Source organism: Heterodontus francisci, chromosome 11 (genome assembly GCF_036365525.1).
Source record: "Heterodontus francisci isolate sHetFra1 chromosome 11, sHetFra1.hap1, whole genome shotgun sequence".
Taxonomy (NCBI): Eukaryota; Metazoa; Chordata; class Chondrichthyes; order Heterodontiformes; family Heterodontidae; genus Heterodontus; species Heterodontus francisci.
Genome location: NC_090381.1, coordinates 107,341,854 through 107,413,942, shown reverse-complemented (window position 1 = coordinate 107,413,942; position 72,089 = coordinate 107,341,854). Strand labels below are relative to the sequence as shown.

At 43.7% G+C, this 72,089-nt stretch overlaps 1 protein-coding gene across 1 annotated transcript; it reads left to right on the top strand.

Annotated features, from left to right (window-relative positions):
• Nucleotides 1–28,742: 28,742 nt before the first annotated feature.
• On the top strand, nt 28,743–55,903 carry LOC137375065 (probable G-protein coupled receptor 149). The gene is made up of 4 exons (XM_068041693.1): nt 28,743–29,660; nt 30,375–30,567; nt 45,113–45,537; nt 55,331–55,903. Exons 1-4 carry the CDS (start codon nt 28,743–28,745, stop codon nt 55,901–55,903), a joined length of 2,109 nt encoding a protein of 702 aa, XP_067897794.1.
• Nucleotides 55,904–72,089: the final 16,186 nt, after the last annotated feature.

Below are 72,089 nucleotides of genomic sequence, written 5' to 3'. Positions count from 1 at the left end.
TCGGGTGGATGTAAAAGATCCAATGGCACTGTTTTGAAGATGAGTGGGGGAGTTCTCCACAGTATCCTAACCAATATTTATGGTTCAACCAACTTCGCTAAAAACAAATTACCTGGTAATATTTTCCTTTCTGCCTGTGTGAGCTTGCTGTGCACAAACTGGCTGCTGCATTTCCTACATTATGACAGTGACTACACTTCAAAAGTGCTTCATTGACTCTAAAACAGTTTGGGACATCCTTTGTTAATGAAAGGTGCTATATAAATGCAACACTTTTTTGCTTTTACTCATTACATTGGTTTGAATTGGTGACAACTTAAGGTATAAGTTTCCAGTGGGAGGCAAAGAGATTGATGGTGTAGTCTCCTGATTTCTAGTCATGTGGATGACTGAATACTATTACAAGGCTGGAACTTGACCTAATGCCATATAAACTGGAAGGACACTAAGCTCTAAAAATGCACCTGACAATGGGATAATGGCACACCAGCAATCGATTGCCTGTAATATAAAAGCACCTTCAAACATCCCTGTTGTACTTTACATTCTTTCATGGGATGTGAACATAGCTGGCAAGGCCAGCATTTGATGTGCATCCCTAATTGCCCTTGAGAAGGTGGTGGTGAGCCGTTGCCTTGAACCACTGCAGTTCATCTGGTGTAGGTACACCCACAGCACTGGTAGGAAGGGAGTTCCAGGTTTGTTGACCCAGTGACAGTGAAGGAACAACGATATAGTTCCAAGTCTGGATAATGCATGGCTTGGAGGGGAACTTCAGGTGGTGGTGTTCCCATGCGCCTGCTGCCCTTGTCCTTCTAGGTGGTAGAGGTCACAGGGTTGGAAGATGTAGTTGAAGGAGCTGTGAGTTGCTGCAGTGCACCTTGTAGATGGTACACACTGCTGCCACTGTGCACCATTGGTGGAGGGAGTGAATGATTAAGGTGGTGAATGGGGATGCCGATCTAGCAGGCTGCTTTTTCTTGGATGGTGTCGAGCTTCTTGAGTGTTACTAGAGCTGAACTCATCCAGGCAAGTGGATAGTATGCCATTACACTCCTGACTTGTGCCTTGTACATGGTGGACAGGCTTTGGGGAGGCAGGAGGTGAGTTACCCACTGCAGAATTCCCAATCTCTGACCTGCTTGTGTAGCCACAGTATTTATATGGCTGGTCCAGTTAAGTTTCTGGTCAGTGGTAACCTCTGGGATGTTGACAGTGGTGGATTCAGCAATGGTAATGTCATTGAATATCAAGGGGAGATGATTAGATTCTCTCTTGTTGGAGATGGTCATAGCCTGGCACTTGTGTGATGTGAATGTTACTTGCCAATTATCAGCCAAAGCCTGAATGTTGTCCAGATCTTGTTGCATGTGGACATGGACTGCTTCAGTATCTGAGGATTCATGAATGGTACTGACCACTGTGCAATCAAAAAGCGAGCATCCCCACTTCTGACCTTATGATTGGGGGAAAGTCATTGATGAAGCCACTGAAGATGGTTGGGCCTAGGACACAACGCTGAGGAACTCCTGCAGTGATGTCCTGTGACTTAGATGTTTGGCTTCCAACAACCACAACCTTTTTACTAGGTATGACTCCAACCAGTGGAGTGTTTTCCCCCTGATTCGTGTTGACTTCAATTTTGCTAGGGCTCCATAATGCTGCTTTGATGTCAAGGGCAGTCACTCTCACCTCACCTCTTGAGTTCAGCTCTTTTGTCCATGTTTGGACCAAGGCTGTAATGAGGTCTGGAGGTGAGTGACCCTGGCGGAACCCACACTGAGCATTGATGAGCAGATTATTGCTGCGTAAGTGCTGATTTATAGCACTGTTGACGACACCATCCTTGTTGGGAATATGGGATTAGTGTAGGATTAGTAAAAATGGGTGGTTGATGTTCGGCACAGACTCGGTGGGCCGAAGGGCCTGTTTCAGTGCTGTATCTCTAATCTAATCTAATCTAATCTAATCATCCATCACTTTGCTGAAGATCGAGAGTACACTGATGGGGCGGTAATTGACCCAGTTGGATTTGTCCTGCTTTTTGTGCACAGGACATACCTGGGCAATTGTCGGGTAGATACCAGTGTTGTAGCTGTACTGGAACTGCTTGGCTAGGGGCGCGGCAAGTTCTGGAGCACAAGTCTTCAGTACTACTGCCGGGATGTTGTCAGGGCCCATAGCCTTTGCAGTATCCCATACCTTCAGCCATTTCTTAAGATCACATGGAGTGAATCGAATTGGCTGAAGACTGGCATCTATGACACTGCGGACCTCAGCAGGAGGCTGAGATGGATCATCCGCTCAGCACTTCTGGCTGAAGATGGTTGAAAATGCTTCAACCTTACCTTTTGCACTGATGTGCTGGGCTTCCCCATCATTGAGGATGGGGATGTTTGTGGAGCCTCCTTGGTTGTTTAATTGCCCACCACCATTCGCAACTAGATGTGGCAGAACTGCAGAGCTTTGATCTGATCCCTTAGTTGTGGGATCGCTTAGCTCTGCCTATCACATGTTACCATGGAGAACCAATGTTTCGTGGCAGATTCATTTTATAAAATCACTTGACATCGTAAACTTCTATTTCAGTAATGTCATGGATCTGAGGTGGCATCCACACTCACTCTGCATAGTAGTGATAGCATTGGAAGAGATTGTCATGATCAGAGTTCTATACAATGTGTTGCCCCCAGACTGCCTCTGACAGGGTAATACCAGAGAGACACCAATAACAGAGCTAGCCTGTATTCTTACCCATTATTCTCATGACATTCTAGTTTGGTAATTACTAGCGTGGCTGTAGCATTGGTTAGGGGACAAGGAGTGGAGGTCGGGGCGCTAATGGCTGATGGAGGGTGGTATGTCAGTGTCAGCCAAGGGCTAACTGGAGGGCGGACTAAGTGCCAAACCTCATGATCAAGTTAGAGGCCCAGACAATAGGCAGCAATAGGTGCAGGGGGTGAAGAGCAGGTTATAGGCCGTGAAAGGTGTTGGTGGAAATGGTGTCAGATACCTGTTGAAAGGTGTTACTGGGATAACGTACCATCTCACTTTGAATGCTTCCCTGACTGGTTATGCATATTGAAACAGGGAGGCCTCATTTAAGGAGCTGGAAATTCTTTTCCAATATTTAGGAGCACTAGAAATGGGAGGAGGCCATTCAGCCCCTCGAGCCAGGCTCTGCCATTCAGTTAGATCATGGCTGTTCTGTACCTCAATCACATTTACCCACCTTGATACCCATATCTAACAAAAATCTATCGGCCACAGTCTTGAAAGCATTAATTCTCCAACCATCCACAGCCATTTGTAGGAGAGGATTACAGATTTCTATCACCTTCTGTTGTAGGTTTGTTGGTTGTTATTCACAATTAGCAACAGTGAACCAATCAAAAAACTCAACTATGAGCCTCCACTGAACAAATTAGAAAGCTCAAATCATAATCCCAGAAGAACTGCCCTGACAGAAATGTTAATTAAAATTCCACTACATGATAATTAGAGTTAGTTAATAGTTTAAGGCATATATATTTCTCTGTCACTGTCTCTATTGTACGAGTTCTAATTCTAATCATCTGTAAAAGAGGCGTCACACACGGGAACAGTTATACAAAAGATATATTAAAAAGTGATCCGGTTATTATGTGGCGATGATTGATTTGTTTTAATGTAAGCTGTGTCTTTAAATGTATGACAAGCTTACAAATCCATGGATAACGCAGTGTGACTTACACAATAATTAGAGTTCCATTAAATTCCCATTAAGGTGCTCATTCATCTCCCAGCGCCAGTGTGGCTCAGCTCTGCTGCTCTTGCCAAGCATGCAAACACAGAAAAATCAGCCAAAGAGGAAAGCATGCCTGAATTTTGTGTGCATTAAAATGACTGACATACTTTGACATCATTGACACTGTCACCTGGGACTCAGTTAAGGTCAGAAGTGGAGATGTTCGCTGATGATTGCACAATGTTCAGCACATTCGCAACTCCTCAGATACTGAAGCAGCCCATGTCCATTTGCAGCAAGACCTGGACAACATCCAGGCTTGGGCTGATAAGTGGCAAGTAACATTCACGCTGCACAAGTGCCAGGCAATGACCATCTCAAACATGAGAGAGTTTAACCATCTCCCCTTGATGTTCAATGGCATTACCATCACTGAATCCCCCACGATCAACATCCTGGGGGTCACCATTGACCAGAAACTGAACTGGACCAGTTACATAAATGCTGTGGCTACAAGGGTCAGAGGCTGGGAATTCTGTGGCAAGTAACTCACCTCCTTTCTCCCCAGTACCTGTCCACCATCTACAAGGCACAAGTCATAGAAACATAGAAAATAGGAGCAGGAGTAGGCCATTCGGTCCTTCAGGCCTGCTCTGCCATTCAAAAAAAGATCATGGCTGATAGTCTAATTCAGTACCCTGTTCCCTCTTTCTCCCCATATCCCTTGATCCCTTTGGCATTAAGAAATATATCTATCTCCTTCTTGAATATATTTAATGACTTGGCCTCCACTGCCTTCTGCCGTAGAGAATTCCACGGGTTCACCACCCTCTGAGTGAAGAAGTTTCTCCTCATCTCGGTTCTAAATGGCATACCCCATATCCTGAGACTGTGACCCCTGGTTCTGGGCTCCCCAGCCATCAGGAACATCCTCCCTGCATCTAAACTGTCTAGTCCTGTTAGAAATTTCTTGGTTTCTATGAGATCCCCTCTCATTCTACTAAACTCTAGTGAATATAGGCCTAGTCAACCCAATCTCTCCTCATACGTTAATCCTGCCATCCCAGGAATCAGTCTAGTAAATCTTCTTTGCACTCCCTCCAAGGCAAGAACATCCTTCCTCAGATAAGGAGACCAAAACTGCACACAATACTCCAGATGTGGTCTCACCATAACTGCAGTAAGACATCCGTGCTCCTGTACTCAAATCCTCTTGCAATGAAGGCCAACATATCATTCGCCTTCAGAATTGCTTGCTGCACCTGAATGCTTGCTTTCAGCGACTGGTGTACAAGGACACCCAGGTCTCGTTGCACCTCCCCCCTTCCCAGTCTATCACCAGTCAGATGATAATCTGCCTTTCTGTTTTTACAACCAAAGTGGATAACCTCACATTTATACTGCATCTGCAATGCATTTGCCCACTCACCCAAATTGTCCAAATCACATTGGAGCCTCTTTGCATCCTCCTCACAGCTCATATTCCCCCCCAGCTTTGTGTCGTCTGCAAACTTGGAAATGTTACATTTAGTTCCCTCACCCAAGTCATTCATATATATTGTGAATAGCTGGGGTCCAATCACTGACCCCTGCGGTACCCCACTAGTCACTGCCTGCCACCCGGAAAAAGAGCCGTTTATTCCTATAGGTGTGAAATGGAATGCTCTTCACTTGCCTGGATGGGTGCAGCTCCAACAACGCTCAAGAGGCTTGACACCATCCAGGACAAGCAGTCCATTTGATTGGCTCCCCATCCACCCCCTTCAACATTCACTCTCTCCACCACAGACACACAGTTGCAGTAGTCTGTACCATCTACAAGATGTACTGCAGCAACTCACCAAGACTCCTTTGACAGCACCTTCCAAACTAGCGACTCTACCACCTAGAAGGACAAGGGCAGCAGGTGCATGGGAACCCCATCACCTGCAAGTTCCTCTCCACGCCACGCACTAACCTGCATTGGAACTATATCGCCATTCCTTCACTGTCGCTGGGTCAAGATCCTGGAACTCCCTTCCTACACCCCAAAGATTGCAGCAGTTCAAGAAGGCAGCTCACCACCATACGAACATACAAACATGCGAACATATGAATTAGGAGCAGAAGTAGGCCATTCGGCCCCTCAAGCCTGCTCTGCCATTCAATAAGATCATGGCTGATATGTTTGTGTTTTGAATTCCACATTCCCATCTACGCCGGATAACCTTTGACTCCATTGCCTAACAAGAATCTATCTACCTCCGCCTTAAAAATATTCAATGACACCACCTTCTGAGGCAGAGAGTTCCAAAGTCGCACAACCCTCTGAGAGAAAAAAATTCTCCTCATCTCTGTCCTAAAAGGGCGACCCCTAATTTTAAAAAGTGCCTCCTAGTTCTGTACTCAACCACAAGGGGAAACATTCTCTCCACATCCACCTTGTCAAGATCATTCAGGATCTTATATACTTCAATCAAGCCACCCCTCAGTCTTCTAAACTCCAGTGAAAACAAGCCCAGTCTTTCCACCTTTTCCTCATAAGACACCCGCTCATTCCAGGTATCAATCTAGTAAACCTCCTCTGAACCGCCTCCAACGCATTTGCAACCTTTCTTAAATAAGCAGACCAAAATTGCACACAGTATTCGAGATGTGGTCTCACCAATGCCCTGTATAACTGAAGCATAACATCCTTACTTTTATTTTCAATTCCTCTTTTAATAAAGGATAGCATTCCATTAGCCTTCTTTATTACTTGCTGTACCTGCATATTAACCTTTTGTGACTCATGCACTGGAACACTTAGATCCTTCTGCACCCCGGAATTCTGCAGCTGTTCTCCGTTTAAGTAATACTCTGCTTTTTTATTCTTTCTGCCAAAGTGAACAACTTCACATTTTCCCTCATTATAATCCATCTGCCAGATTTTTGCCCACTCACTCAACCTATCTATAGCAGTCTGCAACCTCCTTATGTCCTCTTCACAACATACTTTCCTACTTACCTTTGTGTCATTTACAAATTTAGCTACCAAGCCATCGCTCCCCTCATCTAAGTCATTGATATAAATTGTAAAAAGTTGAGACCCCTGCGGGACTCCCCTTGTCACATCCTGCCATTCAGAAAATGACCCATTTATGCATACTCTCTGTTTTCTGCCAGGCAGCCAATCTTCTATCCATGCTAATATGTTACCCCCTACACCATGAGCTCCTACTTTGCGCAATAACCTTTAATGTGGCACCTTGTCAAATGCCTTCTGGAAATCCAAGTACAGTATGTCAACGGGCTCCCCTTTATCCACAGCGCATGTTACTTCTTCAAAGAACTCCAATAAATTGGTTAAACATGATTTCCCTTTCACAAAACCATGCTGACTATTCCCGATTACCTTGAGTTTTTTTAAGTGCCCAGCTATAACCTCCTTATTGATCGATTCTAACACCTTTCCCACGACAGACGTCAAGCTAACTCTCCTATAGTTACCTGTTTTCTGTCTCCCGCCCCCCCCCCCCCCCCCTCCCCTTCTTGAATAGAGGGATTATATTTGCTACTTTCCACCTTCTCAAGGGCAATTAGGGATGGGCAATAAATGCTGGCCTAGCCAGCGATGCCCACATACCCCAAACAAATAAAAAAAGTTAGTAACCCTCATGCCTCTTGAGTCAGATGACTGCCGGTTCAAGTCCCGCTCCCAGCATAAAATCTAGGCTGACACTTCTTTGCAGTACTAAGGGACAGCTGCACTGTCAGAGGTGCCATCTTTTGGATTGACATTAAACTGAGGCTCTGTCCACCATCTCAGGTCGACATAAAAGATCTCATGGCACTATTAGAAGTAGAGCAGGGGAGTTCTCCCGGTGTCCTGGCCAATATTTATCTCTCAACCATCAGCACCAAAATAGATTACCTGTTCATTTATCTCATTACTGTTTGTGGGACTTTGCGTTGCGTAAATTGGCTGCCACGTTTCCTACATTAGAACAATGATTGCATTTCAAAGCTACTTCATTGGCTATAAAATGCGTTGGAAAGTCCTGAGGTTGTGAAAGGTACAATATAAATGTCAGTTCCTTCTTTCCTCACCATCCGATTTTCCTATATTCACTGGGACCTAATAAACCATCTGCAAGACCAGGAAAACCTTTGCCTTGATATGTATGAGTATTGAGTAAAGAATAGACACAGAAACATGGTCTAGACTCACACACGAAGAGTGGAGGAAATTAAGGGGGACGAATTGGTCATTCCATTTCCTTTGATCTGTGTATTTGTGTAGGTCGGAAAGAAGTTAGTGGAAACAAACCATATCAGACCTGCAAACCAGAGTGAACTGTCTGGATATGAGCACAGCAGGTCTCACTCTAGATGGCCGTTGTCCAGACGACGGGCAGAGTATGCTGCCCAAAACGTCAAGGCCTGATAGTTCTTCTAAGAACCCCCTTTTTCATGGAAACAAGTGCTTTTTTTCAGAGCAAATTCACATGGTGTAAAGCCATAAAATCCTCTTAATCAACGTTAAATACAAGTTGTTCTCCAGTAGGATGTTAATCCACTCAGCTTTGTTACCTTTAGTTGAGAGTCGGCTTCCCGTATTAACCACTCCGAGGAAGAGCATTTCTTTTTAATACGTTCTCTCACCTTGGACTTGTTCATTTTATATCTAGTTCTGCGCTCACAGTCAGTCAAATGCCAAGTTTATGTCCTCACTGTCTCTGGAGCCAGTGATGTGGTGCAACATTCCACAACAAGCCCACTCACTTTCTGTGTGCAGTGGTGCTTACTGCCTGAGTATGGGTCAATTCCCATTAAAACATTCCCAGAGGCATTGAAGAGACTAGTGTCTGAGCAGAACCGAGTGTAACAGATCGTCTGTACATCTGTGTCTTTCCAGCACTATAAAATTATGGATCACATCCAGGCTAATTCCAATCTTCAGTGAAAGCTCTGGGTGAGGTTGGGGAAGGTCTGTTGAGGATAATTTATAATAGCATTGAAGTACCAAGACTGGCATCTAAAAGAATGCCCAATTCTATATTCATGATCTCAACACGAATGCAATGTTGAGATTTATCAATCCCAGAAGTGAAAAACCAGAATCTAGCCACACTAATTCCTTCAGCCAAGCACTCTTCTTGCAGAGGACCCCCAGGGTACTGCGATCTACTTTTAGCAGGAGATTAATAGATAAACATGTTTAGCAGATTAAGTTTCTATTCATATTTAATTGGTTATCTAAGGCAAGTGCGTCCACTTTTTCTGCACTACATTTGAATAAAATTGGTGCCTGGAGATTCCACTCGCAGAAGAGCATGAAACTCATTTGACAATGTTGATGAGTAAAAGCTTGAAATCAAATTGAAAATTTATTTTATATTTGTAAGTGCCTTTTTCATTCACTTTGTTTGTAAATGTACCACCTGGTGTGGGACTAAGCCATCCAGGCTGTAAATGCACATACTGCGATTTCAATATTCAATATTCCTACATTACAAAAGACTAGCATTCAAAAATGTTTAATTGGCTGTAAGTGCTTTGGATCATTCTGGGATCATGAAAGGTACTGTATGAATACAAGTCTTTCTTTCTTTATGATATTGACTCAGCTGATCTCAGTCAGAGCCTATCCTGCCAGTTATAAGGAAGGAAAACTCAGGCAGGGTTCCTGTTCCTGATCATTACCATAGTGGGATGAGACTACTTTCACATCACCATACAATTTTAAATGTGATGCAGGAACATATAGACCTGGGGTTTACATTGACAGCAGCAGGCCAAGTTGAGAAGATTGTTTAAAAAAATGGAATATTTAGCTTTATTACTTGAGGCATAGAGTACAAAAGCTGAGCTAAACTATAAATCACTGATTAAATCTCAGCTGCAGTATTGTGTAAATTCTCAGCACCATAGTTTAGGAAGGATGTCAAGGTCTTGGCGGGATTTACCAGAATGGTACCAGGGATGAGGGACTAGAGAAACTGGGATTGTTCTTCTCACAGAAGAGAAGGCTAAGGGGAGATTTAATAGCAGCATTCAAAATCATGTGTTTTGCTAGAGTAAATAATGAGAAACGAGAACACACAGATTTAAGGTAATTGGCAAAAGAATCAAAGGGGAAATGAGGAGAAATATTTTTGCACAGTGAGTTGTTATGATCTTGAATTCAATGCCTGAAGCGTGGTGGAAACAGATTCAATATTAACTTTCAAAAGAGAATTGGATAAATACTAGAAGGGGAGAAAACTTGCAGGGCTATGAGGAAAGAGCAGGCAAGCGGGACTAATTGGATAACAGGCACAAGGGCTAAATGGTCTCCTTCTGAGCTGTAGATTGTATGGCTGGGATTTTCCCAGCATGAGGTCAAGCCCCAACACAGGACCCAATGCAAGTCCTAAGCCCATGCAGGCAGGCATTGGGACCACAGCGACAATCTTCCTGGCGGCAGCCAATTAAGGACAGGAGGCTGCCTCTTCACGCTGCCAACCCAATCGATAAAGTGGCTGCTGTTTAGACTGCAAGGGGAAAGAGAGGCCACCTCCATACTGAGGCACCCACGCAAGGCAGGTAGGAAACTTGTTTCTGTGCTGGGGCCAGGCAGGCCAATCTCACCGATCAGACAGGAAATCCCTCCAGCGTCAGCTGTGGGAGCAGTCTTTGCAATCAGGGGTCCTCTCCTCGGAGCCCCTGAAAACCAATAACCGCCCAGAGAAGCCACTGAGAAGCTGCCTCCATGCAGCTGGCAGCCTGCTGATGCGGTGGGAGTCCGCTTTGCTGGTGGCCTGAGAAGATGGCCCTTAATTGAGCCTTTAAGTAGCTTAATTGTCTGCCTGCCTCCAGTTGACAAGCGGCCAAGCTGCTCCCATGCCAACACCAGTAAATTAGTCCAGTGGTGGGAATGCATTGGGGCGCCCCCACTGGGCTTGAATTGTGAAAAAACCAGGGCTAGAAACATAGGCTAGCATTTTACTGGCCCTGCCTTCTATCCTGCCATCTGGGGGCCCGTAAAATGCCAGCCTATGATTCTAGCACTGATTTTTCCAGAATTCAAGCCCAGTGACAGATTGCACACTTTATGTCAATTCAGACCATGAACCACTTCACATTGACAGCAAATTGTATGACCTATATTAATCTGAAAGTCGGTGGTTTTTAAAGTTTACAGTGTGATGCTCCATACAAATAGTATTGTGCTCCCAACAACATTTTCATAAACACTCCAAGTGACCCCATGCAAATTGTGCACACTTTCACAGACTCTGCTAAATCTATAATAATAGACAGTTTTTGTCTGTCTGGACTGGATTGGTCAGTTTAAAGGGCAGGTCTGTTGGTGGGTTCATTTGATGGGCGCATACGGAGACGTGTGGGGCACCTGGAGGACTAGAGTGCATGACGCATGTGCAGATGCCAACAGTTGGTGGCGGCAGTGGGGGATTTGGTGGAGAACAAAAATAGCAGAGGTTTGTTGGGTTCACGTCCCACTCCAAGCTAACACTTTGGTACTAAAGGAGTGCTGTGCTGACTTTTGGATGAGATATTAAACCGAGGCCCTGTCTGCCCTCCCAGGTGAACATAAAACATCCCAAGGCATTATTTCAAAAAAATAGCAGGGGAGTTCCCCCAAATGTCCCGGCCAATAGTTATGTGTCAACCAACTTCACTGAAATAAATTATCTGGGCATTAACACATTGCTCTTTGACGGAACTTGCTGTGCACAAATTCCATCCATTGTAACAGTGACCACACCTCAAAAATATTTAATTGGCTGTAAAGAGCTTTGGAATGTCCCAAGGTCATGAAAGATGCAAGTCAATCATTTTCTCCTGAAGAAGATCAACAACAACAATTTATATTTGTATAGTGCCTTTCACATAATAAAATGTTCCATGCCACTTATAAAGCAAAACTAGACACCAAGCCACATAAGGGGATATTAGGACAGAAGGTCAAAAGCTTGGTCAAAGAAATAGGTTTGAAGAAGCATCTTAAAGAGAGATGGAGCAATGGAGAGGTGTAGACAGGGAATTCCAGACCTAAGAGCCGAGGCAGCTGAAGACACAGCCACCAATGGGGCAGCAATTAAAATTAGGGATTCTCAAGAGACCAGAATTAGATGAGTGCAGATATCTCCGGCTGAATTTTATTGTGTGGCGGCGCGCTTTGAACTCGGCGGCCTTCCGACACGGAAGCGCCACCGCTGAGCCCCATATTTCGCGCGGGGGCTCATTTAAATGGAGGGGGCGGAGTGGCCACCTCCGATGACATAGAGGGTGCGGCCGCTCCATCCCCGGCAACGGCATCCGGCGGCACCGCACAAGCACCGGCGCCATTTTTACAGGGCTTCCAGCCCTTATGAACAAATTAAATGCTTAAAGTCACACTGTGGGCAAAGTAAAACAGAAAACTTTATTAACAGATCGAGGCCCCTCCCCCATAATGGCCATTTCATGTTATTTACACAGCGGAAAACCTCTTCTTCCTCATCATCAACTTTGCCCCCTGAACTTTGTAGCTTTGCCCCTCAACCCCTTCCCATCATCCCAACAGCCAATAGAAAAGGTTCTCCTCACTACCACCGCACCACCCCCCCTCCATCCCCGGCCCTGATAATTTCACTCCTCTCCCTCCCCACCAGTGTCTCGCCTCGAAATTCTGTACCGAGTACCGAAGGCACGCGAGTTGCAGCCAACGGCCATAATATCAGTGTGGGACAGCTGCCGGACAGGGTAAGTATATGTAAATTTATTTGCATTGATTTTACAATTTAAATGAAGGCCCTGCCGCTCGGGGGCCGCACCGAGGCCTCGCTGCTGCTGGTAAAATGCGGCAGGGCCTTCTCGGCGTCAGGTGTCATGGCGGGCCGCTCCCACAAATATTTTACAGGCTACCCCCACTGCCACAACCCCCGACGTCAAGGGGCTGGTAAAATTCAGCCCCTCGTGTTCCTCGGCCCATTTTTACACATGAACAGCTTATATAACTTTTTCTAAAATGAGAAGTTTTGATTTTGATGGAAGAATAACCAGAAATCCTGTTTTTAAAGGTACTATTTAAAGATACTAATTTGACTGTAAATTTTTTGTGGGTCTCTGCTAGTAGTATTATTATTCATATCAACAACATCAATTTTAATAACATCTTTAACATAGAAAAATGTCCCAGGCACTTCACAGAGGCATAAGTAACACTCCTAGAAACTACATGTATAGGAAGCACAGCAGCTAATTTGCACACAGCAAGCTCCCAGCAAAGTGATAATGACCAGATAACTTGCTTTTTAGGTGTTGGTTGAGGAATAATTTTGGCTGTGACACCAGGAACAAGTCCCCTACTCTTGTTTGAAATAGTGCCATGGGATCTTATACTTCCACCTGAGAGGGTATTTGGGGCCTCAGACTAATGCTTCATCCAAAAGACAGCACCTCTTACAGTGCAGCATTCTCTCAGTACTGCCCTAAAGTGTTATCCAGATTTTGTACTCAGGTCTCAGAAGTGAGACTTGAATCCACAACCCTCCAACACAGCATGCTATCCTCAGAGCCAATGGCAACCCTGATAACCCACTGAGAACAGCAACAGCAACAACTTATATTTATATAGCAACTTTATTTTAACATAATAAAATGTCCCAAGGCACTATACAGGAGAATTATAGAACAAATTATAACATTGAGACACAAAAGGAGTCTCTCAAAGGAAGAAAGCAAGGCAAAGAAGCGGAGAGGTGTAGGGAGGGTATTCCAGACCTTAGGGCCTAGGCAACTGAAGTGGCAACCACCAATGTTGGAGCGATTAGAGTCGGGGTGCACAAGAAACCAGAATTAGAGGAGCACAGATATCTTGGAGGGTTGTGGGGCTGGAGGAGATTAAAGAGATAGGGAGGGGTGAGGCCATGGAGGTATTTGAATACAAGGATGAGAATTTTAAAATCAAGACACTCCTTGACCAGGAGCCAATGTAGGTCAGTGACAACAGGGGTAATAGAGGAACAGGACTTTATGCGAGTTAAAACACAGGCAGCAGAGCTTTGGATGTATTGGAATAGTCAAGTCCAGAGGTAACGAAGGTGTTGTCATGCCCACTCAGGATGGACTATGAACTATATAATGAACTCATGAAGTAAACCAGAGATGGGACTTCTCCTGTAAACAAAATGGAGTAAGAGGTCAGGTGCCCCATCCTTTTTGGTCAATACACATAGAACTACAAGAACCCAGAGCTAATTTTCATGTCTGGACAAGTCTTGGAGAAGTCATTAAAGCATAAATGACCTTTCTTCCCTGAGAACTCATTAAAATGCAAACAATTGTTACTGTGGAAATGGCTGCTTCTCTTCAACTGATTGGGTTAACAATGATGTCGCAGACTTTTTGATTCCAAACTCAAAATCCAAAGAATGGGTATGAAAAACCCTACTTTATCAAGGTGAGTTGAGGATGAATACACCTGGACTCTATTGTCTAACAATGGCCTCACCATCAGAAACCATTTATGGGGACAATGAAAAGAGAAACTGTGGTCACATGATAGAAACTAGATTTCTGATTAGGAATTTTAATCGAGGTAAATTCTGGGCAGACAAAGGAGATCCATCCATGCCACAGAAGAGACAGGACCCTGTCTAAGATTGCCAGCTTTGAACAACATGTAGGTAGCGACTGGGTTTGGCCTTGAGCTCTCTCCCTGGGAAATCATACCAGGACTTCACCAGCAACCTTTGGCTGGAATATAACAAAAGCAGTCTCCGGCAGCGCATCCATCTTTCTAAACTTCCCAAGTCTTTCTTCAGTCAACAAGGGAAAAGAATACAGGCCTGCACCCTTTCAAGTCTTCACCCCAGGGAAAAGCACGTTTAACAGGGGACTCTTTTAATCCATCAGGCATAATGCATGTTATCTCTATAATCTTTATCTTTTCTTGGGTGTGTGAGTGTGAGAGTGGGTGTTGTTGCATATATTTCAGCTTTTATATAATAGACATCTATCTTTTAAACCTATGAGGAAACTTGTCATTTTTCTGTTCTTGACAATTAAAGTGCTCAGGGGTTAAAAAACACTTTTTTTAAAAAGTGTTGTCTTCGGTCAGTCGAGAGGTGAAAATGGGGGAAACCATCCTTATCAACTTTCACCTGTCCATAACAGCATGAATAAAGGTTTCAGCAGCAGATGAGCTAGACAGGGGCGAAGTCAGGCAATGTTACGGAGGTGGAAATCAGTGGTCTTAGTGATGGCATGAATATGGGGTTGGAAGCTCATCTCGGGGTCAAATGTGACACCAATGTTGTGAACAGGCTGTTGTCAGGATGACGAATGGAGTCAGTAGTGTTAAGAAAGTGCCTCTGTGTTTTGTTAAATATATTTTTTGAGGATTCATTTTTGAAAGATTGAAGAAATGTTAAACTTTGGGGTTTTCAAAGGGGGTCATGTAAAGGCCACTTGACTTTGAAAAAATGGCCCTTGGAAATGTTTTTTCAAAGGGGCACTGAGAGCTCTTGTGATGAAAACAAGCTTTTCCGGGAAACCACCTGACTTCCAGCTCAATAAACAACAGAAAACTTTGGACACCTGGAGAAGTTGTTTACAAAGAAGTGAGAGGTCAAGATTGATGGAGGTCAAAAGGTTGACCTCCTGTTGTCGGTTTCGCTTTGAATTGTTTGGAGTTAGGGTTGAACTGCATAAAAAGGAAGAGAACTTCCAAAGAGAGAAGATAGCTTCCAAAGAGAGAAGAGAATTCCCAAAGAAGGAGAGAAGACCACAACCCAGCTCAGCTTTCCAGCACCTCTCTAAAAGACCCTGAAAACTCCACTATGTCAACTCATCTTGTCTCCTATCTTTGAAGAAAAGCCTATTAAATTAATTCTCAACACCACCTGAAAAGAACTTTACTTTTAGTTTTTAGTTTTAGAGATACAGCACTGAAACAGGCCCTTCGGCCCACCGAGTCTGTGCCGACCATCAACCACCCATTTATACTAATCCTACACTAATTCCATATTCCTACCACATCCCCACCTGTCCCTATATTTTCCCTACCACCTACCTATACTAGGGGCAATTGCTAATGGCCAATTTACCTATCAACCTGCAAGTCTTTGGCATGTGGGAGGAAACCGGAGCACCCGGAGGAAACCCACGCAGACACATGGAGAACTTGCAAACTCCACACAGGCAGTACCCAGAATTGAACCTGGGTCCCTGGAGCTGTGAGGCTGTGGTGCTAACCACTGTGCCACTGTGCCACCCAAGATCCCAGTACCCATCTACATGTACTTGGAGGCCAGACTGTATGCCAGTTTTGGAACACAACATATCTCATCTGCTGTTTCTTCAAGAATGAGCAAGTATACGGCCCAAGTGTTTTTTTGTCTGTAATAGAGCTCTTAAAAACAAAAATCCCTTTAATTTTCCGGTTAGCTAGTGTATGTGTGTGCGTGTGTGAGTGTGAAGGGTAAGGGAACTTTAATATTTCAATCTGTGTGTTTATGCTTTACTTCATTACTGGTTAAGACTTGTATTATAATAAACTGATAATTTTCTTGTTTTTTAAAGAAACCTGATTGATATGTTTTATTCTGGAATAAAAATAGAGTCTATGATTGACCGTATCAGTAAGTGGGAAAATATTTAAATATATGTTGTGACACATGGAGAAGTGCCACAACTTCTCGCCCGCGGGCGCTTTGAAGCTGTGGCCGAGGAGCTGTTCCGCGATGGAGTCAACTGGGGCCAGGTCGTGGCTTTTTTCATGTTCGGGGGCACCTTTTTCTCAATACTTCCCCTCTCTACTAGTCTTATTTCCCTAGGCTTCTGCTGCTCCTTCCTCTCTGCACTGAACTTACCGCATGCCGTGGCCATGGACGCTCTGGACGATGTAGACAACAGGATAGAAGATCAGAGTATCACCAGCTGTATTTTACAGTTTTATCCAGTAGAGAAGTGTAGCCTAGGCGTTCAGAAATCTGAATGTCAATTTGAGCAAAATTCAGTGCTCAATGAAGTAAACAAAGAGCAGGTATGGCTGGGAGAGGGCAGTGGGCCCAGGTAACATTAAACAAGCTGTTAACTTGTAGTTAGGGCTAAAATGTACTGATTAAAGAGCCAGGGGAATTTAAACAGGGTAAGAGGGTAGAATGGGGGAGAAAGCACTAAGAATGGGAGCAAATGGCCATGGATAGAGTTGCACAGCAAAGGAGCTTCCTATGGCGCTTTCAGCCCAGGAGCCATCTTAGAGACACCTCGGCGTCGATGGTGAGAGCTGATGAAATGTTTTATTACCTGCACCCCCTTCCCCCCACCAGCCGCTTCCCCTTCAATGCATCCCCCTCCCGGCTCACCCCCCTTCCCCCTTCCCCCACACCCTCCCCCCCTCGCGCCCCCTTCCCAGCTCCCCCCTCGCACCATCTTCCCCTCGCACCCCCTTCCCCTGCACCCCCGCCCCTACCCCACTGCAGCCCCCTTCCCAGCTCCCCCTCACACCCACTCCTCCCACCGGCATCCACCTATCCCTGAGTAGGGGCCCTAACAACCCCACTGCCTTGTGGGCGTCTCGGGAGAATCCAAGGCTAAGGGAGTAAATCCTAACAGAAAATCCGGAGCGGAACCCCGTGGGCGGTCATGTGTCACCCTTGGCATATTTCCGGCAGTTCCTGCAGCCATACCGGTGCCAAACATCGTGCTCTGCACTCCTTTGGATCCCACCAGGAAGGCCGAGAGGGGGGTTTTGATGCTTGGGCAACTCACAACCTCCATACATCCGCCCAGGCATGTGCCATGGAGAGGTCACTCCATAGTCGCCTCACAGCGACCGAAACAACACGGATGGCAGAAGTTGCGGGTTAGAAGTCCAGCTCAATTGGCGTAGAGATTGGGCGCCACGGGTTACCTTTGTCGGTGGGAGAGGTCATCGCATCTCACTGGACAGCTACCACCCGCCTCAAACCGAGCAGCCCCCGGTCAATAAGGTTCTGTCCCGCCACAGTCCACCTGCTTCAATGGGTGCTTGGAGCTCAGGGTCATTGCCCGAAAAGCGGACTGCAAAACCGCACCAAACAGCATAACAAAAAAAGGAAAGAAGGTACCAGCCCTTCGTTTTGCAAGCTGGAATGTCAGAACTATGTGTCCTGGCCTGTCGGAAGATCTTACACAAATCAATGATTCTCGGAAGACCGCCATCATTAACAACGAGCTCAGTAGACTCAACATGGACATTGCCGCACTTCAGGAGGCACGCCTCCCTGCGAGTGGATCTCTAACAGAGCAAGACTACACCTTCTTCTGGCAGGGTAGAGATCCTGAAGAACCAAGACATCATGGAGTGGACTTCGCCATCAGAAATTCTTTGCTCAGCATGATAGAGCCACCTTCAAATGGCTCAGAACGCATACTGTCCATCCGACTGCTCACGGCCTCTGGTCCAGTACACCTACTCAGCATCGATGCTCCAACACTCTGCCCATGACTCATGGCCCTCCTGCCTTGGGCGCTATGGCATTGGAAGGATGAATGAGAATGGACAGAGACTGCTTGAGTTGTGTACCTATCATAACCTCTGCATCACCAACTCGTTCTTTCACACTAAACCCTGTCACCAGGTTTCTTGGAGGCACCCAAGATCACATCGTTGGCACCAGCTGGACGTCATCATCACAAGGCAAGCCTCCTTAAACAGCGTTCAAATTACACGCAGCTTCCACAGTGCAGACTGCGACACCGACCACTCCCTGGTGTGCAGCAAGGTTAGACTCAAACCAAAGAAGCTGCATCACTCCAAGCTGAAGGGCCGCCCGTGCATCAACACTAGCAGAATTTGTTATGCACAGCTGTTACATAAATTTCTAAATTCACTTGAAAAAGCCCTTCAACACACTCCCACAGGGGATGCAGAGACCAAGTGGGCCCACATCAGAGACGCCATCTATGAGTCAGCTATGACCACCTATGGCAAACGTGTGAAGCGGAATGCAGACTGGTTTCAATCCCACTTTGAAGAGCTGGAACCTGTCATCGTCGCGAAGCACATTGCACTGCTGAACTACAAGTAAGTCCCCAGCGAGTTAATATCCATAGCAGTTAAAGTAGCCAGAAGCGCTGCACAAAGAACAGCCAGACGCTGCGCTAATGACTACTGGCAACACCTATGCACCCATATTCAGCTGGCCTCAGACACCGGAAACATCAGAGGAATGTATGATGGCATTAATAGAGATTTTGGGCCAACCATCAAGAAGATCGCCCCCCTCAAATCTAAATCAGGGGACACGATCACTGACCAATGGAAGCAAATGGACCGCTGGGTGGAACACTACCTAGAACTGTACTCCAGGGAAAATGTTGTCACTGAGATCGCCCTCAATGCAGCCCAGCCTCTACCAGTCATGGATCAGCTGGACGGACAGCCAACAAAATCGGAACTCAGTGATGCCATTGATTCTCTAGCCAGCGGAAAAGCCCCTGGGAAGGACGGCATTACCCCAGAAATAATCAAGAGTGCTAAGCCTGCTATACTCTCAGCACTCTACGAACTGCTTTGCCTGTGCTGGGACGAGGGAGCAGTACCACAGGACATGCGCGATGCCAATATCATCACCCTCTATAAAAACAAAGGTGACCGCGGTGACTGCAACAACTACCGTGGAATATCCCTGTTCAGCATAGTGGGGAAAGTCTTCGCTCGAGTCACTTTAAACAGGCTCCCCTGTGTCTACCCTGAGGCACAGTGTGGCGTTCGAGCAGAGAGTTCGACCATTGACATGCTGTTCTCCCTTCGTCGGCTACAGGAGAAATGCCACGAACAGATGCCCCTCTACGTTGCTTTCATTGATCTCACCAAAGCCTTTGACGTCGTCAGCAGTCGTGGTCTCTTCAGACTACTAGAAAAGATCGGATGTCCATTCCATGACAATATGAAAGGCACAATTCAGCATAGCGGTGCCTCCTCAGACTCCTTTCCTATCCTGAGTGGTGTGAAACGGCTGTGTTCTCGCACCCACACTGTTTGGGATCTTCTTCTCCCTGCTGCTCTCACATGCGTTCAAGTCTTCAGAAGAAGGAATTTTCCTCCACACAAGATCAGGTGGCAGGTTGTTCAACCTTGCCCGTCTAAGAGCGAAGACCAAAGTACGGAAAGTCCTCATCAGGGAACTCCTCTTTGTTGACAATGCTGCATTAAAATTTCACACTGAAGAGTGTCTGCAGAGTTTCATCAACAGGTTTGCAGCTGCCTGCAACGAATTTGGCCTAACCATCAGCCTCAAGAAAATGAACATCATGGGACAGGACGTCAGAAATGCTCCATCTATCAATATCGGCGACCACGCTCTGGAAGTGGTTCAAGAGTTCACCTACCTAGGCTCAACTATCACCAGTAACCTGTCTCTCAATGCAGTAATCAACAAGCTCATGGGAAAGGCTTCCAGTCCTATGTCCAGACTGGCCAAGAGAGTGTGGGAAAATGGCGGACTGACACGGAACACAAACGTCCGCGTGTATTAAGCCTGTGTCCTCAGTACCTTGCTCTACGGCAGCGAGGCCTGGACAACGTATGTCAACCAAGAGCGACATCTCAATACATTCCATCTTCGCTGCCTCCAGAGAATCCTTGGCATCAGGTGGCAGGACCGTATCTCCAACACAGAAGTCCTCGAGGCGGCCAACCTCCCCAGCTTATACACACTACTGAGCCAGCGGCACTTGAGATGGCTTGGCCAAGTGAGCCGCATGGAAGATGGCAGGATCCCCAAGGACACATTGTACAGCGAGCTCGCCACTGGTATCAGAACAACCGGCCGTCCATGTCTCCGCTTTAAAGACGTCTGCAAATGCGACATGAAATCCTGTGACATTGATCACAAGTCGTGGGAGTCAGTTACAAGTGATCGCCAGAGCTGGCGGGCAGCCATAAAGGCGGGGCTAAAGTGTGGCGAGTCGAAGAGACTTAGCAGTTGGCTGGAAAAAAGAAAGAAGCGCAAGGGGAGAGCCAACTGCGTAACAGCCCCAGCAACCAATTTTATCTGCAGCACCTGTGGAAGAGTCAGTCACTCTAGAATTGGCCTTTATAGCCACTCCAGGCGCTGCTCCACAAACCACTGACCACCTCCAGGCACTTACCCATTGTCTCTCGAGCCAAGGAGGCCAAAGAAGAAGAAGATGTAGAAGTGGAATTAGAATAAATAGTGCACTCCTCCCGCCTCGGTCGTAACAGTAGCTAGAGAATGGAGTTTGGAGCGGGGACCGAAAACACTGACTTCAGTCTTCCCGATATTTAATTGGAGGAAATTTCTGCTCATCCAGTACTGAATGTCGGATAAGCAGTCTGATAATTTAACAACAGTGGAGGAGTAGAGAGAAGTGGTGATGAGGTAGAGCTGAAAACTAACTCCATGATTTCGGGTGATGTTGCCAAGGAGCGGCATGTAGATGAGAAATAGGAGGAAGCCAAGGATAGATCCTTGGGGAACACTAGAGGTAATGATGCAGGATCAGGAAGAGAAGCCATAGCCAGTGATACTGTGGATACAATTAGATATATAAGAATGGAACCAGGTGAGAGCAGTCCCGCCCAGCTGGGCAACAATGCAGAGGCGTTGGAGGAGGATGGTGTGGTCAACCATGTCAAAGGCTGCAGACAGATCGAGAATGATGAGGAGAGAAGATTTACCTTTGTCACGGTCACATAGGATGTCATTTGTGACTTTGATGAGAGCTGTTTCAGTATTGTGGCAGCGGTGGAAACCTGATTGGAGGGATTCAAACATGGCGTTCCAGGAAAGATGGAACAGATGTGGGAGGTGGCAACACATTCAAGTACTTTCAAGCAAAAAGGAAGGTTATGATGGGATAGTAATTTGCAAGGATGTTGGGGTCAAGGGTTGGGATTTTGAGGAGGAGGATGATGCCAGCAGATTTAAAGGAGAGAGGGACAATACGTGAAGATAGAACCGTTAACAATATTGGCTAACATGGGGACCAGGAGGGGAAGTTGGGTGATCAGAGGTTTAGTGGGAATAGGATTGAGGGAACTGGACGTGGGTCTCATGGACAGGATGAGCTCAGAGAGGACATGAGGGGAGATAGGAGAGAAACTAGAGAAAGATGTGAGTTCAGGGCTAGGGTGGGTGGGGGAGCATAAAAGCAAGTTTGGTTAGGTGGGCTAGTGGAAGGGAGGGATGCAGCAGAGGCAAATAGTCTCGATCTTAGTGACAAAGAAGTCCATGAGCTCCTCACACTTATTGTTGGAGAGGAGAGTGGCGGGAACAGGGGAAAGGGGTTTAAGAAGATAGTTTGCAGTAGAGAATAAAAGCTGGGGATTATCATTGCATTCCAAAATGATCCTGGAATAGTGAGTAGTTTTAGCAGACGACAGCAGGACCCAACAGTGTTTTAAGTGGTCCACCCAGATCTGGTGGTGGATGGCTAAACTAGTGGTAAGGATTCCGTGCTCTTGATCATTATCTAATAAGCCCTGGCAGAATCAGGATGTGGTGTCTCAACCACTTTCCTTCACCAGTGCATGCCTGTACTCATTCTGTCGGACATTACACCAAGATTGGCCTTTGGGACAGAAGTGGGAGAAGGAGCATTTGAGGTCACCAGGCCTAATTGCTTCTTGTTGCTTAAGCATTGACCTGTTTTCAAAACAAGCCTAAGGATGTCATCTGAAGTCTTTACTGCCTAAGCAGAATAAATAAATCATTGCATTGTAAGAACACTGAGATTAATACCCTGGCACAGAATATTCATCAAGGACTTCAGACAAATCCTTCAACTTTCACCTTAGCTCCTTGTCAAGGAACTGTTAGTGGTTTCTCACCCAGTTAATGCCTAGGAGTTAGCAACATCTAAATATAATCACCAAACTGTCTTATATTAACAGATTGCATTAACGTTTGCACAATCAACCAGCTATTGAGTATATGAAGTAATCCATTCTTGCTAACTATCAAAGAAGTCAGAAAACAAAGTCATGAACTAATAATTATTTATTAACTTTAGAATCATAATTAGCAAAACTTAAACAATCCTGGTGTTGATACTCCACACGAGCTTCCTCCCATGCTACTTAATCTCACCCTATCAATATATTCTTCTATTCCTTCCTCCTTCATGTTTTTCTAGCTTCCCCTTAAATGCATCTATGCTATTCATCTCAACTACTCCTTGTGGTAGCAAGTAACATGTTTGAATAAAATAGACTAAATTGACTAAATAAATATGAGGTTACAAAAGCAGGTTATCGATTATAAAGTTATTACTGAGATGGCTATCTGGGATTGATTCAATGGAAGTAAAAATTGGGAAAGATGTAAAATAGGCTGCCAATTCATTGTCACTCATTCTACAATATTGCACAAAGTTGAAATGATCCACCGACCGTTATAATGAGCACATCTGAGTTTGGAACAGATTTTGAACTAAGGATCTCTTTTATTAATGCATTCATTCCACCCTATTGAGATACCAAGGTCTCTCTCAGCATGAAGATATTGTTAGACTATGACTGTAGCCCTGAAAATATTTCCAAACAATATTGCAGAAGGGAATTGGCAGCCATGTTAGAGTTGCTGATTGTCTTTCTCAGGGTCTGACATGTATTCTGGAAAAAATCATATCTCCATTAATCCATCCACGCACGCGCACACACACACACAAACACACACAAACACACACACACACAGAAGTAAAACAAAATTAAATAGTAAATAATAGTGGTAGCACCTATTGCGTTAATACAAAAACAATTTCTGAAATGCATTTCTTCAGAATTGCTCCCTTTTGAGCGCTCCCAGCAACATTTTGTGCCTGAGCCTCAATAACAAATACAGTTTCACCATATCTTCTTGTGACAGGGCTTGTAACTGGGGAGTGAGTGAGTTTGACACGACAAACATAAACAATTGATGAGCAGGAAAAGTCCAGCTAGTCCAGCAAGCCTGCCTCACACCATGATGGTTGGAGCACCATGACTAAGCACTCCTCATCCAAACCCACACCCCAACTCAGACCCCCTCCAACACAGCCATGCAATCTCTTAGGAGGGGCAGACAACCAGAGGAAAAAGCCCAGCGTCAATAACGGAAAACATACTGTGTGAAAAGTCTTTAGTTTAGATTTACAGATACAGCACTGAAACAGGCCCTTCAGCCCACCGAGTCTGTGCCGACCATCAACCACCCATTTATACTAATCCTACACTAATCCCATATTCCTACCACATCCCCACCTGTCCCTAAATTTCCCTACCACCTACCTATACTAGTGGCAATTTATAATGGCCAATTTACCTACCAACCTGCAAGTCTTTTGGCTTGTGGGAGGAAACCGGAGCACCCAGAGAAAACCCATGCAGACACAGGGAGAACTTGCAAACTCCACACAGGCAGTACCCAGAATTGAACCCGGGTCGCTGGAGCTGTGAGGCTGCGGTGCTAACCACTGCGCCACTGTGCCGCCCCAGCACTCTCACAAGTAATCGAAACCAGTCTGGGAGCTCACATGGAGAAGTATTATCTATAAAGACACTTAGAGACAAGAACCAATCCAGCTCCCTCTTGAAGCCACTCTTGCTTCGTGTGGGGCAGTGCCTATGTCTGTCAGGAGGTGAGGTGAGCAATAGGGTGTGTTATGAGATTTCTTCTGTTTCTTTTGTAAAATATGTTTTAAAGAACTTATAGTTGAATTCTGGACATTGAGTCATCTGGAGATTGCTGAACTTTGCATTTTTTTTAAAAAAGGAAGGGTAACAGAGGGTTTGGGACTGAATGGAACTGTAAACAGTTACTGGAAGGCATCTGTTTTCAAATAAAAGCAGCAGGGGCTGTTTTGGTTTGAAGGAGCGACAGGCCAAAATTTATGGTTGACATGCAACTTGCTGCTGAACAGTTTTAGTTTCATTTTGAACTGTTAAAAAAAACAGTTGGTGTTTGGCCTGAAAACAGAAGGAGTTGCTGCGTGCCTGCCAGGAGAAGACAGCTGATATCTTTCTCTCTTGAAAAGAATCCTGTATCAAGTGTGTTTGCTATTTCCTCCTGTATTTGAAAAAACCTTTACTGCTACATTGCTGCTATAAGACCTAAGCAAATCTTTGTTGCTGCTTCCTGCTGTAAACCCTGACTGGAGCTTTCTGTGCTGCATCTCTTGGAAAGCCTACCAAGACTGATCATCAACATCACCTGGAAAGAACTGTTCTAGGAAGATCCCATTGACAGCCACCTATTGGAAAACCTTTGGAACACCTTGCCAAAACAAAGAACTTCCTTCCATACTTTCTTTTCAGCATAGGTGGTTTTATTTTTATTCCCTCTATTGCTTTGCAAGCAAAATTCCTTTTTTTTTTCCTGGTTAACCAGTTGTGTGTGTGTGTGTGTGTGTGTGTGTGAGGGCTGGGATAAATAAGAGGCTTCAATTCAGCTGTATGTTTACTTCCATATTGATTAAAACTTTGTTTCTAATAAACAGATAGTTTTGTTGTTTATTAAAGGAACCTGGTTGGTGTGCTTTATTCTTGGGGGGGAAATAGAGTATCTGATTGATGGTTTCAGTAAGTGGGAAAATGTAAATATATGTTGTGACCTGTACGCAGTGGGAATGACTAAACAGTACTCCTCCTGCCTCAGTCATAACAGGAGTTGCAAATGTTACACCCATTGACTTTGTGTGGGGGTTTATCAGCCAAAAGACCTCTGCTTGTGTGTCCCATGCTGTTATTTCACTAATGCAGGGGTGTAAACATTTGGTCTTTCTATTTTCTTATATTGGGAAGACTGAAGCCATTGTCTTTGGTCCCCGCTCCAAATTTCCTTTCCTAGCTACTGGCTCCGTCCCTCTCCCTGGCAACTGTCTGAGACAAAACCAGACTGTTTGCAACCTTGATGTCATATTTGACTCTGAGATGAGCTTCCAACCACATATCAGCATCATCACTAAGACTGCCTATTTCGGCCTCCATAACATCATCTAATTTTGCCCCTGCCTCAGCTCATCTGTTGCTGAAACCCTCATTCACACCTTTGTTACCTCCAGACTTGACCATTCCAGTGTACACCTGGCTGGTCTCCCACATTCTACCCTCTTTAAACGTGAGATCATCCTGCTGCTCATGTTCCTACTCACACCAGGTCCCATGTACCTATCATCCCTGTGCTCACTGACCTAAATTGGCTCCAGTGATCTATAATCTCCTCCAGCCCCCCAATCCTCTGAGATATCTGCACTCGTCTAATTCTGGCCTCTTGGGGATCCCCAATTTTAATTGCTCCCCCATTGGCAGCTATGACTTCAACTACCTAGGCCCTTAGCTCTGGAATTCCCTGCCTAAACTTCTCTGCCACTGTATCTCTCTTTCTCTCTTCCTTTAAGACACTCCTTAGAACCTACTTCTGCAACCAAGCTTTTGGCCTCCTGCCTTAATTATGCCTTGTGTGACTTGGTGCCTAATTTTGCTTTATAACACTCCTGTGAAGTGCCTTAGAACATTTTATTTTGTTAAAGGCACTATACAAATATGTTGTTCTTCTTCTTCAGGAGAAAATGATTGACTTGCATCTTTCATGACCTTAGGACATTCCAAAGTACTTTACAGCCAATTAAATATTTTTGAGGTGTGGTCACGGTTGCAATGGATGCAATTAGTGCACAGCAAGCTCTGAAAAACAGCAACATATTAATGACCAGATAATCTGCTTTAGTGATGTTGGTTGACAGATAACTATTGGCCAGGACACTGGGGAAAACATCCCTGCTATTTTTGAAACAGTGTCGTGGGATGTTTTATGTTCACCTGAGAGGGCAGACAGGGTCTCAGTTTAATATCTCATCCAGGAATCAGCACAGCACTCCTTTAGTACCAAAGTGTCAGCCTAGATTTTGTGCTCAAGTTTCTAGAGTAGGGTGTGAACCCAACAAATTTCCAATTCAGAGGCAAGAGTGAAACTGCTGAGCTACAGTTGAAAATGCACATTTCTTTCAATGTCTTCACTTAACCATTTTTTAAAAAATATTTTACTTTCCCATTTCCCTTTACTTGACTGCACTCTTCATATTCATGCTGTACATCAGCAGATGTTTTGATTCTATATGTGGCAGCGTTCATGAGCAAATAAATGATATTACCTCTCTCTTTCTGTAACTGTCTCTTTGCTTCTCTCCTGCTCTCTAATGTTTTCCTTCCTCACACTCTCTCATTCCTTTTCCTTCGATAGCAGAGTATATTATTGATAGTCACTAACACCGTTACCATATATTAGAAATAACAGTCATTTTTGTAATAAATAACTGTAGTGATATCATGATAACTTATAATACATTAAAGGTCTTTCATATAATATTTCCTATAAATATTACATTTATTTCCTATCATATACTTCTGTCACTTTCTGTTAGGCATGCTTGTTCTGCCATGGCTTGCTGACTGGTTCAAAATAAAACAGCAGCAAATGAATGCCAAGCTATTAAAGGGTCAGCCATTTAGGATTGTGATAAGGAGAAATTTCTTCACTTGGTGTTGTGAATCTATGGGATTCTCTATCCCAAAGGTCTGTGGATCCTCAGTCTTTGAGTATAGTCAAGGCTGAGGTCAATAGATTTTTGAACAGGGAATCCAGGAATATGGGGAGTTGAGATCAAAGATCAGCCATGATATGATTGAAGGGGCTCAATGAGTTATATAATGTACTCCTGCTCCTCTTATCTACTTATGTAATCACTGATCATGGAAGACCAGCTATCAAAAGAAAGGGACATAAACCAATATAACCACTCAAAGCGAAGAAAAACCATCTGCTATTTTTTTTCTCAGAAATTGGTATTTCTGATTTCCAAAATGAACCTCACAGATGGACATAAGAAATCCCATGGTACTATTTTGAAGGAGAACAGAGGAGTTCTCCCCGGTGTCCTAGGCCAATACATATCCCTCAACCAACATCACTAAAAATGGATAATATGGTCATTATCACATTGCTCTTTGTGGGACCTTGCTGTGCACAAATTGGGAGCAATGGCAGTATGACAGTAACTTCAATTCATAGGAATATAGGAACAGGAATAGGCCATTGATCCCCTTGAGCCTGTTCTGCCATTCAATTAGAACACGGCTGATCTGTATCTAAAGCATTTCAATAGCTGTAAATAGCTTTTGAACATCTGGAGATTGTGAACGGCTCTATATAAATGCAAATATTTCTTTCAATAAGGGTTGCAACTGCCTTTACTGTGATCCAATAGACTGTCTCCATGCTGAACAAGGGTCACCCTAGATGCTGTTTAAAAAGTAATGCATATTGCATATATAAATAACCAATTTGCATCTGTGCTCTTTGATCAGCATAGCTCTTTGAAACCAAGTCTAATGAACAGGTAACTATAGCAGCTTCTCCACAAAGCATTCAGGATACTTCAGTGAGCTTCTCCTTAAGATGCAGATTGAGACTAAATTTAAACAACACGTGCGATAGTAAATAGCCAGCAAAGAGGGAGGAGAGAATTCTGATTTTCTGGGTTGGGATTGTATGTAGATTGAGCAATGACGCAACTTGGGCGCGTCACTCGTCGCCAGCCCTATTCTCAGGCAATGTAAATGTATACTTCATGAAACCTTCTAAATCGGGCACATACACTTTCTATCTCTCGACAATTGTTAAGATTTCTTTTAAAAAAGTGATTGGTCGGAATCTAATTCATCAGCAATGAGAGCGAGAGATAAAGCTGAGTAGATGAAACTGGTCAGAGAGAGTCGGATCAATGAATTAAAGTCCAAACTAAAGTGCAAGACAAAGCAAGTGGGGGGTGAGCAGCAATTCAGCACCACGAGGCAAGGACAGCGACCTGGACATCTCCAGTTGGTCGCATCGAAGAAGTGAAAACAGGCAATCTGTAGAACATCTGTTCAATGGGGATTCAGCCAGAACATCTAATTCAGACAACTTAAGGCATGGGAACAAACGTCAAGTGTATGGAACTGGTTTCATTGGAGAGGTAATGGACATTCCGCTTCTGCCAGACCAGGAGAGCCATGTCTGAAATCCCCGCCATTTGACCCATGAACAAAACCTACTCGGTCAGCGGTGATCCCGAAGTGACGGCTCCCACAATGGACTCTCAAGTCGGGGGGAGATCGGTGAATGTCTCTTTATTTTGCCTTACCCTCATCTCCACGCTCCTCATCTTCCTGGGAAGTGTTTATTCGCTGGCTTGCCTGCTGAAGACCAGAAACAAGAATTCCCTGGTGGTCATCATGGCTTCGCTTTCTGTCGATGACCTTCTTTACGTGGTCGCTCTGTCCCTGTTCATGTCCATGCAGTGGGCAAGCGAGCTGGTGCCCAGCTCTGTGTGCACCGTATCAGCCGTTCTCTATTTATTACAAGGGGTCTCCAGCGCTCTCAAGTCCTCATTGATCGTCTCCTATAACTACTACACAAGCAGACGATCCGGGCTTTACAAAGACAGCCAGCGACCTCTCCCCATGATCTGCCTCTTGGCGGTTCTTTGGGTCATTAGTCTGCTAGTGAGCGTTCTGCCTGTCTTTGGGTGGGGCGCTTTCATCCCAACATCTTGGGGGTGTCTTGTCGACCACAGAAGCTCTTACGTGGCACTTCTCTTCGGTTTATACTCCGTGTGTCTCACAGTTCTCATCACCTTCTCCGTCCCCCTCACGTACAAACTGCTTTGCTCCGACGGCCAGCAACAGAGACAGTTCCATCCCAATTATCATCAAGTGACTGGTGTGGATCCGGCGAGCAAAGTCTCCGCCTTGGAGAGTCCCGTGGACAGAACTTTAAGGTGTTTCCAGACCGATATAAACTGCAGCTCCGATGTCAAGGATCGGGCTGATATGCTTAGTTCATCGCATTGCCAAAGCAGCGGTTTCAAACACCGGAACCCAACAGTTGTCTTCGCTCAAAAGCGTTTTTCCTTGATTTTAGCTATGGCAAAGGTTGTCTTGTGGCTACCACTGATGGTAAGTGAAATTATCTAAATGTATCTATTTAACCCTAAAATATAAAAGTTATCTTTTGCCTCAACCTATTTCTGGAGGTAAACCATTCCAATCGACTTAACTCAACAATTTGGTTAACACCAGAAAGTGATGACACAGTGGTCCGGGCTGAGAACTAATGTTTGTGCCAGACAAAGGGGTCGATTCAATTCATGCGCAATTTACCGTAAAACCTTGATGCTGCTATCGCATATTTCACTGGGCGATAGGCTTGTACCTAACTCAAATCCAATACATCTCCCAATGGTCATCTCAAAGAGCCTCTGACCATTCCTCGGACTGGGCAGGGACACCAACTACAAACTGGACGCTTTCCTGTCTAAAGGGATTGAGAAATGTGAACTCAAACATCTTGGCTGCTCCAGTTCAATGTTCAATCATAACTTGGTCGAATTACAATTGTTACCTGTTCCTTTGTTCCTACAACGTACAGGAAACCGAACCACATGATACTTTGAGATCAATAAAAAGATCCTAATTTTCTCTTTCAAAATGCATGGTATTCCTATTTTTTCTTTGAAACCTGAATTTCATCGCTAACATTTGTCTCTATTATACTTAAAATTGAACAAGGATTCTACTGGCTGTCGTGTGTATTTTTGTTTCAGAGATTTGTAGTTTCATGGCCGCGTTCTGTGACTGGATGACAATTTGACTATTTCCTGTGTTTCGCAGGTACAACTGCTCGTCCATCATGCCACCCAACTTGAGAACGTGTCCTTCGAGTCTCTGGGTTTTGCCCTGACCTTGCTGGCGGCTGCTATAACGCCAGTGTTTGTTCTGTCTGAACGATGGATTCATCTGCCATGTGGCTGCATCATCAACTGCAGAAAGAGTGTGGACACTGTCGCCTCAGAGCCAGCCAGGGGTAAGAAAGGCCCTATGATGCCTCTGACGTGCATACACGCATGTGATGTTGGGGCAATTGTAACAAGGAGGCTTCTATTCAGAATAGTCTGTATCTTCCCAGCGTTATCTATGATATGAAAACTTCTTATTAAGACTAATACAGTTCATTGTTAGTGTACCAGCATCCTAGATACGATTGACAACTATCTTGGCAACTTACACTTACAAAACACCTTTAAAATAGTTAAAGGTCCTAGGGCATCTTTACAGAGGGGGCACAAATACCTATAAAGAGTTTGGAGAAGGATTGAAGGACTGACTGAAAGTACAGTTGAAGAAGTAAATCTAAGGACAATTCTTATCCTTTGAAGTCAACATAAGCTCATAGACTCAACAGAATCATCTGATCAATTATCCTTAATTATCAAGCTAATACAAACCTAATATATGTTGTACCTATGAAATTGATACCTTGATACTCGAGTAATAAACTTATTGGCGATTTGTGACCTAAGCCCTCTGATCCCTCATGATAATTGGATCAAGACAAATAAATCAAAAAGGGAATTCAGATGAAATTTCTTTACTTAGAGTAGTTAGAATATGGAACTCACTACCACAAGTAGTATCTGAGGTGAATCGCATCAGTGCAAATAAGGGAAGCTGGATAAACACATCAGGGAGAAAAGAAGGTTATGCTGATAGGGTGAGATGAATTAGGGTGGCAAGAGTCTCATGAGGAGTTATTACATAAGCACAGCCATAGTGTACAACATTAATTGATAAGCATATCAGCCACATGTAAGATTAGTATGTAAGCATGCTAGCAGTCACTTCCTTCTTCAATGCATGCACATTGTGGCTCTGTCGGTTTATTGTTCTCCAGACATGCCACATGCTTGAACTTTCATGCTGGCCTTATGTGGAGCAACACTTCCTTATTGCTGACGACAGTTCTCACACTGAAGTATTTGATCATCCCTGTTATTACCTTTTGTAGACACGTTAGCACATTACCCTTGCTTAACTTTCCATTCTCAGCCTTTCTACTCACAGTAATCTTGCTCCCAGATCTTCTCTGGAGCTGAATTTAAATCTGATAACCCTTAACCACGACCAGCTACTGATATGTCACCCAATAGTTGGTTGCCAAGGATTTCTTCTTTTAAAGTGGGAAGAGATGTAATAAGGTGAAGGGGTATAAGGGAGGGAATTACAGGGGATTGGTTACACAAGGTGGCACCAGTGGTCTAGTCAAATAAGACCCCAGTCAGAACAGTAGAGTCTGCGACCTGGGAAGTTAAGGAGGTGGGGAGTTGTGAGGTCTGGGAAGGATTTATAATCATGGATGAAGATAAGTGGGCTGGAATTTGCTGAAGTGTGGCACCTCACTGCGACATGCCCAGTTAGTTAGACCTTTACTTGTACACTTCAGTTCAAACAATTTTGCCCTGGAAGTTGCTGGAATTGCAAACTGATAACAGCATGGCAAAGACAATGGGCACCTGTGACTGAGGTAAATGACAGTGTATCTCCTTAACCAATGGATTTCAGGATTGAGAAATAAACAGCTCAAGGACTGAGAAGGAAGTATAAATTAGAATGGGTGCTTTCAATGTAAATACAGGTGCCAAAAGAAAAATAGAGATGAATCAAAGACTGGATTGAGAAAGACAGATCAAGAGTCAGAAAGGAAAAGTAAGAAAAATAATTTTAAAAATTTATATTTGACCTTTTCAATATCTCCAGCAACAATTCACTGCTTGGAAGAATGAGACTCTGCACTTTTAGTTGTTCACTTTCTGGGCTAGAGAAGTTGATTGACGGTCATTATCAATTATCATGTCATTAAAAGGCCTCACCAAACATCACCTGTCCCACCTGTGGCAGAGCGTGCAAATCCAGGATTGGACTATTCAGTCACCGAAGGACCCACAACCCTGGAGTGGAAGAAAGTCATCCTCATTCTTGAGGCACTGCCTAAGAAAAAGAGTTATGTTGTTAACTACTAGACAAAACTTTCTGTAGCGAGATTGATTGTCAATGAGTGTGCAAATGCAGCAGCTTCATAAACTCACAGGGAGAGTGAGGATGAGCTGTTGTTTTTGCAAGGCTAACGGCAGAGTGGTACAATTGACCAGAGCTAAATTTCAATTAACCAGAATTCTGCATGGACTTTGTACAAAGCCATGTAGAGAGTAATGGTTTATCCTCACTTCACTATTATAATACGTGCATATATTGTCACAAACTCTCCTGGAGCAGAGCAACGAACAGTGCCCATAGTTAGTTGGACTCAGCTTTGCCCATTTAATGTCAACAAAATTCTGCCCTGCAAGTTGCTGGAAATATGAGATAGAAATGGCACGGCTCCCTCTACAGTGCATCTGGGATCTGAGTGAACAAGATAAGCAACTGTGTATCACCTTAACCAACGAGACCGAACAATTGTGAAATTAACAGCACAAAATCTGAGAAGTGAGCATGAGTCAGACAGGGTGAATTCAATGTAACTCGAGTGCAGAAAGGGAAATCAAGAAAGGGCAAGAATGATTGGATTCAGAGAGAAAAGAAAGACACCGAAAAAGCTAAAAAAATATTATTTTTTAAATCTCCAACAACAATTAAAACCTGAGACGTTAAGACTCGACACTTGTATCAGTTAATTTTCAGTGACAGAGAGGTTGACTGGCAGTAATTAACACTTACCACATTGTTGAAAGGATACTTAGACTTGAAGGGCTAAAGGTTTGATTCAACCCATTAGTGGGCACGGGGATCATAGGAACATAGGAAATAGGAGCAGGAGTAGGCCATTCAGCCGCTCGTGCCTACTCCGCCATTCAACTAGATCATGGCTGATCTACCTCAATGCCATTTTTGCACACTATCTCCATTTCCCAGATATCTTTATTATCCAGAAATCTATCAACCTCGGTCTTGAATGTACTCAATGACTGAGCCTCCACAGCCCTCTGGGCTAGAGAATTTCAAACATTCACCACCCTCTGAGTGAAGAAATTCCTCCTCATCTCAGTCCTAAATAGCCTACCCCTTATTCTGAGACTGTGTCCCCTGGTTCTAGACCCCCTCAGCCAGGGGAAGCATTCTTCCTGCAACGACCCTGTCGAACCCTGTAAGAATTTTGTATGTTTCAATGATATCACCTCTAAACTCTAGAGGCTATAGGCCCACTTTCCTCAATCTCTCAGATCATAATATGCAATCACCCAGTGCCTGGTTGAGTTCAGCCAGGCAGCATGCAAACACAATGCATAGCTAGCCTGCACTTCTTAAAGGCAGCCTGCCCCTCTTAAAGGGGGTATGCACTCAAGCTACAGCAGCTGCTGGAACTGTGTTAAAAGTACCTGCAAGACAGACACTAAAGGAATGCACAGGAATGAATAGTTCAGTTTTGCATGTATTATTGGAAGTGCTGTTGGATAAAGTTGTTATGGAGTGATTTTTTTGTGGTGCCTTTTATTTCAGGATGTTATCCAAGAGGATGCTCTGATGGTCTGTATCAGAGGGATGCAAAGTTGGGGAATTGTGGATCAGTGGTGATGTGGGGATGAGATTATAGAGGAACCGGAATCAGAGTAGTCGGTCATGGACAGCACGTCCAGAGCTAAAAGGTCCCGGCTAGCTCCTCCTTTCGGCTTCTTCCTCCTCCGCCTCTTCCTCCTCTTCCTCCTTCTCTTCCTCCTCTACCTCCTCCTCCCGAGGTGCCCCCCAAATGCCTAGTGGTAAGGGCTATGCCCTCATGAGAGTGAACTTATGGAGTACACCACAGAACACCACAAATTTGGAGCCATACTCTGTCTATTACTGCAGGCTCCCCCCAGACGGTCCAGGCAATGAAAAGGTGGTTTCAGAACATCAATGGTTTGCTTCATGATGCTCTTGGCAGCAGCGTGGCTCTCATTGTATGTGCTCTGTCCACTTTAGGTCATGTGGTATTGGGTGTGTCACAAGCCAGTTGTAGAACGAGAAGCCTTTGTCATCAAGCCATCAGACTCTGGTTCATTGTGTTGGCTCAAATATGATGAGTACAGCTGACTAGCACAGCATGAAAGCATCGTGACTGCTGCCAGGATAGCAGGCATTCACCGACATGATGTTCTGTGCATGATCGCATACCAACTGCACATTCAGGGAGTGGGTGCCCTTTGCAGTTGAAGTACATTTCCCAGTTAATATGTAGGACCTGCAAAGCCACATGCATGTTGTTGATGGCTCCCTGCATCATTGGGATCCCACTAGCCTGCAAAACGCATATCTGCTCCTACTGCTTCTCTCTTGTACGAGAGAAGACTATCTAGTCCCCTGTCCTGGCGTACACCTCCCTGATGCAATGATACATTGTGAGCTGTGATACATTGACAATGTTGCCTGAAAGGATCCGCTGGCATTGAAATTGATAGCCACAGTGATCTTCACAGTCACTGGCAGTGCTGTCCTTGTCCTGCTGTGTAGCTGTAGGTCCAGTTATCAGAGATGGTGCAGTTCAGTCACTACTTCTTTGGTGAAATGTAGCCACCTCATACACTGCTCCTGGCTGAGGTAGAGATGGAGAACTTCTCCCTGAAGATCCTAAGTGGATAAGTCCTTCTGCCAAGAGCCTTCTTCCTCCCTCTACACACAGCTTCCCTCTCCACTGCCCGTGATACATGTCCATGCTGTGTTACATTATCAAAAGAGAATTGCTCCCACAAGAGATATTTCATTCACAACAGCCAAGAGGGACTGCACCTATAGCCCCCTTTACTGAAAACAGGCTTTCTGTTGACAGGGCTCCAAGCTCCTATGACCTCCTTGTCAAAGTCCATCACCACTCCCTTCTGAATCCAAGAACTTTTCTAAACTCTCCAGCAACACTGAACACAGTACTTCTATGTACTCTGCAACAGCAAAGAAAAGTCAAATGCAATAAAAACAAGAAATGCTGGAACCACTCAGCAGGTCTGGCAGCATCTGTGGAAAGAGAAGCAGAGTTAACGTTTTGGGTCAGTGACCCTTCTTCGGAAAAGTCAAATGCACCTCACCTGGAAGTCCCATGTTGATGCCTTTAAATAGGCGAGCAGAGGAAGACCCTCATAATATTTAAAAGAAGGTGTTAACAAGACCTGTGAGGTCCAAAACGTCAGGTCATGCACTAAATCAGCATTAGACGCTGTTCGATGTCACAATCTGCCCAGTCTGCTTCCCTCTGACACAAAGAACACTATAGAACCAAAATGACTTAACGTTCCTTGATGAGTGTACTTCCTATCTATAGTGCGAGTACAGGAACGTAACACTGCTCAATGGATTTGAATGGGGAGACAAACAGCGAAATGCCCTTTTTGTGAAGCTAACAATGAAGAGGCACAACTCCGACAGCAACTCCTCAATTTCCCTGCTTAACGAAGCATCTGTCCTTGCCCTAAGCTGTTGTGGCATTTGCACTGAAATAATGGCGAGTGTCATTCACCTCACCAATGTTTTGATGAATAAATTGCACTTGTTTATTATTCAAGTATTTAATATGGCTATTTAAACATACCACAGCAAAATATTCAGCTGAATTGACTTTACACCTCTTCCCATGAAGCCTAATTCAGCAGATCTCTTCTGTGGAGTGCATCTACAAATGCAGATTTACTCACAATTTGTAACTAGTCCAAACCCAGATGGACCATGGTAATCAAAATTTCACTCCATTGTTAGGTCACATTAGAAAGGAAATTGTTTCTTCCTGACTAATGGTTTTTAATCAGGCTTCCAGATAAGGCTAGAGGCGGAAATGAGCTGTGGAGTCCAACCTATTATGATACATTCTCAGAACCCACAAATTGTTTGGTCCCCAGATAGATTCTACAGTTTAGTAGTGTTATCTGTCATATGTAAAAGCCATCCTCTAAAAGCCCACTTACTGAACAACTGGGTGCACTTTTTTTCCCAATTTGTTTTGAAGTGGAACATTATCAAAAGAATTGCTTCCACAAGAGATATTCCATTCACAACAGTCAGACTGACTGGACAACTAGCAAACATGAAAGTTATTGTTATTTCATAAGGAGAAAGCTTTCATCCCATTTACTACTCTTGTAAATTATTACAAATTAAAATAATTCTCTTTTACTTTTGAGAGGTCATCAAGGTGTTAGTGCAAAACTGTGGGGGTGAAGCAACTATGGAAAGATACAATGGAAATGATTCTACAGTTGCCAAATCCTAGCAAGAAAGCTGATAGAAAACTGTTAGAAAATAAGATGAATGAGTCCTGAGAAATAATACAGGAGTAAAACTAAAAATCCACTGGTCATCATATGTAGCAGCATTATAAATTTATTATTGTAAAGATTTCCTCTGCTCTTCATTCCCAGCAAGTCCATAAAAATGACTAATAATTAAATAATTTATATTATTCAAAAGATCTTATATTTGTATGCACATTTTTCACTGAAAATGCTGTTGCCATTTATTGTCACACTTTTGTGTAAAAACTTTTCCATTATAAATTCTAATGGTGACCTTCATAAGGGAACTGACAACACAAACTTAAACCAAAGTGGAGGAGTGCAGTTGGGGAATTAGGAAGAGGAGATGGCATGTTGGAGGGGGCGAATTGGAGAAGGGAGCTGAGGAGGGAAGCAGGGAAGTGTGGAAGAGCAGGGGAAGAGGAATAGGAGAGGAGGGAAGAGCAGGGAAGGGAAGGGAAAGTGGATGAAGAGGACAATGGGAGGTGAAAGGGATGGAGGGGGAGTGAAAGTGAGAGGGGAGGTGAGAGGAACAGAAGGAAGCAGAATTCAGATCAGGAATGTTAAGGGGATTGAAGCATGGAACATCCATAATTGGAGGAGAAGGAATACAGCTAGTGGCAGGGTGTTCAATGGATAAGAAATGCAGTTGAGAGCATCAAGAAGAGGGAATTGAAGTGAGATAGGGATAGCCTGTAAGGGGAAAATGCAGCTGCTCCAGGGATTCGGGGAGAAGGAATTGGCATTCAGTGGGAAGTAAGGTGTCAAAACTTTTCTCAGTGGTGGGCTGAAAGCTTAGCTTTGGGGTAGTTGAGGGTAACAAAAATAAGCATTGGGACAGGGTTTGTGGCCCAATAACTTGCTTGGTGTGTAAGGGGGGATCTAGAACTGAACTCTTGCTAAGTGGGGATTGGTAGGGGGGAATTAGAAAGGCTTCAGGTCTGAAAGTTTGCTCAGTGGAGCAGTCGGGGAAGGATTGAGAGTGAGAATGTTGCCCAAAGAGTGGGGGAGAAAATTGCATGTTAATTCTGTGCTCAGTTTGAAGGCTAAAACATTTCTTGTGCAGAGAGGGGCCAGTTAAAAGATTGAAGAATTCCCATTCTGGGTGTTCATTTGGGAAGGTCATATAATGTTAGGTCACCACTCCATTTGTTAATGGTTTGATTGCAGTGACACCTGCAGGTGCAATACCATTAGAGTAATTGGGCTGGATTTTCCCACAAGCATTGGCACCTCAATATCAATACCAAATGGGGGTCCCAATCCCGTACTTAGCGGCAGGGCGCGTGATGACACAATCTTCCCGGAGGCGGGCCCCTAATTGGCTGCCTCCACGTTCTCCATCCGATTAAGGATGGCAGGCGGGCTCTCGATGCTGCAGCCCAATCAGATGGCTGGCAGCTCTGGAGCCTGGGCAGCGCCACCGGGGAGAGGTCGGCGCTGATGAGGCAGGTCAGGGACTGCAAGGGTGCCTCAACTCCCCCACAGGAATAGTTTGGGCTGCGGGTGCAGTATTTCCTAGTTCTGCTAGAGGCAGGAATTGGGGATCTGTCGTGACGTGGCTCCAACCTACTTTCCCAGCACCCCACCCCGCCTCCAATCCCATCACCATGGGGCTGGGAAAATCCAGCCCTTCAAGTCAGGTTTTGAAGCATTATGAGTACTATGTAAAGTAGTATGACCAGGGGCACTGAGTTATTAACACGAGAAGGTCTCAAGTCCCGTTCATCCATCACCCCTGTGGTCACTGATCCACATTGCTTCTTAACCTGGCAATGCCACAATTTTTAAATTATCATCCTTATTTTCAAATCTCTCCATGGTCTTGCTCTCCCCCCTCCAAGATCTCTGCAGCCCCTCCAGGATTGCTGCTGTCCTCCAGTTCTGACCTGTTCCACATCCCTGATTTTCATCACTCCACCCCTGGCGGTCATGCCACAGCTGCATAGGCCCTAAGCTCTATAATTCCCATCCCAAACCTCTCTGCCTCTACATCCCTCTCTGTCCTCCTTTAAGACGCTCCTTAAAACCTAACTCTTTGACCAAGCTTTTGGTCGTCTGTCTTAATATCTCCTTATGCTGCTCAGAGTTAAATTGTGTTTGATAATCGCTCCTGTGAAACATCTTGGGACATTTTATTTCATTAAATGTGATATATAAATGCAAGTTGCTGTTGTGTAATAGAGGAGAAACAGGCCTGCGTATGTGCTGATGGTGGGAGACCATAGCTGTCATCAACACATATCGGACAACTGTGGCTAAAGGGTGGAAAATTGCAAAAAATGTGCTAGCAATTTTCTGATACATACCATACGTGGTAAGGACTCCTGGAGCCAGCCCGTACATGTAAAATTAACCCCACAGTGTTTGACCAAACTGCAGAGGGTTTAGTGAAAATATTTTTCTTTAACTTTACATAAAGAGCATAATGATTCAACTGTGAGAACCTACTTTCTATCATCATCTGCCGTAATGCTGTACCTCCCTCCCAACAAGAAACAGGAAACGTGAAAATATGGCCTTGAGTGTATTACAACGCAATGACGTGTTGGCAGGCTAAGCTGGAATTTATGTGGATTTCCTTTTATCTTACGTTTTTCCTCCCTGTCCTTTCCCAAAAGTGTTCTTCTAACTTCTTAAATCAGAGACTGGTTGTATGTGGAACTCGCTACTACATGGAGTAGCTCAGGTGAATAGTATTTAAGAAGAAGTTAGATACGTACATGAAGGAGAAAGGAATAGAAGGATATGCTGATAAGGTGAGATGAAGTGGGGTGGGACGAGGCTTGTGTGCAACAGACGAGTTGGGCCAAAAGGACTGTTTCTGTGTTATAAATTCTATGTAATTCTATGCGTTGATTTCTTGCTGGAATACGTTTTCCTTCAGCGGACTATTATTCATATGTGAATTGTGACTAGCTATTTGACTGGGGAGTACACTGCAGCCAACTTCTATTCTCATCATCATGCTTATAACTCAGTAGGTATTGCAGCATAGAAACCAGTAGCAGAATTCAGCACAAGACTGGCATTAAATCAGAGACCTTGATGTTTTATTCGTTCATGGGATGTGGGCATCACTGACCAGGCCAGCATTTATTGCCCATCCCTAATTACCCTTGAGAAGGTGGTGGCCTTCTTGAACCACTGCAGTGCATGTGGGGTAGGTATACCCACAGTGCTGTTAGGAAGGAAGTTCCAGGATTTTGACCCAGTGACAGTGAAGGAACGGCGATATAGTTCCAAGTCAGGATGGTGTGTGGCTTGGAGGGGAACTTGCAGATGGTGGTGTTCCCATGCATCTGCTGCCCTTGTCCTTCTAGGTGGCAGAGATCGTGGATTTGGAAGGTGCTGTCTGAGGTGCCTTGGTGCATTGCTGTAGTGCATCTGGTAGATGGTACACACTGCTGCCACTGTGAGTCGGTGGTGAAGGGAGTGAATGTTTGTGGATGGTGTGCCAATCAAGTGGGCTGCTTTGTCCTGGATGGTGTCAAGCTTTTTGAGTGTTGTTGGAGCTGCACCCATCCAGGCAAGTGGAGAGTATTCCATCACACTCCTGACTTGTGCCTTGTAGATGGTGGACAGGCTTTGAGGAGTCAGGAGGTGGGTTACTCGCCACAGGATTCCTAGCCTCTGACCTGCTCTTGTAGCCATGGTATTTATATGGCTATTCCAGTTCAGTTTCTGGAGTAACAATGGTTATCCCTAGTATGTTGATAGTGGGGGATTCAGCGATGGTAATGCCATTGAATGTCAAGGGGAGATGGTTAGATTCTCTCTTGTTGGAGATGGTCATCGCCTGGCATGAATGTTACTTGCCACTTATCAGCCCAAGCCTGGACATTGCTTGGGTCTTGTTACATTTCTACATGGACTGCTTCAGTATCTGAGGAGTCACAAATGGTGCTGAACACTGTTCATCAGCAAACATCCCTACTTCTGACTGAAGGAAGGTCATTGATGAAGCAGCTGAAGATGGTTGGGCCTAGGACACTACCCTAAGCAACTCCTGCAGTGATGTCCTGGTGCTGAGATGATTGACCTCCAACAACCACAACCACAACCATCTTCCTTTGTGCTAGGTATGACTCCAACCAGCGGAGAGTTTTACCCTGATTCCCATTGACTCCAGTTTTGTTAGGACTCCTTGATGCCATACTCGGTCAAATGGTGCCTTAATATCAAGGGCAGTCACTCTCACCTCACCTCTTGAGTTCAGCTTTTTTGTCCATGTTTGGACCAAGGCTGTAAAGAGGTCTGGAGCTGAGTGGCCCTGGCGGAACCCAAACTTAACATCAGTAAGCAGGTTATTGCTAAGCAAGTGGCGCTTGATAGCGCCGTCGATGACACCTTCCATTACTTTACTGATTATTGAGAGTAGGCAGATGGGGCGGTAATTGGCCAGGATGGATTTGTCCTGCTTTTTGTGTACAAGACATTTGTGGCATCATTACTGAAACTAGCTTTCAATTGCAGATATTTATTAATTAATTGAATTTGAATTCCACCAGCTGCTGTGGTGGGATTTGAACCTGTCTCTCCAGAGCATTAGCCTGGATTACTAGTTCAGTGACATTATCACTATGCCACCATCTCCCTGAATTCAAGCTGAAGGGTGAAGGAAGAAGTCTAACTAATGACACCTGTCACAAGATGCCTTACTCCAGAAAAATCTGCACCATTGTTATGCAGTGTATTCACTCAGCAGCATGCCTTGGTTTAAGAGGCCATAAAGACAGGGATGGCATATTTTTTTGTGAAGGGATTCCCTGGAAATATGTAACCTATATTCATAATTTGAGAAATATGTTATACCCACATAATGTGCAGTGAAGTAAAGCCTGGTATCATTAGCAGTTTACATCATATGACACAATAACACTTAATTCCAAATTACCCAATTCCCTCATGTGAGGTTACCATCTGTCAGTTTCTTTGCAACAGCTGCTGTCAGCCAGTGAAAGCCTAACCAGAAATGAAAAGGTGTGTATTTTAGTGAATACGAATGGTCAGGATGTGTATTTTTTAAATTTTTTCATGGGGTGTGGATGTTGCTGGCAAGACCAGCATTTGTTGCCCATCCCTAATTGCCCTTCAACTGCTGCAGTCTACCTGGTGCAGGTACACCCACAGTGCTATTAGAGAGGGAGTTCCAGGATTTTGATCCAGCGACTGTGAAAGAACAGCAATAGATTTCCAAGTCAGAATGCTGTGTGACTTGAAGGGGAACTTGTATGTTCCAATGTGTCTGCTGTCCCTGTCTCCCTAGGTGGAAGAGATTGCGGGTTTGGAAGGTATGTTGAAGGAGCCTTGGTGAGTTGCTGCAGTGCATCTTGTAGATGGTACACTTTGCTGCCACTGTGCATCAGACTGGGTAAAGATGGTAGATTTCCTTCCCTCAATGGCATTATTGAACCAGATGGGATTTTACAGCAATCTGGTAGTTCCATGGTCACGATTACTAAACTTTTTTAAAATTAATTTATGAGATGTGGGCATTGCTGGCTATGCCAGCATTTATTGCCCATTTCTAATTGCCATTGAGAAGGTGGTGGCTCACCACCTTCTTGAACCGCTGCAGTCCATGTGGGGTAGCAACACCCATAGTGCTGTTAGGAAGGGAATTCCAGCATTTTGACCCAGTGACGTGAAGGAACGGCGATATAGATCCAAGTTAGGATGGTGTGTGGCTTGGAGGGGAACTTGCAGGTGGTGGTGTTCCAATGCAACTGCTGCCCTTGTGCTTCTAGGTTGTAGAAGTCATGGGTTTGGAAGGTAATGTTTAAGGAGCCTTGGTGCGTTGCTGCAGTGCATCTTGTAGATGGTACACACTGCTGCTACTGTGCATCAATGGTGGAGGAAGTGAATGTTTATGGACTGGGTGTCAATCAAGCGGGCTGCTTTGTCCTGGATGGTGTCAAGCTTCTTGAGTGTTGTTGGAGCTGCACCCATCCAGGCAAGTGGAGAGTATTCCATCACACTCCTGACTGTGCCTTTTAGATGGTGGACAGGCTTTGGGGAGTCAGAAGGTGAGTTACTCACCACAGGATTCCTAGCCTCTGACCTGCTCTTGCAGCCATGGTGTTTATATGGCTACTCCAGTTCAGTTTCTGAACTAAAACTACTTGTTTTATTCCAGATTTATTAAATTAATTAAATCAAAATTCTCCAACTGCTGCGGTGGTATATAAATGTATTGCTCCAGATCATTATGCTACTGTACCTTCCCCAACATTTATTCAACATTAAAACAATTCACAACACTGTAATCATTGCTTTGTGCAATACAATCATTCCATTACCAGTTTTTAGTGACAGAAATTAAAGTCATCATTAGAGACAATAACCTCGTCGTCATTATTCTGTTATGCTGCACAAACTTTCCATTCCTACTTATTAGCTTCAGAAATTAATGTTCAATTTGTCACCAAGGACATAATTGATATGTTGAAGTTCAAAAAATTGCCAAAAATGCCTTCCTTAAATTTGTTTCTGAACACTAAATCCTTTTCATCTATATTTGAAATACTCAAATAGAGGAGAGGTTGTGGCATAGTGGTAATGTCACTGGACTAGTAATCCAGAGGCTCAGACTAATGCCCTGGATTGAGTTTAAATTCAATTAATTAATAAAAATCTGTAATTGAAAGCTATTCTCAGTAGTGGGGCCATGAAACTATCATTGATTGTCATTAAAAGCCCATCTGGTTTACTAATGTCCTTTTGGGAACAAAATCTTCTGTCCTTACCTGGTCTGCCTACATGTGACTCCAGACCCATAGCAATGTGGTTGACTCATAACTGCTCTCTGCAGTGGCCTTGCCAGCCATTCAGTTCAAGGGCAATTAGGGATGGGCAACAAACACATCCCACAACAGAATTTAAAAGAAAGTTGGTCAGAGTAGGATGGAGGGAGAAATGTCGCAGAGAAGAGCTAAGAAAAAAATGGTTTAGATGCAAAGTTGCTCAAGTTACATTCTCATGGGTCATTTTGCACCTCAGTCCCACAATTTGTGACTGCCCTGTAACACATTCCAGCCAATGTGTTGTCCAATGTAGAATTATATAGCTTGTGTATTGTTCCCCAGCAATTAGCTTAATTCTTACTCAATAAGCATAATTAATCATGAATCCTTCCTAACAGTAATGATTACACTTCAAAAATAATTCATGGGCTGTGCAGATATTTGGGATGTCCTGAAAGGTGTAATATAACTGCAAGCTTTGTCTTTGTTCCCTCCATTTGAAAGCAATGAAATAATGACAGAAAATGCAATGGGAATCTACATTTATTTTACCGAGACATTATTTCTTTTATATGGAGAAATATGTGAATGCTCAAAATTTGAGATTAAACAAAACAATGCGGGAAATACCACGACATCTGAAAGAGAGAAAAAAATAACATTATGGTCATTTTCTATGAAGCATTCCACCCAAAACATTCATGAATCTTTCTGCTTCAGATGCTGACTGTCCATATGTGAAGTTTCAAAATTTTCTATTTTATTCTCAGCAATAATCTCTTGAAAGGGTTTTTCAATTGTATCATAAACCTAGTAAGTAGACTGAGTTTTATCTTATCAAAGTTGTGAAAGCAGAAAAAGAAAGCCTTGCATTTATATAGCTCCTTTCACAACTTAAAAGTTGCCTCAAAACATTTTGCAGCCAGTGAAGAGCTTTTGAGATGTAGTCAATGTCATAATATAGGAAATACAGCACCCAATTTACACACAGCAAGTTTCCCCCAAACAGTAATGTGATAAATAGCCTGTAATGATGTTTGAAATAGATCTTTTATGCCCACCTGAGAGAGCAGACAGGGCCTTGGTTTAAGATCTCATATGAAGGATGGCATCTGTGACAGTGCAGGACTCCCTCAGGACGTTAATCTGGATTATGTGCTCAAGTCCCTTGTGTGATCTTAGAATCTGCAACGTTCTGATGCAGAGGCAAGAGTACAACTGACTGAGCTATGGCTGACACCATTTCCAGTTACCTCAAAAGTAATGTTTCCTAGCCTCTTTCCTCACTCTCTTTGCGATAATATTAAATTAAATATAAACCTCCTGATCAAGGAGTTCCCAACTAGTGGATGCAATCTTTCACTACTCCATTTATCAAAACCCTTCATTTTGGTTTTGGTCATTGTGCTAAATAAGTTGGGCTGGCATCTCAATTTAGAACTGCTGGAGTTCCTATTGAACCCACGTGCTTATCACGAAGCTAAATGTGTAAATGATTGTTCAATATGTTTTATTACTGGTCTAGTGACATTTTGGCAACAGTTATTCCTTTACAAATAATTCTTCTCTTATCCAGCAAAACGAAGAGGCTTTGAATTCAACCTGTCATTCCAACAAGGTTACGGAGTTTATAAGATATCGCAAGGAAATAGCTGTGGTGGTGAGGAAAGCAAGTTTCTGTCTTACAACAGTCTTACTGCCTACGAGCCCGAGTGCAGCAAATTAGTACGTGTTCAGAACAAGGAAACTCCGAGTGATACAAGAATCGAGATCAGCACCACTGCTCCTCAGGACAGCTCCCTCCTGTTCCCAACCGACCAGAATGCAGAGCCGTGCAAAGCCTGCACAGGTCAGGACAACGAAACCAGTAACAACCCGGTCACTGGTTCCTCCGGCTCCCCGCACAGCACAGAGCGCAAAGTGACCCAGGAAGAAGGGCGCAAGTTGGAGCTCGTTGACTGGGAGTGGTGTCGGAGCAAGTCTGAAAGGACCCCGCGACAGGTGAGCGCGTTCACAAGTGCTTTAAAAGTTACGTCATCAATGGGGCATCTAAACCATATTCCTCGGTGCTATGTGTCCTGAAATCGTAAACTCAAGGTAGCAAGTTTGTTACACATAGCCTACCGAGAAACCTTAGGGGGAAATCTCAAGCTTTATAGTAGAACTTCGTTATTAATATCACACATGTATGGAATCCCTCGATTGGGAATTTTAATGGAGATGGTAATCTCATTATGTAAAAGGGTCACTAACACAACACAAAAGGATTTTCTATAAGCTATTTCAATATTGTTAATATTAGTGGTGCACAGCACAATCTGATTACTGCATGATTGGGAGAGTTTTCGGGATAGCTTTGGGAACTCCGACTGGGACGACACTTCTGTTTCCCTAGTGATACTGTAATTATTTTCACCCCGAATTTCCTTTCCTTTACTGTACGATATCAGTTTCACAGGCACTGGCAGCACTCAAGTGTGCAATCCAAATGCTGATGTGAGCCCAGACAGTGAGTAATGGTGGGCTATTCAACAATTATTCAACAATCATATTTTTTCCACTGTCCAGACACACATGTTTAGTTTAGTTTTGGGCGGCACAGTGGCGCAGTGGTTAGCACCGCAGCCTCACAGCTCCAGTGACCCGGGTTCAATTCTGGGTACTGCCTGTGTGGAGTTTGCAAGTTCTCCCTGTGTCTGCGTGGGTTTCCTCCGGGTGCTCCGGTTTCCTCCCACAAGCCAAAAGACTTGCAGGTTGGTAGGTAAATTGGCCATTATAAATTGCCCCTAGTATAGGTAGGTGGTAGGGAAATATAGGGATAGGTGAAAATGCGGTAGGAATATGGGATTAGTGTAGGGTTAGTATAAATGGGTGGTTGATGGTCGGCACAGACTCGGTGGGCCAAAGGGCCTGTTTCAGTGCTGTATCTCTAAACTAAACTAAACTAGTTTAGAGATACAGCACTGAAACAGGCCCTTCAGCCCACCGAGTCTGTGCCGACCATCAACCACCCATTTATACTAATCCTACACTAACTCCATATTCCTACCACATCCCCACCTGTCCCTATATTTCCCTACCACCTACCTACACTAGGGGCAATTGCTAATGGCCAATTTACCTAACAACCTGCAAGTCTTTGGCATGTGGGAGGAAACCGGAGCACCTGGAGGAAACCCAAGCAGTCACAGGGAGAACTTGCAAACTCCACACAGGCAGTACCCAGAATTGAACCCGGGTCGCTGGAGCTGTGAGGCTGCGGTGCTAACCACTGCGCCACTGTGCCGCCATGTTCTCAGGTGCAGGTGTACACACATGAAGACACATGTACGCACACGCAGACATGCAAGAACACACACATATGCACACTTTCTACCATTTCTACCTATCAGGAGCGGGATTCTGTAAGAGTGCTCATGAATAAAGGCAGGGGACTTTTCCTCACTGTCCCTGCCAAAATTTATTCCTTAACATTACCAAAACAGTGCTGCACTGTCAAAGGTGCCATCCTTCAGATAAGCTGTTAAATCAAGGCCCTGTCAACCTTCTCAGGTAGACTAAAAGACCCTTTGGCACAATTTCAAACAGATTATTTGGTCAGCATGCTACTGTTTGTGGGAGCTTGCTGTATGTAATTTGGCACACTCATTTCCCACATTATGACAGTGACCACACTTCACCAGTATTTCATTGGCTGCAAACAGCTTCAAGGGCATCCTGAGGTTGTGAAAGGTGCTATTTAAATGCAAGTTCTTCATTTCATTATAACTGTATTTCAGTCACTAAGACCAAATCATGACCTGCATTTATTAACAGCCCCCACACACCCTGTAAAGCAGAAAGGAAACATTCGACTGGTGTCGATGTTTTGAGAGGACAGAGTTGTTGGAAATTTAGAGATCTGTCATTTCTTTGTGATGCCTTTCCGGTATTGACATTAAATTGGAGATTTTTATGCATCTCAGGAGTTGGCAGCCTGCTCTGGCAAGTGTAGTGTTTATTAGCACTCTGTAGGAAACTGCAATAAACTGGATTTTAAAAAAAGTACATGCTCAGAAATAGAAAGGGTTTGCATTCTGCTCAATACTTTCATTAAGTTTTGTGTATGGAATGGAAATTTTACAATTCTCATCCTTGTATTCAAATCCCTCCATAGTTTTGTTTTTCCCTATCTCTGTAACCTTCTCCAGCCCTATGACTTTTTGAGAACTTTGCATTCCTCTAGCCTCTTATATATCCCTGATTTCCTTTGCCTTTCAATTGATTGCTGTGCATTTAGCTTTCCATGCCCTAAGCTTTGGAATTCTCTTCCTAAACTTCTCTGCCTCTCTACCTCTCTCTCCGCTTTTAAGACATGCCTTATTACCTGCCTCTGACTAAGCTTCTTGCCACCTGTCCTAATATCTCCTTATGTGGTTCAATGTCAAATTTTGTCTGATTTACAGTCCTGTGTAGCACTGCAGGACATTTTACTACATTAAAGACGTGTATCAATGCACACTGTTGTTGTTATTCGTGGATATATCATAATTTGCTGTCCACAACGTTTCAGTTTATTGATTCACAATTGAGCTTTACGGACATAGGAAGATCCCAGATTCAATGCCTAACTTGAGAGGTAGCTGGTCTCAGCTGGAACAGCATTTGGGAGCTGTAATTATCCTCAGTGGCCTTAGACTAGGGAAGGGGAGATCAGCCAGAGTTCTTTCACTTGTCCCTTATCAAACACATCTTCCTGCAAAGTACGTCCTGTGCTTTAGGTGAGGACAGAATTGAGCCGCGCTGTGATACCTACCACAGTTTTATGACAGTCATTTCCTGGATTCACACATGAAGAATGATTCCTTGGGCAAGAGACCAATGCCAATGGAACTCTTGCCCAACAAGAGTCAGAACATTTAGGAGGGGAAGCATCAACACGGGGGCATTTACAGCAAAAAAGGAGCCATTCCGTCCATCAAGTCTGTGCAGGTTCTTTGTTAGAGCAATTCAAAACTAATCCCCTTGCCCTGCTTTATCCCCATATCCCTATTTTGTCCTCAGACATTCAAACTCTGCTACCCATATATTAACTCACACCAATCCCATTCACCCATCACCCATGTGCTCGCTGATCTACTTGATTCCCAGTCTGGCAATGCCTTGATTTAAAACTTCCCATCCTTGTTTTCAAATATCTCCAAAACTTCACCCCTCCCTACCTGTGTAATCTACTCCACCTCTACACCCTCCGAGATCTCTGCACTTGGCCAATTCTGGCTTCTTGTGCATCACCAGTTTAATCACACCACCATTGGTGGCCGTGTCTCCAACCATCTAGGCCCTAACCTCTGGAATTCACTGCGCCCTTAAACCTCTTTGTCTCTCTCTACCTCTAACATAAGAAATAGGAGCGGGAGTAGATCATACAGTTCCTCTAGCCTGCTCTGCCCTTCAATACGATCTTGGCTGATCGTCTGCCTCAACTTCACTTTCTGCCCACTCCCCATTTCCCCTGATTCCCTGAGAGACCAAAAATCTATTGAACTCAGTCTTGAATATACTCAACAATGGAGCATCCACAACCCTCTGGGTTGGACAATTCCAAAGATTCACAACCCTTTGAGAGAAGAAATTTCTCCTCATCCTGTTCCTAAATGATCAGCCCCTTATCCTGAGACTGTGTGCCCTTGTTCTAGATTCCCCAGCCAGGAGAAACAACCTCTCGGTGTCTACTCTGTCAAGCCCCTTCAGAAACCAGTATGTTTCAATGAGATCACCTCTCATCCTTCTAAACACCAGAGAGTTTCAGCCCAATTTACTCAGCCTCTCAGCATAGGACAATCCTCTCATCCCAGGAACCAATCTAGTGAACCTTCGCTGCACCACCTACAATGCAAGGATACCATTCCTTATATATGGAGACCAAAACTGTGCACAGTACTCCCGCTGTGGTCTCACCAAAGCCCTATACAATTGTCCTCCTTTAAGATGCTCCTTAAAACTCACCCTTTCCTTGTCATATTTCCTATTATCCCCTTATGTGACTCGGCGAGGTTGAAAAAAGACACAGCGCGCGTGCGTGCGAGATATGCACTGCTGAGCCACCATGATATTTCGCGTGGCAGCTCATTTACATGGAGGGGGTGGAACGCCCGCCCCCAATGACATGGGGGGGGGTGGGCGGCCGCTCCATCCCTGGCAATGGCATCCAGCGCTACAGCGCAGGCACAATTTTGAAAAGGTTTCAAGCCTTTCAGTTTAATTTACATTTTTAAAGGTCCTGTTGTTCCAAAAATTAAAACAAAATTTTACTGTCATTTTGAATCCCCTCTTCCACTCCACTACTGAGTACTCAATAGATAGATTACCCTGTCCCCCAAAAAAAACATTTCCTGCGATCCCAAACTTGCCCCCCCACCCCCCCCCCCCCCACCCCCCGGACCAAGCTTCATTACCTTTGACCCTCAATCCCTTCCCACCATCCCTGCAACGAATCGGAACAGTTTTCCCTGCTCAGCCCCCCAGCCCACCCTGAAAACTTCACTCCTTCCCCCTTCCCACCAGTGTTCTGCCTTGGATCTCCGAACAGAGATCCGAAGGCGCGGGTGTTCCAGCCGGAATGTCGGCGTGGGATGGCCGTCACAACGAGCTAAGTATTTATTCAGTTTTTTAAATAGATTTAAATATTTTAATGAAGGTCCTGTCACTGAGCAGTAGGTGGGCCACCATGAGGCCTCGCCGCCGCTGGTAATATGGGGCGGGGCCTTCCCGACATCGAGGCCCGCGGCGGCCCTCTCCTGGAGGTATTTTCCAGGCCCCCCGCCACAATCGAGGGGCTGGTAAAATCCAGCCATCTGTGTCAAATTTTGTCTAATAATGTTTCTGCGTAGCACCTTGGAGAGTTTTACTTACTGTGTTTCAGGTTCTATATAAAATGCAAGTTGTTTTTGTTACTGTTGATCCATTTTTCCCTTAAACTGGTCACTGCCTCAACCATTCCCTGCTCTAACAACAACTACATAAAGACATTTCTCCTAACCTCTGACAATTTTCAATCGATGACTACAACTAACTTCCCAACTAGAGAATGTCTTTCGCTACTCTCTCAACCAAAATCCATTGTGTTTTTTTTTTAAACCTTGATTAATCCTCCTCTTGGTCCTCTCTGCTCCAGTGGAAATAGTCCCAATAGCTCAAATTTCTCACTATAATGAAATCGTTTCTCATCCCTGGCGAATTGACACTCTCCACACTTGAATAGAGGGGAGAGAAGCCTAAAAAAAGACCTGCCAACATTGTGCTTGCATTTTTGTTTCTAATCACTTGAATGCTAGTACTGCTGTCAAACACAATAAATTGAAAAGGTATTTGTCAAAAGGCCAGTGGCAGTGGAGCTGGAATCATTGCATCATTGTAACATTGTTCCTGGCTGGAGGAAGAACTCAGTGCTTGTCAGTTTACATGAGTGATGGCTGCTGAGTAATGTTTTGAAAAAGAATTGCAAACCCACTGAAAGGCTCAGGTTTTGTTGTTTCCATGTAGTGCGTCTCAGGATTTTGTTTTTCCTCTAACAAAGTCTGTAAAAATCCTTATTCATACTAGCTTGTTGCATGATCACCCTGGACAGAGATCACAGGCAAATAATGGAGCCAGACCAACTGTGCCCCACTTTAGAAAAAGTACTCCTCATTTCAATCTCCCCTAAATCTTCTCTGCTGGAAGAAGAACAATTTGAGAATATATACACTGCTCTCTTCCCCCACAAAGTACATTGAAACATTCTTTTCCATTTTTAGTTCATAAGGAAAAGTATTTTGAAGTGTTGTCGTTGTTGTAATGTAGGGAATGCAGAAACCAATCCGTGCACAGCAAGATCCCACAAACAGAAATGAAATAAATGACCAGATAATCGTAAATAGTGAGGAGGATAGCCTTAGTCTACAGGACGATATAGATGGGCTGGTAAGATGGGCGGAGCAGTGGCAGATGGAGTTTAATCCTGAGAAGTGTGAGGTGATGCACTTTGGGAGGAGTAACAAAGCAATGGATTAGACAATGAATGGAAGGGCCCTAGGGAGTACAGAGGGTCAGAGGGACCTTGGGTGCTTGTACATATATCACTGAAGGCAGAGCACAGGTCAATAAGGTGGTTAGGAAGGCTTAAGGGATACGCCTTTAATAGCCGAGGCATAGAATATAAGAATGGGGGGGTTATGATGGAGCTGTATAAAACGCTGGTTAGGCCACAGTTGGAGTACTGTGTACAGTTCTGGTTGCCACACTACAGGAAGGATGTGATTGCAATGGAGTGGGTGCAAAGGAGATTCACCAGGATGTTGCCTGGGCTGGAGCATTTCAGGTATGAAGACCGACTAGATAGACTGGGGTTGTTTTCCTTGGAGCAGAGAAGGCTGAGGAGGACCTGGTTGAGGTGTACAAAATTTTGAGGGGCACTGATAGGATAGATAGGAAGAAACTTTTTCCCTTAGTGGAGAGGCCAATAACTAGGGGGCATAGATTTGAGGTAAGGGGCAGGAGGTTTAGAGGGGAGTTGAGGAGGAATTTTTTCACCCAGAGGATGGTTGGAATCTGGAACACACTGCCTGAAGGAGTGGTAGAGGCAGGAACACTTACGACATTCAAGAAATATTTAGATGAGCACTTGAAACGCAATAACATACAAGGGTACAGGCCAAGTGCGGGGAAATGGGATTAGTTAGGTCAGGTGCTTGATGGTCGGCATAGGCTCGTTGGGCCGAAGGGCCTGTTTCTGTGCTGTAAAACACTATGGCTCTATGACTCTATAATCTGTCTTACTGATATTCATTGAGGGATGCTAAGAGAACTCCCTTGCTCTTCTTTGAATAGTGCCATGGATAATTTACATTTACCTGAGAGAGCAGACAGGATCTAAGAAACTGCAGCAGTCAGAGCCCATCGTGTTTACAAAGTCGCAGACATGTAACAACCAGGGGCAGATCTTCTCTTGTAGTGCTTTCAGCAAGTAGGATCAAGAAAAAAATTAGGGAAGGACATCAGTGTTGAAGCTAATCATTTTTTTCACCATGTCCCGAAAAATACTTACATTCTTGCGAGATTTGTGAAATGAAACAAGGAAGTTAATGCAAGAAGGATAAGTCCACGGAGCAGTGAACTGGCTTCAGCTCACGCAGTTAGACAAATGGCTGTTCATGACTGTCAGGCTCCTCGAGTCATTGTCATGCACTATCAACAACATCTCTCCCTGGAGACAGGCAGTCGACGAGCTATTCTGTCTGCATCAGGCATTTATCTCCAGAAACTCTTTGTCAATGCTTCACCTTGGCATTCAGGATGTGGAGCAGCTGCCAGCTACCACGTGACAGAAACTGAGCCGTCTTGACCCCTCAGTGTCGTCACTGCCCTTCTAAATCATTTGTTACTGCTTGAATGAGAGCTGTCAGCTTATTAAGTCAAGGATGGAAAATAACTGTCCCTATTCTGCAGAGACTCCGTGGTTAGATGCAATTCTGAAATATTTAACATGGGGGAAGAAATTGAAAATTAAAAAAGGCTCTCAAGGACCTGATAAAAAAGGCAAAAGACAGGTTGAACAATACATTTCATTGAACAATGGTGCTGAACACCAGTTTAGCTCGATTAGCAGCAACCTTGGCTTTCAGTTAGGTAATCACACATTCAATAAAAATAATAAGAAATAGTAATAGTCACACATTCAAGTTCTATAATACAGACTTGAGCACATAATCTAGGCTGGCACTTTAGGGCAGGAATGAGGGAGTACCACTTTGCTTTTGCTGGAAGAGACATCTTTTGGATATGATGTTAAGCCTGATCTGCCCTGTCAGGTTGATATAAGAGAGCCCATGGCACTATTTGAAAAGCAAGAGAAGATCTTGTGTTGTCTTGGCCAACATTTTTCCTCAATTCTCATGGCCAGAAAATGAAGGCCTCACTATTAAACCCCCTCCCAATCACCCACCACCACCCGCGCCCCCACCCACCCAGGGTCGGGGGTGGGAATGGGTACTACAAAGCTAAATACAGGGAACACGTCCTCAACGCGATTCACTCATCCACTGTCATTTTACAGCAATGGGTAACAAGGTGTCCAAGTTTCCCACCATAGAGAGGTAGGACTATCAGTTAACATATTTAAATTGGGCTCCCACAGTGCAATTGGGAGCAGGATCAAAAATTGACGGCTGCTGTTTGGGTTTCCCAGAGGTGGGGAAACCCAGCAGTGAAAGGGAGGCGGAAGCTGTTGGCTCCATAAGATAAGTACCACCTTAAGCACTCTTTGTGGAATAGGAGGAGCAGGAGTGTTCTCTTTCTCAAAAGGCGGTGGAAGCAGAGTCTTTGAATATTTTTAAGGCAGAGGTAAATAGATTATTGATAAGCAAGGGGGTGGAAGGTTATCGGGGGTAAGTGAAAATGTGGAGTAATCAGTTCAGCCATGAACTTATTGAATGGCGGAGCAGGCTCAAAGGGCCGAGTGGCCTACCCCTGCTCCTAATTCGTATGTTCATATGTTCTTCCACTGGCCCCCAACAAAGCCTTTGGCCACCCATTCCCCAATCACCATCAACCCCTCCGACACCCAGCCCTCCCGATTGCTGTCCACTCTTCCCCTCCTGAAAACGGCCTCTCCCCGCTCCCCCCTCCCCCCCCAAATTGCAGGCTCTCTCCCCCCTCACTATTGCAGGCTTCTTCCACTGCACCCCAAATTGCCAGTGAGTGCCCCGGAGGGCCCCCAGCTCCGGCCTCCTGTTGCTGGTTAGAAGCTATTATTAAAGACGTGACAGTAGGGCATTTAGAAATATTCAAGGTAATCATGCAGAGTCAAAATGGTTTTACAAAAGGGAAATCATGTTTAACCAATTTATTGGAGTTCTTTGAAGAAGTTATATGTGCTGTGGATAAAGGGAAACCGGTGGATGTACTGTACTTAATTTCCAGAAGGCATTTGATAAAGTGCCAGGGTGGTTGTCTTATGAGAAAAGGTTGGACAGGCTAGGCTTGTATCCACTGGAATTTAGAAGAGTAAGAGGCAACTTGATTGAAACATACAAGATTCTGAGGGGTCTTGACAGGGTGAATGTGGAAAGGATGTTTCCCCTTGTGGGAGAATCCAGAGCTAGGGGTCACTGTTTAAAAATAAGGGGTCACCCATTTAAGACAGAGATGAGGAGAAATTTTTTTCTCTCAGAGGGTTGTGAGTCTTTGCAACTCTCTTCCTGAAAAGGCGATGGAAGCAGAGTCTTTGAATATTTTTAAGGCAGAGGTAGATTCTTGATAAACAAGGGGGTGAAAGATTATTGGGGGTAGGTGGGTATATGGTGTTGAGGTTACAATCAGATCAGCCATAATCTTATTGAATGGGGGAGCAGGCGCGATGGGCCGAGTGGCCTACTGCTGCTCCTAATTCATATGTTCGTATGTATGTTTGTATGTATGTTTGTGTGGTGTTCCCTTCTGTCTGCCATTGAGACTTTCCATTTGTCAAGCTTCCAGGGAAGTTTAATGGTGCTCACCATTATTAATGTGCAGCATTTTATAGCACTGACAAACGGTGGAGCTGCGCAACTCGTGCAGCAACTTGTGACAAGCAAGAGATAACCCATGAGTTGCAAGTCGCCACAAGTTGCTGGATGATTTGCGGCAGTCCACCATTAGCTTGTGCTGTGAAATTCTACGTAAATCTAATGGCAGTTTTGGTGACTGGTGGGTTTGCAGTGACAAAACCATCTTGATGTGTCATCCAGGAACTTCAGTGTTATTGTTGATTTGCTTTTCTTGTCCTTTCCTCCAGCGACCAGACGGATTGTCTATCCCACTCTGTGCCTTTCAGGGAATGGTCTCGCTGCACGCTCCGACAACCGGCAAGACTCTCTCCTTGTCCACGTACGAAATCAGCGGCGAGGGGCGGAAGATAACTCCTGTGGCCAAGAAGGTCGAGGTGTATCGCTCAAAAAGCGTGGGCCACGAGCCCAGTGCCGAGGACACGCCAGGCAGCCTGGCCGACACCAGTGTCAAAATCCACCTGGAGGTGCTGGAGATCTGCGAGAATGAGGAGGCGCTGGACACCGTGTCCATCATCAGCAACATCAGCCAATCCTCGGCACACGCCCGCTCACCGTCCCTGCGCTACTCGCGCCGTGAGAACCGCTTCATCTCGGTGGACTTGGCTGAGTCGGCCTCGTACTCTCTTCTCATCCCCACTGGCCATTCTGGCAGTGACATCAACATATCGATCCCGGACACAGTGGAGGCTCACAGACAGAACAGCCGCAAACAGCACCATGACAGATCTGGCTATCAGGAAGAGATACAGCTCCTGAACGAAGCCTATAGGAAACAAGAGGAAATATCTAATAACTGCTGAATGGTGCAGAAACCAGTATTTCTCATGTGTCAGTTGTCACGGACACGTGCGTGCATGTGTGTCTATGCGTGTGTGTGCTTTCTACATCTCACCATATGATACGAGGGAAAGGTCAAAGTGAGATCCAGATCTGAACGTCAATTCCTAACAATTCAAAATATGCATCTTTAGTCAAATCCGGGTGAATTCTATTCAGGTTCACTTCATGCTTAAAGAATGATGAGATGTACACACAATTACTGTACCTTGCCATTTCCCTGTTAATATTTACCGAGATATTTTCTCCAGCTCTCATTTTATGGACTTGAGTTTCCTTTGCATTTGCACCCAGATACATCCATAATCTGGATGCAAACCAATTATGTAGCTTAAAGATGGCAGAATTTTGGCAGCAAGTGATTAACGTGCGTAGCCACAATGCACCCAAGTCTCCTCGATCCTATACATCTGTCCACCATCTGAATGAATCTGTACAACAAAACTGGCCCTGACTCTTAAACATGCACATCCTCCAATTGCACTTGTCTGAGGAGCCATCTCTCTACATTGTAACCTGATTTTCAGCTGCAACAGGAAACAAAGTTATTTTCCTGGTCTCTTAATTGCAATTTTTTGAGCATTTTTTAAATATTACCCCTACTGAAATCTGCTCTGTGTTATCTGTTTCATTTAATGCATTTTTATGGCATAAATATTAATCACATTCAAAACAAGCTCTTCGCTTGCAGGATCTGAAACATTTTCAGCAAAAAATTGGACATGGCTGGGGACGTGAAACTCCCAGCATGACGCCAGTTGCCTGATTTACGCTTCGCAGCATACTCAGTTCCATTGGCTCCAATCAAGCTGAGTGACAGATGTGTCGTTTAACGGGTAGCAAATGCGATTCTGCTGGCTTTGTGTACCTGCACTACCCCACCCCATGTCCAATTTCACCCCAATGTGTCCGATGTGCAAGGATGATAACAGAAAGAGCAGAAATCTAAATTTTAAGACTCAAAGAAGAGTTTTGGCATTTCCTTGGGCCCTGATTCTTCCTGCTGATTTATGTCCATTTACACTGAGTTTAAGTGACATCGGAAAAATGAGAGCAACATATGGTTCATTTTCAAGTCTATCTTCTGGGTTGCACCCAAGACAGAAACTACATGCCTCTTTGTTTTGCCACTTGTCTTCTGCCACACTATAGGTGATGGGTAAACAGTTGCTGTCTGTGGATGAAACCTCAGTAGCCAGTCATAGAATCATAGAAATTTACAGCTTGGAGGAAGGCCATTTGGCCCATGGTGTCCGCACCAGCCCACTAAGAGCCATCCAGCCTAATCCCACTTTCCAGCTTTTGGTCTGTAGCCTTGCAGGTGATGTCATTTCATGTGCATATCCAAGTACCTTTTAAATGTTATGAGGGTTTCTGCCTCTATCCCACTTTCAGGCAGTGAATTCCAGATCCTCACCACTCTCAGAGTGAAAATATTTCTCCTCAACTCCCCTATAAACCTCTGACCTCTTTCCCTAAATGCATGTGCCTGGTTTTGACCCCTCAGCCAAGAGTAATTGGGCCTTCCTATCCACTCTATCGAGATCCCTTATAATTTTATACACTTCAATTAGATCTCCCCTCAGCCTCTTCTGTTCCCCAAAAAAAAATTCTAGCCGATCTAGTCTTTTCTCATAACTAAAATTCTTCAGTCCAGGCAATATCCTCATAAATCTCCTCTGTACCCCGTCTAGTGCAATCACATCTTTCCTGTAGTGCGGTGACCAGAACTACATGCAATACTCCAGCTGTGGCCTAACTAGTGTTTTATACAGTTTCAGCATAACCTCCCTCTTATATTCCATGCCTTGGCTAATAAAGGCAAGTATCCTGTATGCCTTCTTGACCACTTGATCTACCTGTCCAAACACCTTCAGGGATCTGTGGGCATGCACTCCAAGGTACCTCTGTTCCTCTACACTTCTCAGTAGCCGACCATTTATTTTGTATTCCCTTGCCTTGTTAGCCTTTCCTGAATGCATTGTCGCACCCTTCTCCAGATTGAGCTCCATTTGGCACTGTTCCAGCCACCTGACCAGTTCATTGATTTCCTCTTACATTCTGCAGCTTCCTTCTTCATTATCAACCACACAGCCAATTTTTGTATTATCCGCAAACTTCTTTATCATACCCTCTACATTCAAGTCCAAATCATTGATATATACCACAAAAGCAAGGGACCTACTACTGAGCCCTGCAGATTCCACTGGGAACAACCTTTCAGTCACAAAAACACCTATTGACCATTACCCTTTGCTTCCTGCCTCTGAGCCAATTTTGGATCTAACTTGCCACTTTCCTTGGATCCCAAGCACTTTTATTTTTGTGACCAGTCTGCCATGTGGGACCTTATTAAATACCTTGATAAAATTCATACAAATATCAAATGCACTTACCCTCATCGACCCTCCTTGTTACCGCCTCAAAAAATTTATCATCTTAGTCAGACACAACCTTCCCTTAACAAATCTGTGCTGACTGTCTTTAATTAATCGGTGTCTTTCTAAATGAGCATTTATCCTGTCCCTCAGAAATTTTTCCAATAATTTTTCCACTACCAAGTGCTAGGCTGACTGGCCTGTAATTACTCAGTCTATCCCTTTCTCCCTTTTTATACACTGATACAATGCTAGCTGTCTTCTGGTCCTCTGGCATCATGCCTGTAACCAGAAAGGATTGGAAAATGATGGTCAGAGCCTTCATTATTTCTTCTCTTGCTTCCCTTAACATCTGAGGAGACATTTCATCCAGGCCTGGGGATTGATCCATTTTCATAGATGTTAAATCCCTTGATACTTCCTCTCTCACTATGTTAATTTCATCTTATATTTCACACTCCTGCTCCCTGATTCCAATGTCTGTATCATCCCTTTCTTTCAGGAAAACAGATGCAAAGTATTTATCAAGAACCATACTCATATCCTCTGCCTCCACACATGGGTTACCCTTATAGACACTAATAGGCTCTACTTTTTCTTCAGCTATCCTTTTGCTCTTTATGTATTTATAAAAAAATCTTTGGATTTTCTTTGGTAATGTTTTCCATGCCCTCTCTTTGCTTTCCTAATGTCCTTCTTAATTTTGCCTCTGCACTTTTTATGCTCCTCTAGGTTTTCTGCAGTATTGAGCCCTTGGTATCTGTCATAAGCTTCCCTTTTCACTTTATCCTCTCCTTTAAGTCCTTGGTATCCAGGGGGCTTGGGATTTGTTAACCCCTTTTTCTCAAAGGGAACATACTTGCTCTGAACTCTCACTATCTCTTCCTTGAATGCCTCCCACTGATCAGGCACTGATTTACCTTCAAGTAGTGTTTCCAGTCCACTTTAGCTAAATCATATCTCAGCTTAGTAAAATCAGCTTTTCCCCAATTGAGAAATGTTATTCCTGGTCTATCTTTGTCCTTTTCCATAACTACTTCCTCCAAAGTGCTCCCCAACTGATACCTCTTCCACCTGCCTTGCTTCATTCTCTAAAATGAAGGCCAGAGCCACCAGCCACCCCCCCACCCCCCCCCCCCCCCCCCCCCCCCCGCCCCCACCTCTTGTTGGGCTTGCTACTTACTGGCTTAAAAAAGTTCTCCTGACTGTATTTTAAGAATTCTGCTCCCTCTGTGCCTTTCACACTAAATTCTATCCAAGTTATTGTTAGCGTAGTTGAAATTCTCCACTATAACTGCCCTATTGTTTTTGCACTTCTCAGTGATTTGCCTACATATTTGCTCTTCTATCTTCCTCTGACTGTTTTTGGGTCTATAGTACACTCCCAGTGGTGTGATTGTCCCTTTTTTGTTCTTCAGTTCAACCTATATGGTCTCATGTGATGATCCTTCTATCATATTATCCCTCCTCTTTAATTAATATTGTGATCACCCCCCCACACCCCAGTTCCTTCGTCATCCGCCTCTCTATCTCATCTGAAAACCTTGTTACCAGGAATGTTGAGCTGCCATTCCAAACCAGTCTTTTCAAAAAGATTAGATTTTTGCTTTAATTTCTTCTTGTGTCATCAATCGCTGACAGGCAAATATGGGGTAGGACAAACTCTTAGGAACATAATAACCCGGGAACAGGAGGAGGCTGTTAGGAACATAGGAAATAGGAGCAGGAGTAGGCTATTTAGCCCCTTGAGCCTGGTCCGCCATTCAACTAGATCATGGCTAATCATCTACCTCAACAGCATTTTCCCATCACTATCCCCATATCCATTTATATTTAGAAACCTATTGATTTCTGTCTTGAATATACTCATTGACTAAGAATCCATAGCCCTCTGGGGTAGAAAATTTCAAAGATTCAACACACTCTGAGTGAAGATATTTCTCCTCATCTCAGTCCTAAATGGCTACCGTGAGACCGTGTCCCCTGGTTCTAGACCCCCAGCCAGGGAAGACATCCTTCCTGTATCTACCCTGTCAAACCCTGTAAGAATTTTGTATGCTTCAATGAGATCACCTCTCATTCTTCTAAACGCTAGAGAATATAGGCCCCAGTCTCCGCATCTCTGTTCGTAGGACAATTTGCCGAGTGGCCTACTCCTGCTCTTAATTTGTATGTTTGTATCCCAGGAAGCAGTGGGTGGACCTTTGTTGCACTCCCTCAATGGAAAATATATCCTTCCTTAGATAAGGAGATCAAAACTGTGCAAAATAATCCAGCTGCAGTCTCACAATACAATTGCAGCATGATTTCTTTACTCCTGTACTCAAATCCTTTTGCGATAAAGGCCAACATACCATTTGCCTTTCTAATTGCTTGCTGCACCTGCGTATTAGTTTTCAGCGACTTATGAACAAAGACTCCCAGGTCCCTTTGGACATCAACACTTCCCAGTCTCTCATCATTTAAGAAATACTCTGCAGTTCTGTTTTTCCTACTAAAGTGAATAACTTCGCATTTTTCCACATTATATTCCAACTGCCATGTTCTTGCCCATTCACTCAGCCTGTCGAAATCCCTTGAAGCTTCTTTGCATCCTCCTCACAACTCACATTCCCACTTAGTTTTTTGTCATCGGCAATCTTGGAAATATTTCAATGGTCCCCACATCCAATCATTGATATAGATTGTGAACAGCTGTGGCCCCAGCACTGATCCTTGTGATACCCCACTGGTCACAGCCTGCCAACCTGAGAATAACCCATTTATTCCTACTCTCTGTTTTCTGTCCATTAGCCAATTCTCAATCCATACTAGTATATTATCCCAAATCCCGTGTGCTCTTAATTTTGCTTACCAACCTCTTGTGTGGGACCTTTTTGAAAGCCTTCTGAAAATCCAAATACACCACATCTACTGGTTCTCCTTTATCTATGCTGCAAGTAACATCCTCAAAAAAACTCCAACATGTTTGTCAAACATGATTTCCCTTTCATAAATCCATTTTGACTTTGCCCAATCCCATCATTTTTTTTCCTAAGTGCCCAGTTATAACATCCTTTATAATAGATTCTGACATTTTTCCTACTATTGATGTCAGGCTAACAGGTCTGTAGTTCCCTGTTGTCTCTCTCCCTCCTTTGTTAAATAGCAGGGTTGCATTTGCTACTTTCCAGTCGACAGGAACCGTTCCAGAATCTATAGAATTTTGGAAGATGACTACCAAAGCATCCACTATCTCTGCAGCCACCTCTTTCAACACTCTGGGATGTAGAGCATCAGGTCCAAGGGATTTATCAACTTTCAGTCCCATTAATTTCTCCTACTTTATTTATTAATACTAATTTCTTCCAGTTCCTTATTCTCACTGGTCCCTTGGTTCTCTAGTATTCCTGGGAGGTTTTTTGTATATTCCTCCATGAAGACAGACAGAAAGCATTTGTTTAGTTTCTCTGCCATTTCCTTATTCCCCATTATAAATTCTCCAGTCTCTATCTGTAGTGGGCCCACATTTGTCTTTGCAAATATCCTTTTTATATACCTATAGAAGCTTTTACAGTTCATTTTTATGTTTCTCACTAGTTTACTTTCATATCCTATTTTCTCTTTCTTTATCAGTTTCTTGGTCCTCCTTTGCTGAATTATAAAATGCTCCCAATCCTCAAGTGTCTTTTTTTTTTGGCAACTTTATAAGTGCCTTCCTTTGATCTAATACAATCTATAACTTCTCTTGTTCCCCAACTCAATTGGATCATGGCTGATCTGTATCAACTCCATCCACCTGTGTTGGATCCATATCTCTTAATATCTTTGCCTAACAAATACCTATCAATCTTAATTTTGAAATTTATAATTGACTTAGCTTCAACAACTTTCTGGTGAAGAGAGCTTCAGACTTCAAAATCCCTTTGTGTGAAGAAGTGCTTCCTGACGTCATCACTAAACAACTTAGCTCTGGTTTTAATATTATACCCCTTTGTTCTGAACTTCCCACACCAGAGGAAATTGTTTTTCTCTATCTATCCTATCAACTTCTTTAATTATCTTAAACACCTTAATTGGATCAACAATTAATCTTCTCTACTCAAGGCAATGAGGCACCTTGGCACAATGGTCTTGTGATATCCAGTCCCTCATGATCCAGTTAGATGAATCAGTCCATGGTATTTTGTGCTGTTGGCAAGCTGCTCATCTAGTGAGGGACATTTGTGCTCAATCCTGCTAGTGCCACCATCTTTGTTTCACAAGCGTTTAGAGACAGTCACGTTCTTGGATGGTTTACCAGTCTGAAGGACCAAGATTTACTCTCAGATCTTCACCATCTTTTGGAGCCGAAACGTTTGAACAAAATGTATTCTGTTTGTTGCTGACACCCTTATTCATTGAGGACTGTGTTTGAACAGAAACATTACTTCCAATTCAATGAGCTGAAATAACAGCTACAAAATCGCTGCATAAATTAGTGATAAAATTATACCAGGTTAAAGAAATAATTGCTGATCTCCAATCATGGCTGTTCATGATGACTGATTAATGCCAACTGGCATGTAGGACTAAGTGGAATATTCTCTAACACAGATGCAGGGAACATTTTATACTTAATATTAGAGAATGCTCCACCTAAGTGTATCGCTAAATAATAATGACAGGGAAATTCTTTCCCCCAATAATTAGGGTATTGCTAACAGACAGCAACAATGGAAATCCTCCCACCCCCCCCAAGTGTACTCTTTGAAAACATTGCCCTCTTGAAGGTGAAAAGGTGAAAGTGCTGAAGAATGAATCCCAGAGCAAGGCAAGAGCCGTTAGTGCAAGATACCACTGAGGTTAAAGAGGATACGAAGATCAGGTCAATCACAAAGCGATGGTCAGTGATAATATTTCTAGGTGTATAAAGCCTATCAGCTGTAGGAAAGTCTGAGGGAAGTAATAGGTGCTAATGTATGAAGGGGTAACGTTTGAGTGTTTGCTGCTGTATTTGAGTGAAGTCAGCTTTAATTGTCAGTATGGGTCTTTGTGAATATTTTGTGATGAATTATGCTATGTCTGAATCAGGTATTCTTCGTGGTGGGTTTGAATGGTAGCCAGACCTCTGAATGCATTGCTTGGACTGGAATTGGGTTTGGGTTAGATATATAGTTATGTGGCTGGCGGTGTGGGAGGTGGTAGGGGGCGGATCAAGACTTGTGCAGATGGGCTTGCAGTAACCAATTGTTAATTTTTCTCTAAATTCAGTTCCCATTTACCAACTTTCCCAACATGCCTTCTTGAACAGTCAGCTTAGCAGTTCTTTTAAGAAAGCTCAGCTCCTTTAGCGGGTAATTAATCCAGGCTGCTAGTCAATCTTTTAGGTTCCTTAAACCTGATAATGAGAAGTCCAAAAGTCCCTTCAGAGTGTAAACCAATGTGACATTAGTATTGACTAGATGCTATTAAGGGCCTTTCAGTTCTATCTTAGCTACAAAAAGACCAAACTATCTGAAATGCATACGCTTCTGTTAAATGGCAGAGGTAGGAATTTAATCTAAATGAATTAAGTGCTTGGAGATTAATATTTAGCAATGTAATTTCTAACCTTTACAGAGCTTAATGTTGATCAAAATATGACTGTTTCTTCCAGTTAATCACTGTTTGGTGAAGCATCCAGTCAAGGCTTTTTCACTTTGGAAATGAGAAGACGCTGAGGTGACCTAACTAAAGTTGTCAAGGTTCTGACGGAGATTGATAAGGCTAGTCTGGGCAATTCATTCACTCTACTGAAGATTCAAATACTATGGAATACAATCTAAAAATGAGAAAGCTGGGAGTAAAAAATTAATAATATAAAATGCCACTTCATACTTGCCTCAATTTCTTTTCTATAATTAGACAAGAGAGAAATTTCACCCCCATTATTGAGGCAAATTGAAAGGGTGTTTTACTGTGTATCCAGTTTGCATGGCAACTGACCTGGGATTCATTCTTCAGCACTTCCACCCTTTCACCTTCAAGAGAACAATGTTTTCAAAGAGTACACATGGTGGGGGAGGATTTCCATTGTTGCTCTCTGTTAGCGATACCCTAAGTATTGGGGGAAAGAATTTCCCTGTCATTATTATTTAGTGATACACTTAGGTGGAGCATTCTCTAATATTAAGTACAAAATGTTCCCTGCATCTGTGTTAGAGAGTGTTCCACTCAAGTATAGTTGAAAGATTTCCTCCGATTGCTATTTCGAAGAAAATTGTAAACACTACTTTTAAAACAGCTTGCAGTATCACTAAATGGAGATCATAGAAAATATTCCCGCTCCATTTATGTCACCAATAATTCTGGGAATTGTCCTCCTGTATTTTTTTAAAAACTATGAACGTCAGTGAATTTTTAGCTGGCACTCTATTCAATTTTATAGTTCAAGCATGTTAATAAAGTTTGACTAATGGGAATTTCTGGAGTCGCTGCCAAGATAATCTAGCAACAACTGATGAATTGCCTTTGTGATGGGCATTTCATCACTTACACCTTTCACTGCCAAATATTTTGATGTACTTGCTACTCTTGATGTCTGTCAGCATAAATGATGACCATGGACTTGTGCTCTGAACCTAGCATCAATCTGTGAGATGGTTATGGGCCAAGATTCTATACTTCTTGCGACGCAACACGGTTGTATTGATGTAACATTCCCACTAAGTGCTTTCATCCTCTTCTGATGTTGGGAAAAGCCGAGCCACTTTGCGGTACTTCGCACCAGTGGTCATTATTGATCTACAAGCTACGATAGTATCGGTAGACTATTTCAAAGCAGGGTGAGTAGATTGCAGCCGAGTCTGGTTTGGCCCAATAACTAGCAACCCCCACTCCACAAGTGCACTTTGCCAGCAGAGGTTGTTGGACCATGGACGCTGAAGCCAATTGAAGCACCAATATCGTCATCACAGCGGCAAGTTAATTCCGCACATACCCAATTCAGTTCCAGCCTCGGCAGTATGCTACCAGTTATGGCATCAATCCAGCTTGATGGAGACACTTTTGAAGCTGTATCACTTGATACTGTTTCCTTCCCATATCCAGGTGTAATTTGGGTTTATGCAAAAGCATTCAAATGAATCTCTTAATACTTACCAGGTGAAGAATCCCAAAATCGGTCCTTTTTGCCTTTGGATAATTGGCTGCAGTTTTCCATTTCAATACTCAACAGCCTACGCTTTATGTTAGCTGTGGCTCAATTGGGAAAACTCGCACCTCTAAATCAGACGATTGTGGGTTCAAGCTCTACTGCAGGATCTGAGCTCATAATTGAACTGTCACTCCAGTGCAGCATTGTGGGAGTGCTGCATTGCCAAAGGTTCCACCTTTCAGATGAGATGTTATAGTGAGGCCCCATCTACCCTTTCAGTTGGATGTAAAAGATCCTATGGCACTCTCTCAATGAAGAGGAGGACACGTTCTCTTCAGTGTCTTGGTGGCTATCCCTCAACCACCATCTAAAAAGCAGATTTTCTGGTCATTATCACATTGGTGTTTATGGGTGGTCAGAAATTGACAGCTGTGCCTCCCTACCATAAAACAGGGCTGTGCTTCATTGGTTGTAAAATGTTTTGGGATGTCCTGAGGTTGTGAAAGATCAATGAGAGCGAGAGGGGCAAAGAAAAGGAAAAGTCTTTCTTTCATCAATATGAATTTGAAGGGCGGGGGGGAGATGTTCAGCGCACAAGCGGAAAACTGGCCACTAGTTGAAGTGCAGAATCCAATACTATTAACAGTGAGCAACCATTGACAAAAAACAAAATACCTCAACAACTGCAGAGGAATTGACTATATTTTTTCAGCACTATACATTGGTGTGGAGTAGAATGTACAATTAGATTGGTAATTGACAAGCGGCTTCGCCCTCAAGTTTTGATACCAATTCAATGTGTGATTATGCCATCTAAGTCCCAACTACTGTAATTTTAAAAACATTGGCTCTTTGTGCTTTTTTTTAACTGCTCTGTGAATTAAGTCTGACCCATTCAGTAAATCTGTCTGAATGATCTGTGATTTGACTCTGTTGGTTCATTGTTTCCGCATGGTTTTAGTTTTCGGTTTTGTGAAGATGTGCATTTAAAACCTTGTGCGGCACAGCTGCAAGCACTATTTGTCCTTCTGCTGTTTTGACTACTTAAATGTATTAAAGAAAAATAGAATATTCAGATTTTTTTCTCTCCTGCGATTGATTTTTACATCTTGATTGCAACGTTGGGTGTTTTGGTTGTTGAATGTATGTCCCAGGATACCTCACATGAATTTCCTCATGTTATCTGAGGATGAAATTGAGTAGAAGCTGGATCTATTATAGGCTGTGAATCACCTTAATTGTCCTGTATCTGAATTAGGTCAGGACTTCCTTTCCTAATTGTCAGCTTAGCTCATGCGGAGGGGTATGCGGAGCAGGCCCAAAAGAGGAGTTGCGGCCTGGGACAGATCAGCCATGATCTTATTGAATGGCGGGGCAGGCTTTAGGGGCTGAATGGCCTACTCCTGCTCCTATTTCTTATGTTCTGCCTTTGAGTTAAATGATATTACAAGTTCAACACACAATGAACTTGAGCAAATATTCTAGGCTAACACTTCACTGCATTGTGAAATGTTGCATTGTGACAGGAGCCATCCTTTGGTTGAGAAATTAAACAGCGATCTGTCTGCCTGCTTAGATGGAGATTAAAGATTCTGTGGCACTATCTCAAGGGAGTGAGCAGTATGACTGGGGGTTGTCCTGATGTTTTATAAATAGAGGTATGAAATATCAAAGCAAGGAAGTCATACTAAACCTTTTTAAGTCATGGGTTAGCCTCAGTTGGAGTTTTGGGTCCAATTCTGGGCACCACACTTTAGGGACAATGTCAAGGCCTTGGAGAGGGCGTAGAGGAGATTTACTAGAATGGTACTAGGGATGAGGAATTTCAGTTATGTGGAAAGTTTAGGGAGGCTGGAGCTGTTCTCTTGAGATCAGAGAAGGTTATGGAGATTTAAAAGAGGCGTTCAAAATTATGAGGGGTTTTGATAGAATAGAAAGGATGAAACGCTTTCCTTTGGCAGGAGGATCGGTAAACAGAGGACACAGATTTAAGGCAATTGGCAAAAGAACCAGAGGTGAGATGCGGAGAAATTTTCTTATACAGCAAGTTGTGATCTAGAATGCACTACCCAAAAAGGTGTTGGAAGCAGATTCAAAACCAACTTTCAAAATCGAACTGGATAAATATTTGAGCAGGAAAATAGTGCAAGGCCGTGGGGAAAGAGCAGGAGAGTGAGACTAATTGGGTAGCTCTTTCAAACAGCTGGCATAGGAACATGGGTCAAATAGCCTCCTTCCTTGCTGTCAGATTTATGCAGATTTGTACAACTGCGAGGAGCCTTTGCTGCAATCGTGACTTTAATTATTGCAGGCGGGTGGGAACTTAATGCAGCAATTAACATCCTTAGAAGATGTTAATGAAGTCTTTTTAAATTGACCTTCACTGACTTTTAGATTTAACGGTTCCACCCGGGTTTCCCAGCCCTCAGGAAACCCTGCAGCTGAAAGGAGGCAAGTGCGACCGAATGGAACATATTAGTGCTTTTTCAGCACTGCTTGTGGGCCAGGTGGAGCAGCAGTGCTTCCCCGGCCCACCAAGATAACCCAAAAACCAGACCCCCTCTATCAGCTACCCCTTCACCCCCTCAACAATCCAACCCCCTCCTCCCTGTAATCGGACCTTCATCCCCTCGATTAGACTGTCTTCACCCACCCCGTGTTCGGACCTCCCTCCCACCCCCGTAATTTGATCGGACCCCCTCCATCGCAACACGATTTGACTCCCAATGCTCATTTCCTGATGCTTAATGTCTGATTCACCTCCCGATCTCCAGTGTCAAACTACTCCCCCAACTCCCTTTCCCCATGTCCTACACACCTCTGCTCTACTCTACAACTGCCCATGCATCCAACAGCACCTCATTCTGGCTCTGGTCAGGAACTGGATTCGAAAAATTAATTTCTTACCGTGAAATTTGGCAGGATAACCGGGAAAGCTATATACCTGTGTTTCCCAGGTGCTAACTCTTCCCCCTCACCCACCTACACCCATTTCCCTCAACCCTGCTCCCTTCCTGCCTTGCAATTATTATCTCTGCCACATGATACCATGATTTCCCCCAATTTAAATAACAAATGAATCATAAAACACCATTTTTTCTATTTATTTTGGACAGTTAAAATGTGAATTGCATCCGACAATCATCTGCTCTTTCACTGTAAAATCATTGAGAATTATGTTTGCTTGATATTTACGAAAGAGAACACAGTTGGAATAAAGTTAATCTTCAGGCTTTAGGAACAGAAAGGCAGATTCAGCGAAGTGAACTTGATCATTGCGTTTCCTTAACCCAACCAGAAGGAAATTTTTCTATCAGTGATGGATATAATTTGACTGTTTTAATAAGCAGCTTTTTTTACAAACAGAATGATGATTTGGATAGATTGTCTGTTTCACACATCACTGTGAGCCAGAATGAACCATTCCCTGCTTTCAGTGATGGTCTAATTGGACATCACAATATGACTCATGAATAGTAGCGTTTTCTTTCAGAATCATTTATTTGGATGACTAACAAAAGGCTTGGCAGATGGGTAGGCTAAAAATAACAATACCCCAACATATCTACCTGTAGTTGATCTTCCAATTTCCAGCCAATTGACTTTTTCCTTATAAATACTTCATTCGTGGAGACTGTGATTTATATATTTATACTTAATAATTTAAGCTTTTAAATTGATCTCCTCTCCTGCTTCCTGGCTTGTTGGAGTGGCAGCTCTGTGTCTGATCAGTCCGTTCTTCCCCCTCTCATCGAGTATGAGTTCAAGGACATCTGGAAATCATCAACATTCATCTGAATGAGGAATTGGAGAATGATGCGTGAGACATATTAGGCTACTGGCTCGTAATTCACTTCAGTGGCATGGTGATCGATGAACACCAAACTTGAGCAGTTTGTACGTACATTAGAAAGGTTCTGCTCCCTTCCTGTTTCAATTTTATTTGTTCTTGGAGTCCACATTTATTGCCCATTCCTAGTTGCTCTGGGAACGTGGTTGTGGGCCTTATTTCTTGAACCAGTTCTTTTGATAATGAAGCTCCCATAATAGCAATAGATGGGGAATATTAGGGTCTGAATCCATTGACAATAGAGGAATGGTGGTATATGACCATGACTGAATCAGTAAACTGACCATCTATAAGTGTACTGACCTGTACAGATCAAGAAGTTTGCACATTTTTCTGGGGATCCTATCATCATATTACTGCTTGTGGGACCTTGCTGTACAAAATTGGCCCATGTAAAAGAAAGATTTCCATTTATGTAGTGTCTTTCATCACCTCACAAAGCACTTTACACTTTATTAAAGTGTAATTACTGTGACAGAAACCACACCTGCCAAATGGAAACATATTAATTTCATCAGATGGAATCGTTTTACTGGACATTGCACAGAACCTATTTTTAAAAAGACCACAGAGTTGGACAGCTGAAACATGGCTGCACATTTGCATTCTGAGAGACAGTTGAATAGAGAGACAATGGGAGTGCTCACTGATTCAATTAATAAGATTTGTCTGTGCCATCATAATAATCAATCTTCTTTGTCTGTGTAAGAGCCAGAGCTCCATAGCCCACGAGAACTTTGACAATCAGCAACCTTCACAAAAGATGCTGTTTCAAAGAAAGAGCTGGTCACATGACTTACCTGTTGGCCAGACTGGGAACTGTTTGAATTGAGCCTCACGGAAAGGTATGAGCAGACTGCAATTTGAAGACAAAAGAGAAGAAAGGTCTCTCTCTCTCTCTCTCAAGCAAAGTCCCAGGGACCCACGGAAGCAGCTTAAGCCTCAAGGCGGAGGACCTCTGCAGCCTTCTGGTACCAGAGAAACAATTTCAAAGTGTACACTGGGCCCCAGCGAGAACTGCAAGATCTCAACTCCAATCAAGGACTTTTACATTCAAACTGAAAGACAGTAACTGATTTCTTGCCAACCCTACTTAAACCTCCCCCTTTAATTCTTTCTCCCCCTCTGTATCTATTTGTGTGTGTGTGTTTATCTCATATACATGTTAGTGTGGTAGTGTTGTGCAGTTTAGTAATTTTTAACCGAGTTCAAGTGATAAGGTTAATAAACTTACATATTTCTTGTTTAAACCTGAGAAAACCTGTCTGGTTGGTTCATTTACAATTACAGTTATAGACCAGTGATCAAGGACTCACTGAGAGGAAGCTAAAAACACTGTGTTTTAAAAGATAAACCCTGTTACGGCCAAACCAGAAAAGGCACCAGAGGGGAGCCTGAGGCCCCTTCCTCACCTGGTCATAACATGACTATTATAATGTAAGAAACACAGCAGCCAATTACTCATATCAGGAGAATACCCCCACTCATCTTACAAATATTGCAGTGGGATCCTTTAGCTGAGGATAGACTAGGCCTAGGTTTAACATCTCATCTGAAAGCCAACACCTCTGAGAGTGCAGCATCCCTCAGTACTTCACTGGGAGTGTCAACCTAGATACTGTACTCAAGTCTTTGGGGACTAGATCCCACAACTTTCTGACTCAGAAACAAGGGTGCTACCTGCTGACTACACTTTGTTTGTATCATGGATTATTATTATGGCTAAATCACATGAGTAAGTAAGTTAGCATTGGTTTAAACTGTGTGCTTGCAAACCCTAGCCTTTGATCACAGTGACACTGATAACATTGGAGAAGGAAGAATTCCAGGGCTGAAGACATGGTACTGTGTAAGTTAGGCACATTTAGATCATTAAATAGAATAAGTTATTTGGCATTATATAGAATTATATTCTATTGAGCTAGGATAAAACACACTCGAGAGAAACGACACACACACACACAGCTGGAAAAGACAGACTCTTTTATCACAGCATGGGGGAGCCTTAAGCAGCAACTTTGATTGACAGTTTAGACAAGAAGAAGCGTTTTTTTTGGAATAAAGATCGGGACACCTTAGGTATCAGTGAGGTACACAACAGGCGGTAATAACTAATAACTGAACTGCAGCAGTTATACCAACAGGATATATGATACCCACATTTGTCCTTATAATGAAGCTTAAGAATACAACTCATTGAAGCTCAGTAGGAACTTCAAGCTAGCGTCAAGGAGAGCTGCCCTATATGGTTCTGTATAAGCAGCACTGATGATTCCCAGAAAGTTCCTTATCACAGAACCATAGAAAAGTTATGGCACAGAAGGAGGCCATTCAGCCCATTGTGTCTGTGATGGCTGAAAAAACTAGCCACCCAATCTAATCCCAGCTTCCAGCACCTGATCCATAGCCTTGATGGTTATAGCAGTTCGGGTGCATGTCCAGGTATGTTTTAAAAGAGTTGAGGGTTTCTGCCTCCACCACCGATCCGGGCAGAAAATTCCAGACACCCACCACCCTCTGGGTGAAAAAGTTTTACACGCAGACGACCACTGAATATCATGCTCTGTCTGTAGTCTTAAAATGAATGTTCATAAACAATTAAAAATATAGTTAATTGTCAGACATATTGCAGTTACTAGTTTTTCAAACCTGTTATTAATAAGGATGAAATGATTATTTTCCTACAACATACTTCCAAAGTAACTCACTGGTTATGAAACACATAACCTGTGGACATGAAAGGTGCCATATAAATGCATGTTTATTCTTTCCCTGCACAATTTGGGCTCCTCATCTGCTCAGTTGATAGCACTCCTGCCTGGGTT

Bases quoted from the DNA above. Each gene is read 5' to 3' on its own strand.
- LOC137375065 (XM_068041693.1), top strand. From the start codon at position 28,743: ATGAACAAAACCTACTCGGTCAGCGGTGATCCCGAAGTGACGGCTCCC. The intron at 30,568-45,112 runs GTAAGAAAGGCC...TCTCTTATCCAG, and splicing joins CGCCTCAGAGCCAGCCAGGG to CAAAACGAAGAGGCTTTGAA. The intron at 45,538-55,330 runs GTGAGCGCGTTC...CCTTTCCTCCAG, and splicing joins CTGAAAGGACCCCGCGACAG to CGACCAGACGGATTGTCTAT.